This window comes from Capsicum annuum, chromosome 12 (assembly GCF_002878395.1).
Source record: "Capsicum annuum cultivar UCD-10X-F1 chromosome 12, UCD10Xv1.1, whole genome shotgun sequence".
Classification (NCBI taxonomy): domain Eukaryota; kingdom Viridiplantae; phylum Streptophyta; class Magnoliopsida; order Solanales; family Solanaceae; genus Capsicum; species Capsicum annuum.
The window spans coordinates 40,990,232-41,062,320 of NC_061122.1; the positions used below are offsets into that span (position 1 = coordinate 40,990,232).

Genomic DNA, 72,089 nt, shown 5'->3' on the forward strand with positions numbered 1-72,089 from the left:
CCCCAAATTGTGTAAAATACAAGACCAAGCCTATTCTAAGTATTATATGCTCACTTTACACAAAATTACTTTCCAAGAAAACCCTAGAAATCAAATCTTAAACCTCAAGAAATCCAAATTCCACCATTATTTTTCCAAGATAACCCAAAATTCAAGATTTCTCAATTCAAGATATTCAAGAAATCATCTTCAAAATCACAAATAGGAATTCAAGTTCAACCTTCTATATCAATTTCATCAATTATGGCATGTCGGATTTTCAACAAGGATAATTCTTTCATCCTTGTTCCCAAAATTAGTTTAAAGTTGATTTTTACATAAAATTTTATGAATTCTAGTTTAGGGTTTATATCCACTTATTACTATTTGAAGATTATGAGATTTTGAGAGATTTAGATGTTGAATTGCATGTCTACTTTCGTATTTTCATGCGTATTGAAGTAATTTTCAGATTTAGAATTGAATTTTAAAAATTTTCATTATCAAGCATGAACTCTATGATGATTTGACATAAATTTGATGCATGCGTTATTAAGCCCTAGTTGAACATTGATATTTCAAGAATGACAATGCTTTAAGCATCCTATGATTAGTTATTTACAGATTTTAATAAGCCAAAACTCATACGCAGCCCCCTTAAGTACGCACCATTTTTCACTTAGACACCTCAAGTGGACATTGTTCCATTTTGACACCTCAAGCGGCCTTCAAGTGTGTCACTTTGACACGTTTTGCTGAATCAGCAAAATAATTTTAGAGCATGAGTTACGCACGCCGCTGAGGTGAAAAATGATGAATAAAATGTGGACACGTGTCATTTTTGAAGGCCGCTTGAGGTGCCAAAATGAACTAATGTCCACTTGACGTGCCTAACTAAAACATGACGCGTACTTAAGGGGCCTGGTGATGGATTTTACCTTTAATAAATAAATAAAAAATAACCCTCCCCCAACCTACCCACCCCACCAACCTTTTTCTTCAAACACCCCACCCATCTACCCATCACCCTCACCCCACCTACCCCACCAGTCCACTCACCCACCTACCACCCCTACCCTACCAATCTTCTTCTTAAAACACCCCACCCATCCTTCACCCCCCACCCCACGCACCCTACTAATATTTTCTTCAAACACCCCACTCACCCCGCCACTCTTCTTCCCCTCTTTATCTTCTTCAAAGACCCCACAGCCCCTCCCCATCCCCGCACCCCAGTCATCTTTAATTTTTTTCACTGATTTTACTTCGATTTTTAATTTTTCTTCACTGATTTTAGTTGATTTTTAGATTTTCTTCATGAATTTATCTTCATTTTTTTCATATTTGCTTCATCAATTTTTCTTCAATTTTTATTTTTTTAATTGATTTTTTTGATTTTAATTTTTTTCTCGGATTTAGCTTTATTTTTAAATTTCTTACATCAATTTTGCTTCGATTTTCAATTTTTCTTCACTAATTTCTCTTGGTTTTTATGCTTCGATTTTTTTTATTGATTGTCTTTCAATTCAATTTTTCTTCATTGATTTAGAATTATTTTTCATTTTTTCTTTATCGATTTTGTTTGATTTTTAGTTTTTTTTCGTTGATGTTGCTTATTTTTTATTTTTCTTTATCGATTTTGCCCTTAATGATTAAAAAAAGGTGCTTATTGTTTAATTTTCAAGAACCTTTAAATGCGTATATAAATTTCTCTCAATAATTCTTACTGTTAAATAAATTAAGATTGACAAAAATAACTGATAAAAATGTGAAATAAGTATAAATTAATGGGCGTTCAGTTAATATATTGTTTTTGGCAAGACAAACTCATAAATATGTATCTAATTTTTAAATCTTTCCCAATAATTTTCACCATTAAATAATCTTAAAATTGACAAAAATGATGGAGAAAAATAAGAGTAAAAGTATAAGTTAATGAAAATGAGTTAATATATTATTGGTGGGATAAATTGGGTACCACATCAGCCAAAAAATGGCTTTCACGCACCTTCATGGAGGTGCAATACACGCACCTAGCCAACTCAGCAAAAGGTGTCAAAATGACAAACTTTATGGCTACTTGAGGTGCCAAAATAGATCAATTTCCACTTGAGCTGCCTAAGTGAAAAATGGCGCGTACTTAAGGGGGATGCGTATAGGTTTTGCCTTTTTATAAAAATTTAATCTTTCGATCCTCAACTAACATATAGAATCCACTTTACAATTTTATTACAGTTTACAGAAAAAAGATTTATCTTTGTTTACTGTTTGAACAAGATAGATGCATAATTGGTTTTCATTATAAACCCTTATGCTAGTTTAAAAAGTGGATTTCCAATAGAATCAACACACAGATTAAAGGGAGTAGTATTTAGCACTAAGTTGGATATGTTCTCATGCCCCAGAACTACGAGCCAACATAGGTTCATATTATCAGATTATTCCAATTTCTATATGGTTGACAGATACAGATGTGATCACTTAGATTAGGTTATACTCCTTGGCAAAAGTATGACACCTCTCCCCAAAGTGAGATTTTCCCATAAGAGAAGTAGATGTTTGACACTATAATAGCTCACATAGCTTATGTCGGTTAGAAAAACTCCCTACAAAAAGGAGTAACCCTAATAGAAAAGACTACCGAAAGTATAACAGAACGACTTTTATAAAATTAGTGAAAAGGATCACAACTTTATTCAGATATTGCTTTATATAAGACATTGACTATGAGATTTTAGCTTTCAGTTTACATATATAAAAGTGAGTCCTTTCTACACTTAGGCAGTATGATTTCAAGATAGAATAAAATTACAACTTTTAGAACTAAGCGTTATGATTCACTAGATTTATACAACATGCTTTATTACCTAAGATTATGATTTTTAGTTTTCTGTTATTGAAGCTTATGTGAGTCATCTACACTTAGCATGCATTCTTTTTCAAATTTACACTAATATTGAGATATTATTTTACTTATGTATTCACCCTCATATATTCAATACAATTAAGAAATACTAATCGACATATACCTCTATGTGCTACATTGTCTCATAATATAGATTTAGGTACTCAGTTTCAACAGTGTGACTGATTTTAAGCATCTCTACTTTATCCCGACTGTTGGTGATTCCTCATAGTTTAGGGACCTATTTTCTCAGTTTTTAGCTTATTAGAGTAGTTGATTTAGTAATTTCAGATACTTCGAGTCACCTGGGGATTTGTCCTAATGGCTCTCTAGTTGACAGTAGTAGAGGTTTGTCATGCTGCTAGTTATGATTCAGATTCCTACTATTGATTGTTCATACTTTTAAGTCTAATATTTATAGATACCATGTTCAAATAATTTCAGCTTAGCTTAGATAGAATTTTGCATTTTATCTTTGATTGTATAATTATATTACCTTATAATGAGCTTCATATTTTGTAGAAGTCTTACAGGGTCAGCTTGAGGTTACTCGTAGTCTTGGGCACCGTGTGATGTCTCAGGACCCATTTTTGGAGTATTACAAACAAGGTATCAGAGCCTAAGGTTATAAGAGTTCTAGGGAGTTAGACAGGCCACGTTACATAGAGTCTTGATCATGGATTTAAAAAGCACCACATTTATGAGTAAGTGGCTATGGGATATTTTTTAGGAAATCATCTCTTTCTTTCATGATCTATCATTCTTATAGTGTCTCTATATTCTTTTAACTTATGCTCTTACATTATAGTTTAACATGACTTCTCGCCAAGTTAATACACGCAAAAATGATAACCAGCCACCCTAGCCTACTGACCCTTTAAATGAGAATGTATCCCATGCTAAATTTTGAGCTTCCTTTCAGGCATTGTGCCAGGTTGTGACTGCCAATGTTCAGGGAAACCATCAAGAGACAATCCTACTTTAGCAAAATTATGATTTAGCAACAGCAAAAATTTATAACTTCATAAGAATGAATTCGCCTGAGTTCTTTGGGTCAAAATTAGGTGAGGAACCATAAATTTTCTTAGATGAGATAATGAAGATCACATAGATTATGCATGTTTTTTAGAAGGAGAGTGTAGAGTTTACATTCTACAGGCTGAATGATGTGGTGTATGATTGGGTGGTTATGTGAAAGAATGGTAGAGGAGAGAATACATCTCCTATGAGTTGGCAGGTGTTTCAAGATGCATTTCTAGATAGTTTCTTTCCACGTGAAATAAGATAAGCTAAGGTAGAGGAGTTTATAAACCTGAGGCAGGTCTAGATGATAGTGAAGGAGTACCTCCTTAAGTTCAATTAGTTGTCTAGCTATTCCTTAATATGATGGCTGACTCGAGGTCAAATATGAATAAGTTTGTTGCTGGAATTTCCAATTTGGTAGTCAAGGAGTATAGGACTGACATGCTTATTGGGGATATGGATATTACTAGGTTGATGATTCATTCTCAATAGATTGAGGAATAAAATTTGAAGGTGGGAGAGAGAAAAGAAGAAGGCTAAAATTGAGTAGCTTAATTATGGCCAGACAAAGTTTGGAGGAGGAAATCATTTGCAGTTTCAAAATTATTCATCTATGCCAATGCCATTTTTAGCCAGTGCTCCCACCCCTAGAGCTAGGCAGGAGTAGTGGGGTAATACCTCTATGTTCAGATCTTAAAACAGTATGAGTGGAAATCCAAATTAACCTCTATTGCTAAGTATTGTAAGAATCATCTTGGTGAGCATTTGTTGGGATAGAAAGGTTGTTATTGTTGTGATTAGTTGGGTCATGGAATCAAAGAGTGTCTGCAAGATAAGTAGGGACATAGGGATGTTCGTCCCCAGACTTAGGCTACTAGTGCACCAACTCCTCTAGGTCGCCCAGTCCCTCTTCATGGTACATCATCCAGTACTGGTGGCAGTCAGTACCAAAATTAGTTTTATGATTTACCATCCCATAAGGATGAGGAGAATTCTCCAAATGTTTTTATTGGTATGCTTCGTGTCTTTCATCTTGATGTTTATGTGTTGTTAGATAAATGGTAAAATATCTCTTATGTGACCCCACTAGTTGCATTAAATTTTGAAGTAGGTCCTGAAAAGCTTCATAAGCCCTTCTTGGTTTCTACCCCAGTGGGTGAGTCAGTTATTGCCGAATGAGTCTATAGAAAGCGTCCTATCACTTTCCTTTTTAAGATCATGTTAACTGACTTAATAGAACTAGATATGGCCGACTTTGACCTTATTCTAAGCATGGATTAGGTCCATTCTTGTTATGCATCAATATATTGTTGCACCTGAGTGGTGAAGTTTTAGTTTCCAGATAAGACAGTCTTTGAGTGGGAAGGTAATTTAGTTTCGCCCAAGAGTTATTTCATATCCTGTCTTAAATCCATAAAGTTGATATCAAAAGGGTGTATCTATCATCTAGTTTAAGTCAAAGACACTAAATCTGAGGCTCCAATAGTTCAGTTAGTCCGTGTAGTTAATGAGTTTCCTGAAGTTTTTCTGTAAGATTTTCCAAGGGTACCTCCCGATAGGGAAATTGAATTTGATATTGACCTTTTTCCAGATACTCAGCCCATCTCTATTCTACTATATTGTATGGCTCCATCCTAGCTTAAGGAGTTAAAATAACAACTTAAAGACCTCTTAGATAAATGTTTCATAAGGCCCAATGTCTCTACATGGGGCGCTCCCGTCCTAGTTATATGAAAGAAAGATAGTTCTTTAAGAATGTACATTGACTATCATCAGGTAAATAAAGTCACAATAAAAAACAAATATACTCTTCCTAGGATTGATGACTTATTCGACCAACTACAGGGTGAAAGTTATTTCTCCAAGATAGATCTTAGATCTGACTATCACCAGCTTAGAGTAAGGGAATATGATATTCCAAAGATAGCTTTCAGAACTCGTTATGGTCACTTCGAGTTTCTAGTCATGTCCTTCAGGTTGACAAATGACCCAGCAGCCTTCGTGGAATTGATGAACGAAGTGTTCAAATAGTTTTTGGACATATTTGTCATAGTGTTTATCGATGATATTATTGTCTATTCTTGTAGTGTGGATGACTATATAGACCATCTTAGAATTGTGTCACAAACTCTTAAGGATCACTAGTTGTTTGCCAAATTTAGAAAATGTACATTTTTAGCTAAGATCATTAGCTTTCCTCGGTCATATTTTTTCCAGTAATGGCATTAGAGTTGATCCTCAAAAGATAGAAGTAGTAAGACATTATCCTAGACCTATCTCTTTATTAAATGTCAAAAGCTTCTTAGGTTTAGCTGGCTATTACAGATGTTTTGTTGAGGGTTTCACATCTATTGCATCACCTATTTCTAGATTGACTCAGAAAAAAGTTAAGTTTTAATGGTCAGATTCCTATGAGTAAAGTTTTTAGGAGATGAAGACTCGACTCACTTTAGCTCCAGTTTTAGTGCTACCTAATAGTACAAATAATTTTGTTGTCTATTATGATGCTTCTAGAATTAGTCTGGGTTGTGTTTTGATGCAGAGAGGTAAGGTTATAGCCTATGCCTCTAGACAGCTTAAGCCTCACAAAAAGAACCACCCTATCCATGATCTTGAAGTACCTGATGTTGTGTTTTCCTTACACATTTAGAGGCACTATCTTTATGGGGTGCATGTTGATGTGTTTACAGATCACAAAATCTTGCAATATGTGTTTACTCAGATGGATTTAAATTTTCTTTAGATAAGGTGGTTAGAATTGTTGAAGGATTATGACATAAGTTTTTTATATCATCCAAGCAAGGTTAATGCAGTGGTAGACACCGTTAGTAGTTTGTCTATGGGCAGTGTTGCTTATGTGGAGAATGATAAAAGGGAACTAGTTGGGGAAGTTCATCGGTTAGCTAGATTGGGTGTGAGGCTGGTTGACTCAGCTGAAGGGAATGCTTACGTTTAGAGCAATTCAGAATCTTCTTTAGTTTCTGAAGTAAAAGAAAAGCAGGATAAGAATTCTAGTTTGGTCAAACTGAAGGGGTCAGTTAAAGACCAAAAGGTAGAGGTTTTCTCCCAAGGGGAAGATGATGTGTTGAGATACCATAATAGATTATGTATTCCATGTGTTGATAATTTGAGGTAGATGATTATGGCAAAAGCACATAGTACACGTTACTCCATTCGTCCAGGAGAAACTAAGATGTATCGTGATTTGTGAAAAGTCTATTGGTAGAGTAGTACGAAGAAAGATATGACAGAATTTGTAGCCAAGTATGTAACTTGTCAACAGCTTAAGGTTGAGCACCAAAGACTTGGTGGCACATTGCAGGAGTTTGGTATTCCCACTTAGAAGTGGGAAGAGGTGAACATGGACTTTGTGGCATAATTACCCCATTCGTGTCACCAACATGATTTGATTTGGGCCATTGTAAGCAGATTGACAAAATCAGCCCATTTTTTGCCAGTTTACACGTCCAACACAGCTGAAGATTATTCTAAACTATATATCAGAGAGTTGTCTAAATTGCATGAAATTCCCTTTTCTATCGTCTCAGATAGGGGTACTCTATTTATTTCCCAGTTTTGGAAAGCCTTTCAGAAGGGTCTTGGTACCCAAGTTCATCTCAGTTTAACTTTACATCAGTTGAAAGATGGCCAGGTAGAGAGGACCATTTAGACTCTACAGGATATGTTGAGGGAATGTATTTTTGTCTTTAAAGGCCGTTAGGATGACCACTTACCGTTGATTGAGTTTGCCTACTATAACATTACCATTCTAGTATTTAGATAACCCCGTTTGAGGCGCATCACCAGTCGTTTGGTTCAAAGTGGGTGAGGCCACTTTGATTGGTCTAGATATGGTGTTTGAAGCCATGCAGAAAGTTCAGTTGATTCAAGAGAGATTGAAAGCAGCTCAGAGTCGTAAAAAAATATTATGCAAACGTATGAAGGAGAGATCTTAAGTTTGAATTAGATTATTTTGTGTACTTGAAGGTTACACCCATGAAGAGGGTGAAGAGATTTGGTAAAAATGGGAATCTTAGTCCCTGATATGTGGGTCCTTAAAGGATTTTAAGTCGTGTGGGGAAGGTAGCGTATGAGCTTGAGCTACCTGCAGGCTTTTCATCAGTTCATCTAGTGTTTCATGTGTCCTTATTTAAGAAGTGTATGGATGATTCAACTGTTGTAGTCCCTCTAGAAAGCATAGATATTCAGAATAGCCTTTCATATGAAGAACTTCTAGTAGAGATTCTTGATCATTAGATCCGTAGAATAAGGAACAAAGAAGTTCTCTTGGTCAAAGTTCTATGGAGAAATCAATCCATTGAGGGGTCTACTTGGGAAGCAGAAGGAAATATATGTACTAATCATCCTCATCTCTTCTCTACAAACTTAGATTCATCCTAAGGTAACAGTCTTAATTCAATTCTTTTCCAATCTCAGATTCAGCCATGTGATTATCTTCATGTCAATTCATGCATTCACAGATTAGTTCAGTTGCTCAGTGTGCTTTAGATTCAGTCCTGCAGTTTTGTTTCAGTTGTACATTCTAGTATATAGTCTTAGCTCCTTAGTGTCCTTTATTTAACTAATCTCATTCGAGGACGAATGTTCTCAAGGGGGAGTTATTGTAATACCTCATACTTTTATTAGTCCCAATTAGTTCCTAGTATGTCAAGGGTCAAATTAAAAAATGTATAACTCTTAATAAGTATATAATTTTCCAGCTCTAGACCCACCAAAGTGTAGATAATTGAATCAGCTTTCCAATAATACCAATTTTGCCTTAACCCGATACTCGGTTGAGAAGTTATGGAAATTTTAGTGAAAAATAGTAGACCACCAAGATATCACCACATCGCGGTGAGGTGAAGAATCGAAATTTTCCGATTTCAAGTAAGGCATTGCTATTAGCACGCATAGTGGTGAAGCCCAGATTCCCATTCGTCTCATTCTAGTAGCTCCAGAAATTTCAATGGGAAAGACTCCGCGTCACGGTGGAGTGCAAAAACAGTGACACAATGTGATTATGCCACGCGCAAGAGGCCAAAATAGTTCTCATCCTTTTTACAGTAAGCCACCACAATAAGCACAGCGTTGGGGTGGGGCCCAAAATCGGCATTCCAATTTTGAGTTAATTGTTCCAAATGGCAACATAGTCATTTCCCAAGCCCCCAAATTGTGTAAAACACAAGATCAAGCCTATTCTAAGCATTATACGCTTACTTTTCACAAAATTACTCACCAAGAAAACCCTAGAACTCAAATCTTAAACCTCAAGAAATCCAAATTCCACCATTCTTTTTCCAAGATTTCCCAAAATTCAAGATTTCCCAATTCCTGATATTTAAGAAATCATCTTCAACAGCATAAATTGGAATTCAAGTTCAAGCTTCTTAATCAATTTCATCAATTAAGGTATGTAGGATCTTCAACAAGAATAATTCTTTCATCCTTGTGCCCAAAATTAGTTTTAAAGTTGATTTTTATATGAAATTATATGAATTTTAGTTTAGGGTTTATACACGCTTATTACTATTTGAAGATTATGAGATTTTGAGAGATTTATATGTTTAATTGCATGTCTACTTTCGTATTTTCATGCATATTGCTGTAATTTCCAGATTGGAATTGAATTATCAATATTTTTATTATCAAGCATGAACTCTATGATGATTTGACATGAATTTGATGCATGGGTTACTAAGCCCTAGTTGAACATTGATATTTTAAGAATGAAAATGCTTTAAGCATCCTATGATTAGTTATTTACAGATTTTAATAGAGATTTGATCTTTCGATCCTTAGTTAAGAGATGGAATCCACTTTACAATTTTATTACAGTTTACATTAAACAGATTTAGTTTAGCTTATAGTTTGAACCGAATAGATTCATAATTGGTTTTCATTATAAACCTTTATTCTAGTTTTAAATGTTGATTTTAAATAGAATGAGCATACAGATTAAATAGAGTAGTATTTAGCACTGAGTTGGGTATGTTCTCATTCCCCAGAACTACGAACCAACATAGGTTCAAATTATCAAATAATTCCCATTTCTATATGGATGACAGATACAGATGTGATCAGTTAGATTAGGTTATACTCCTTGGATAAAGTATGACACCTCTCCACAACGTGAGGTTTTCCCATAAGGGAACTTGAAGTTAGACATAAAAAAAGTAACCCTAATAGAAAATACTATAGAAAACAATAATAGAACAACTTTTAGAGACTAAGTGTAAAGGCTCACAACTTTATTCAGATATTGCTTTATATAAGGCATTAACTATGAAATTTCAGCTTTTAGTTTACAGTTATAAAGTAGGTCCTTTCTACACTTAGATAGTATGATTTCAAGATAGAATACATGTATATCTTTTAGAACCAAGTGTTATGACTCACTATATTTATATAATATATTTTATTATTCATGATTATGATTTATAGTTTTTAGTAATTCAAGCTTATGTGAGCTATCTACGCATAGCATGAATTCTTGTGGTAGGTAGGAATAGCAGACTATCCTTGTTGAAGTTATGTCTAAATATTTCTCAACCTATTTAGACATTTAATTACCTAATTCTCTCGAACTTAGGGAATTTATATTTCATAATAGGATGTTATCCCAAGTTAATTAATCTTATTACAACATTAATTATTAAATGGAAGTTTAATGCTTCCAAGTCCCTGTTGATAATTCACTTCTTACTAGGGTTGATTTCTTATCTCAAGAAAATCACTCATAAGTCTGCAACCAATAGTCAGTATGTAAAATAATGGAATTAACAAGAAGTTCCTACCAACCTTAGAATCTTGAACACTTAGTTACGTTACAAACCTAAACCCATAGATCCCACAACTCGGGTTAAGGGAATTTAGTTACTCATAATAATATAAGCAAGACAAAAAGTTGAATTCATGCTTATATAGATGATCTTACAACAAGATGAATAGCAACAAGTTTTTATCAGATTTGATCCAGTAGAAAATCCCAAAACAATTGTAATAATCTCTCTAAAGAATTAAAGTCAGAAGATAGAGAGAAAAGTGCTTAAAACATGAGTTCCAAATGTCCAAGATGATGAATGAAAACCCTAACATATGCTTTAAATACTTTAGTCTAATTATTGAAACAAAATCATAGATCACAGTATTTTCTTGGACAGGTGACAACGTGTTTGACGTCTTATCAGGAGTCTGATAGCTTATCAAGAATGTTGTCAACTCTTCTTCACTTTGATAATCTCTGCCTAGGGCTGACGATGAGGCTTGAAGGCTTATCAGACATGTGACGACTTATCATAGATATCGTAACTTCTTTACTTCAAAATCCATTCCCTGCCTAAGATTGACGACAAGCCTGACGTCTTATCATACTTCGGACGCCCTATCAGAGATGTCGTTACATATTCCAGTTGAAGCTCATTCTCTTTCTAAGACTATTGGCTTATCACACTTCTGACGGCCTATCAAAGATGTCATCATGAATTCCAGCTGAATCTTATTCTCTGTCTAAGGCTGACGATGAGTCTGATAACTTACCAGGGAGTTGATGACTTATCAGAAAAGTCGTCAACTACACTCCCCTTCTTATTTTGCTCAATATTCAACTCTTTTGTCTTAGTTGTTGTTGGTTTTATTTCATCTTGACTTTTCCTACAATAACAAAGAGAAAACAATCAAAAACGACAAAAGTTGCTTAAGACTTTGCAATTATTCTAAGTTAAAAGCCTCAAATGTGTTAGCATCTGCTGATACATCAATACCCTCAACTTAAAATAATTGCTTATCCTTAAGCAACTAAACCACAACCAAGAGGATACAGAGTACATTCGGCAGTCAACCATCCATATTATCTCAAAACATCTTCACCATCTACAAGGTCAATAATTTAAAAACAACAACCGTGCATATTATTGAAGAACAACAATATGACACACAGGAATCAAGATATGGCATCAATTCAGCAACAACAACCATGTATGTACAAAGACTACACTATCCAAACAAGTTAGCACCTAGCCATATAACCAGTGTGCCCTTACTATAAAGAAGTCCCACTTCACTTATATCAGACATTACCTGTGTAACCATAGGGACAATCAATAGACACTCACTCTCAAAATGATGTTCCAATCAGTGTTTGACGAATACCATAGGCTTTCCCTTATTTTCATTACCAAGATTTCCAGACAGGTCAGCTAGGATCACTATAGGTCTTCTCTTTGGCTTGTAATGTAGGCTAGGGGCTGGTATTATACTCGATGATATTTAAAGTGATTAAGCCTCCTTGACACTACATTGGCTTTTGGGGTCTCACTCATTAACCTTTTTCTATTCTTCTATTTTCTTTATCACACATATTCAGGATGGGTGCAGTCCTTTCTACAATCACTTCTTTTCTTTCACAACTTTTCTTTTCTTGTTCTTTTCCACTGCACCCAGCATTTATTTTTTTATTTTATTTTAGCTTTCTTCATACTCATTTTACATCATGCACCCCTATTATAGCCACCCTCAACTTAGGCTATTTACCTAAGTCAAGGTGCATAATGTCTAAGGAGGACCAGGGCCAAAACAGGTTTATTATGATATAAACGGGATGGTGATAGGTGTCATAAAATAAAATAGGATATTCAGGCTTAAAACAGGGATTAAGGGATATTATTCATACAAGGAAGGTCATTTAGGCTAAAGTAGGTTAACATCAAAACGGCCTATGATCCTTTCCTAACCCCTATCCTTCAACCTAGGTAAGACTAACCGGGCAAGTTCTGGATTCAATATACAAAGGGAACTAAGTAAAATCTCACACGCACATGGCACACAAGTATATCACAAATTACTACTCATCTAGTTTATGCAATTATTTAGCAATGGTTATCAAGTCACTAGAACTAATACCATACAAAGATGTACAGTGGTCACAATTAGATGCAAAGCACATAGTTAAAGAATTAGTCCAGTTCAGAGGTGTTCACAAAATAAAAAAACCATGTTAACTGCCTTAGGCACTACTATTTCTCCTAGTCAACTATAAAATATTACAATAATAACTCACCCTACACCCTCAACTTAATATCGAAGAGAAACTAAACGAAGGGTTAGGGTATACCTGTAGCGCCTGATTTAATGTAGCGGCACGACTCAGGTATCTCGATTACCTCAGACTTCAACAAGATAGATATTAGCAATACTTTTCATTGAGTCTTTCAGACCAATATAATGTTAGACTCGTTGCCCATTTACCTTAAAAATGCTACCATCTTTATTTTCAAGATCTACTACTCCAGATGAGTAGACTTAACCAACTCTAAATGGGCCTGACCACTTGGATTTAAGCTTACCTGGGAACAGTTTGAGTCTAAAATTAAACAGAAGCACCAAGTCACCTTTTTGGAAATGTCATTTCTCGATCCTTCAATCATGATAGTTCTTCATCTTTTCTTTATATAGTTCTGCTCTTTCGTATTCCCTAAGAGGGAATTCATCCATCTCATTCAGTCTTCCCAGTCTTAGCTCTACTGCCTCCTTCCAACTCAAATTTAACCTTTTGAGGGCCTATAAAACCTTGTGCTCCAGCTCTATTGGTAAGTGGCATACTTTTCCATAGACTAACTAGAATAGTGACATGCTAATGGGTGTTTTGAAAGCAGTTCGGTATGCCCACAAGGTATCATCGAGCTTTCGAGACAAGTCTTTCTGACTAACGTTCACCATTTTGGCTAGGATGGCTTTAATTTCTCGATTTGACACCTCCACTTACCCACTAGTTTATGGGTGATATGGAGTGGCTACTCTATGCTGTTTTACCCCATATTTTTCTAAGGCAACTCGAAACACTTTGTTGCAAAAATGAGATCCTCCATCGCTTATAATAGTATGTGGACTCCAAAATGAGAGAAGATGTTCTTTTTGAGAAAACTAATAACCCTCTTTCCATCATTATCAGATAAGGCAACATATTTTACCTATTTTGATACGTAGTCAACAGCAGCTAACATATACTTCATCCGATATGAGCTTACAAAAGGACCCATGAAATTGATTCCCTATTCATCAAACAACTCCACTTTAAGTATCTTAGTCAAAGGCATCTCATGTTTTTTAGATATTAACCCCTTCCTCTGACATTGCTCATATTTCATCACAAACTCATGAGCATCCTTGAACAACATTGGCTAATAATAGCTACTCTCCAACACCTTCCTAGCTATTCGGTCACCTGCATGGTGACCTCCAAATGGGGATGCATGACATGCTTCCAATATACATAATACATACACTTCTAGCATACATCTCCTTGTAATATTGTCAGCACATCGCCGAAAAAGATACAGCTCATCCCAAAAGTAATGTGTCACATTATAAAGGAATTTCTTTCTTTAAAGGAAAGAAAGATTTTTTGGAATGACCTCACTTACATAATAATTTGAAAAATCAGCGTACCAAGGCAATTTATCCATAGCAGCAACCAAGATACCCTCATCAAGAAATGTATCATTTATCTCAATTTCATTACTAACTACCTTCTCCACTTCCATTCTAGAAAGATAATCCGCCACTTGCTTTTCACAACCCTTCTTATCTTTAACTTCAAAGTCAAATTCTTGTAGCAGCAACACCCATCTAATTAGCCTTGGTTTTTATTCCTTCTTATCCATCAAATACCTCAAGGTTGTATGGTTAGTGTGAACCAGCACCTTGGTCCCAAGCAGGTAAGCCATGAATTTCTCAAAAGCATACACTACAACCAGGAGTTCCTGTTCAGTGATAGTGTAGTTCTTTTATGCTCCATTCAGTGCTTTGCTGGCATAATATATTGAATAAAATAGTTTGTCCTTCTTTTGTCCCAACATAGCTCCAACGGTTACACTACTTGCAGCACACATAATCTCAAACAATTTTGACCAGTTCAGTGCAACAATGATAGGGGCCTCGACCAGCTTCTTTTTAAGGCATTCAAATGCCTTCAAGAAATCATCATCAAAGGAAAACTTCACTTCTTTCTCCAAAAGTTTACAAAGTGGAATTGCAGCCTTCAAGAAGTCTCTTATAAACCTCCGATAAAAGCCAGCATATCTAAGAAAACTATGTAATCCCTTTACTAAAATGGGAGGTGGTAGTTTCTCAATAACTTCAACCTTGGGTTGATCAACCTCTATCCATTTTGCTGAAATTTTGTGCCCTAGAATGATGCCCATCTTTACCATAAAGTGACATTTTTCCCAACTAAGCACCAAATTAAATTCAACACATCTTTGCAAGGCCATACTCAGGTTTGTCAAACACAATTCAAATGAATCTCCCACTACGGAGAAATCATAAATGAACACCTCTAAAGTATTCTCCACCATATCTGAGAAAATAAACATCATGCACCATTGAAAAGTAGCGGGTGCATTGCATAAACCAAATGACATCCTCTTAAATGTAAAAGTACAATACGGGCATGTGAATGTTGTCTTCTACTAATCTTCAGAAGCAATACATATCTAGTTATATCCAGAATACCCATACAAGAAGCAATACCATCCCCTTCCGGCCAATTGATCAAGCATTTGGTCCATAAAGGGCATCGGGAAGTCATTTTTCAAAGTCCATGAGTTTAGTTTAAGGTAGTCCATGCAAACTCTCCACCTATTCACATGCCTGAGTGGAATCAACTCATTCCTTTCATTTGCAACGACACTCATGCCCCTTTTTTTTAGGCATGCATTGGAATGGGCTCACCCATTTACAGTAATAAATAGGGTAAACCACTCCTGCATCTAACCACTTAATAATTTCCTTCTTAACCAGCTCTTGCATTGGTGGGTTAAAACGGCATTAGTGCTTGATGGTTGGAGTAAAATCTTCCTCAAGTTGTATTTTATGCGTGCAAATGTCAGGGGGAATGCCAATAATATCTACGATAGTCCATCCTATTGCTCTCTTGTACCTCTAAAGTACTGAAACAAGTGCTTCTACCTACGGCTCGCCTAAATTAGCTGCAATAATAATTGGTAGCGTGTTTCCATTACCCAAAAACACGTACCTTAAATGTCCAGGCAGTTCTTTTAATTCTAACACTGGTGGCTCCTCAATAGATGGCTTAGCCGGTGGTGTAGGTCGATTATAAAGATCAAGATCTAGCTTCTTAGGAGCATAAGATTATGTACCCATTCCTAAAAAGCACAAACAGTCTCTTCGTACTCCTCAATGCCTTCACGATCAAAATTCATCAGAACTACGGCTAAAGGCTCGACAACAAATTTCTCCTCTATTGACACCTCCTGCTCATCCTTATAATACACATCAACAATTGAGAACACACTCATTTTTTATGCTTCTTCATTAATTGGCACACATCAAATCACACCACCTCATCATTCATCCTGAATAAAATCTCATTTGCTCGTAAATAAATCACTACACTTTTGGTTACGAGGAAAGGTCAACCCAAGATTATAGGCACCTCAAAGTCCACCTCGCAATCCAAAATGATAAAATCTGTAGGAAATATGAAGCTAGCTACCTTCACCAACACATCATATAAAGTACCAACAGGTTATTTGACTAACCTATCCGCCATCATGAGTTGCATGTTGGTGGGTGTGGGATTTACCAAACCCATCTTTTTATATACAGCCAATGGCATGAGATTAATGCTCACTCCCAGATCACATAAGGCCTTAGTAAATTCTAGAGACCCAATTGTACAAGGAATAGTGAATGCTTCGAGGTCTACCTTCTTCTGCACCAAGGTCCTCGTAGAAATAGTGCTACAATGATGTAGATTATCCCTCGATTCGTAGATCACCTCTCTTTTCTTTGTCACAAGGTCCTTCATGAATTTAGTATACCCTGACATTTGCTAGAGTGCCTCCACCAAAGGCACATTTATTTTTAACTACTCCCACATTGCCATGAATTTACTAAAATTTATGTCCTCAACCGTCTTCTTCAATCTTTGAGGAAACGGAGGTGGTGGTCTTGGGAGAGTTTTCACCACTACTTCCTTTTTCTTCTCTTTCCCTTTTTCTAGAGCATCATCAGAACCATCCAGTTTCTTAAACTCCACCGGACATTCTTCCTTGGGTTCATTATCTGCTTCAATCATATCTTCAATCAAACTTTTTCCCACAGACGGGCCAGGTAATATATTACCACTTCTAGTGGTAATTTCCATACATGAGCCATCATTGTGTAGATTCTGGACCGTATCACTATGTGATATTCCACTCTTTCTCTAGATCAGCACTGCAGAGAGTTGGCTCATTTGCTATTCCAGCTGTTTGATTGTAGTGGAGTGTGAGTTTACCAACTAAGTAAAAGATGATAGATCGGTATTCATGGTATTCACCCCTAAGTTGGTAGCCTCTAATCTCTTTAACAATTCAGCCATCATGTCTTCCATGGACATCTTTTCAGAACTTGCTGTAGTAGCCTCATAATTTCTAGGAGGGACATATAGCCCGCTCCTATCATTATTTCTCCTCTAATTTCCTTGATCCTGATTCTTATATCTATTCTTTTCATAGAAAGTCCGACCTTTATTTCCTTCATTATTGCCTCAGAAACCCCCTTGTTGTTTACATAGTTTGCCTTTTCTTCTGAGTCAGACTCCACTTTGCCCTGCGATCCCATAACCTCCACTTTCTCTACTTTACCTGATAGTAAATACTTGGTTAGCAAGTCCGTCTATGTTTTTAGGTGAGCTATATCTTGATCATGCTCCTCATATCTTCTGCATTGTTCCACAATCATACCCACAGAAACAATGGGGCCAACATGATATCAATATAGGAATGTATAATTTTTATTATGAACTCTCAATTTAGATCATAATTGAACAAAATTATTATGCAATTCAAGATTTGAACAATTCCATAATCTCATAAACTTAAAATATAGCAAAATAATATGAATACATCTTGGAAATATGAAATTCTTTAAGAAAATCTAAAACTTTTGCATACAAGAATGAAAGAGTGTTCTTGTTCAAACCCCACATACCTCAAATTATAGACTCTTGCTTTTTGGGATGATATTCGTACAATTTATAGGTGCTTCTTGTAGCCCTCGCAATAGGCAATCCGAATCTTGAAAAATTATCAAAAATGTATGGTTGAATCATAAGATATTTGGATTTTTAGGTTGAACCCTAATGAATGTCCTTGGTGATTTTGATAGAAAATAAATTGATTTTGGTGTCTTGGAGATTTAATCGCGTGTTAAGGATGATAAAGGGGTGGAAAATACCATTTATACCCTTAATGAGATTGAGGAAAGAAGCTGAAAACTAAGCAAAAAGGCTATGGCCAGGGCGGCACCTTGGCTAGAGCCTTGGCTAAGATAGGCGGCGCCTTGCCGAGAGCCTTTTCTAAGCTGGGCAGCGCTTTGCCCAGAGCCTTTGCTAATCTTGGAGGCTCCTCCCTATAGCCTTTAGCTACTATTTCCAAAACTCAAATATGCCCTTAGGCTCGTCTAAAATTTTGAAACTCACCCGAGATGTACTCTTACCTAGCCCCATCATAACGCAACAAAATAATCAGTAAACAGAGGTCAAAAAGATTGATAAATAATTCCCCAAAGTTTGAAGGTTCAAAAATAAACTAAGTGTTAAGCACTTAGAAAAATTTCCAAGTGTAAGACTTCTTTTGATTCATTTCAAAAGCCTTAACAACAAGGGAATTTTACGGGGTCTTACATGTTTTTTTCTGGAGATTGAATAGATCAAGAAATTTTTCATTTTTATCAGTTTTGGCCGACAACCATCTCAGGATTCTTGGACAGAAAATTTCTTCCTGGTAGTTCAATTGTTGTCTCAAATAAGGAATGGCTTCAAATGCCCAAGCCTATAACATAACGCCAATAAATCAAAAGCATTATTAAATAAAAAATGAATCATATCATAATAAAAAAAATATTTACCATGAAGTCCCATGGAAAGCCAATAAGTTGACTGTCTTTGGCGTTATCGGAGTCAACAAATATTTGACAGTTATTTTAAAGCTTTCATAACCCCAAGGATTGTTTTTAAATGCCTCAAGATCCTCTGAGAGATTTATTAAACAGAGGCTTATATTGTTGTTAATGTATCTCACCCTAAGAATATTATGTACAAACCAAACCAAGAACAATGATTGCTTGTGCTTCTTTGAAAATCCTTTACCTTTCAAAGCTTTTATCAATGTTTTTGTTTTTGAAGCTTGGACCAACAATGGACACTAGGTCATCATGATCACTCAACTTTTCTTTGCTTTTTTGGGTATGTAGGGTGCTTTTTTTAATTAGAGTAGGTATAACTTGAGAAGGAGAAGGAGGATAACATTTTATTCCAGTAACTACGGAAAACTCCTTCCAACCAAAACAAATAGGCATGCCACAGTAATTTATCCATACCTTATCCATCTTATCTTTGTTTTCATACATAAACCTACACTTGAGAAGATCGTAAACCATTTTCATCTGGAAATGAGCATTGTTGCCCTCTGGCAAATCAATATATTTCCCAAAGAAACTTTTCCTAAAATAAGAATCCAATTTTTGTTCTTGAAGTATTTTTTTGAAGATGTCGAAAGATTTTCTCATGGCTAACTTAACCACGAAACCACTCATTAAATCTATGGTACCATTGCACTGCATTCTCACAGGCCAACGATCAATGCTGAAGGTTTTAAGCAACTCTTTGGTGGAAGGGCTATTAGGATTTGGATCATCTCGTTTGAAACATTCCTCTTCTCCGTGTTCATTATCTTCTGCTCTTGATTGAGATAACACTTAAAAAGCAAGCTCATAGAGTGGTAGATGTAGCTGAGCTATTGAACTTGTTCCTTTACTTGGACTTAATTCGATTTTTTTCTTTTGGGAGCCATATGATCTTAAATTAACAGGAATATAAAATATATTATAATTGATTATTGCATCATTAAAAAAAGGATAATAGTAAATCTAACAGATACAATTGTAAAATAATAGTTCTAACAGTTCACACATCTTTTGCACTAGGTACGTTATCTATTGCAACATATAACCGACCTGTTGCAACGGATGAGTAAATCGTTGGAAATAATAAAAATAGATCACTAATATATTGCACCAGGTATTTTATCTAATGTAACATATAAACAACCATTGAAGCGGATGAGTAAACTATTAAAAACCATAAAAACAAATCACTAATCTATTGCACTAGGTAGTTTATCTATTGTAACATATAACCAATCTATTGCAACAGATGAGTAATCCATTGGAAATGGTAAATAGATCACTCATCTGTTGCACCAGGAAGGTTTTCTATTGTAATAAATAATCAATCTATTGCAAGGATGAGTAATCCATTAGAAACAGTAAAAAAATCACTAATCTATTGCACCAGGTAGTTTATCTATTGTAACATATAACCAACCTGGTACAAAAAATGAGTAATCCGTTGGAAACTATAAAATAGATCACAAATCTATTGCACCAAAAAGTTTATCAGTTGTAACATATAACCAACAGGTTGCAATAGATGAATAATCCATTAGAAACCATAAAAATAGATCACTAATCTGTTGCAATGAGTATTTTATCTGATGTAATATAAAACAAATCATTGCAACGGATGAGTTGGAAAGCATAAAAACAAATCACTAATTTGTTGCACCAGGTAGTTTATCTGTTGCAACATATAACCAACCTGTTGCAACGGATGAGTAATATATGGGAAAGAGTAAGAATAAATCACTCATCTGTTACACCAGAAAGGTTATCTATTGTAATATATAACCAACCTATTTCAACGGATGAGTAACCCATTAGAAATAATAAAATAGTTCATTGATCTATTGAAATATATCACTTATCTATTGCAAAATGAGTTATCAGTTGGATCAATATTGTTTAGATTTCTTCCAAATAGAAGAGTCTTCTATTGCAATATATGAATAATCTGTTAGATTGTTTATTTGTTGCTTCAAATTTTCATAGTTGCATCAAATTTTAATCTGTTGCATCAGATATTTTCATCTGTTACATTAGATGTTTTCATTTGTCGCATCAGATATTTCATCTATTGCAACACCATTTTTACTAAGACAAATAACAAATCAACCCAGCAACACCAACATATCACACACACACACTAAGAACATCAAATATGACCAAACATCACTAATAAATTCAAATCAACAATCCGACAACAAAAAGAAGAAAGGCCAGAAATTAGGGTTTTATTCAGTCCACATTTCAAATTTAAGCGAGAAGCATTGAAATTTTTAACCAATACTAGAAGATTAGTTGGCTCAAGTTCCTTTATTTCTTTATAAATTTTTACCTACGAAAAAAAATGGGATGACGAAGAACTTGAAGTTATTATCGCCGGAGAAGTCTTCACGTCGATTGATAGTTGAAAGTCAAAAGTGAATGTCAGAAGTTAAAGTCGCTGTGGATTGGAGGAGAATTTTATAGAACTTTTGGTTGGAAGAGAGTTGTGAGAAACTGTCAAGAAAGAGAGAAGAGAGATGGTTGATTTGGATTAAAGGGGATGTGGGTTGATTTATATTTTTGATAAGATTAGAAAGTTTTGATAATATTAATCAAGTTCATAATTATATTAATTAAGTTTTCTAATGATGTTTGACTCTTTAATTTCATCAATGTCACCAATCCTTCATTCAAGACTTAAAAGACACCTGTAATACCCGTCCATTTTTCTTAGCTTGAAAATTATCTTAAGGAAGTTAGAAATTACTTTGAAATAAGAATTCATTATTATACACATGTTACTTAAATAATTTCATGTTATATCATGTGGTAAATTGAATAAGCTTTCCATCGACATATAATTCGCCCAAATCTGGCACCCGAGCGAAGAGTAAGAGCCTTTTTAGTGAGACAGTGTCTGACCTGAGCCTTCAGTGCGTCGCGGAGATAGCTCAAATGAAAATTGTCAAATTCTAGTGTTTCTCCGCGATACTGGTGCGTCGTCCAAAACTTCTAGGTTGTAGACAAGGTGGCAACGCGATAACTCCACGTTGCGCCACTATTCAACTTTCCAATTGTCAATTTCTAGTGACAAGGCGCAATAGCGCCGTGTCGCGCCGAGGGCCCAACTCGGGAAATTTTACTGAAAATTTAATGACATGTCTAGGGTTAAAAAGGTCAACTTCCTACCCCTATATTATCCCTTTAACATGTGATATAACCACTTTTCACCCAAAATATATTAGTTTCTCTCAAGTTTATCTCAAGAACAAGCTAGAGTTTCTATTGGGGATTCAAATTCAGGAAGGTTTCACCATCAATCTTCATAAAATCATGATCTAAGGTATTCATAGTGTTAATTCATGGACTTCTTTCATCCATGAAATCCAACAATCCTGTTTAACTACAAGTTGTGGATTTTCTTCATGTTTTCATGCTTTCTTTGTTCTCTTTCATGTTGATAAACGAGGAATTGATTTCTATTCCATGATTTGATGATAAATTCTATATGGGCTGATTAGTATAGATAAAGATTTGTGAAATCTCATGACTAAAACCTTGTTTGATGGAATTGGAATTAAAGCATGATGTTTAGTTGTTTTATAATGTGCTATCCATGTACTATGCCTACAATATGTTTGATTTAATGCCTAGATGAAGGAATATTGTCTAACTAGCATGACATCGAGAAATACCCATTTATGTACAAGTTCATGCCTATTACATATTTGATGAAACGCTCCTATGAATGTAGTATGTATTATGATGTTAGTCAAGTCTTTAAGTAAATCATGCTATGCCAGTTTTCTTCTATCGAGTCCTGCGGGTACTTGTACCCAAAATATTTGTTGTGTGCCTAGAGCCATATTATTTTTTCACGATACTCTCAGTCAAGCTATAAACTCTTAGACTTTAGATAGTCTTATGAATCAGGAAAAATCTCTCTATGATCTCATGACTCAGTTAGTTGTCAGATATCAGTAGTATTTTTGTAAGCCATAGAAATTCAATAACTCAGTCCATACTCAGTTCAGTTCAGTAAATCATATTCAGTGTCTATTCAGATATGAGTAGGAATTATCACCGAGTGAACCCAAGGATGAGACTCACCTGTTATTTCAGGGAGTGATTCTTAGAAGCAATCCTTGCATTCCAGAACTATGTTGCCAACATAGGTTGAGACATCGTAGCCTACTATATGAGGGTAGATAAGGTGGCTTAACCTGTTATTGAGGGTTCCCACCATTCTCACTAGAGTTACCTGTTATATGAGGGTTTCTCACATGTTGTCCTTACTAGTAGCACAGTATTGACACCCTTCCAATTAGGGCATAGACTGGACCCCAGTTCAGCTATTATAGCACATTTGGGGCATGTCAATTAGATACTAATTCCCACATTTTCATGTTAAAGAGTCAGGACTGTCAGATATAGTCAATCAATCTCAGTAATAGAACTCGGATAGTTCTATAGATTTTAGGACTGTCAGATACAGTCAACTCAGATACAGTACGGAACTCAGATAGTTCCATCAGATTCAGGACTATCAGCTACAGGCACCCATGTTATCAGTTATATCCAGATACAGTCATTCATATTATCAGTCATTTCATTCTTATCAGTATTCAGATTCAGTAATCACGATATCACATTGTCAGTTACAGTTATGTAATTATATATACATTCTTACATTCTTGTTAAATAGTTAGCTAGCATTAGCATGAATGTGAAACCTTGCATTTAGCCTACCTAACATGTATACTCGGTACATATGTACTGACGCATTCGTGATATGGTTCTTTTTTTTATGTTACACCATAGGTTCATAGACACGAGTTCCAGATCAACAGTAGATTTCAAATTCAGTAGTCAGAGTAGAAGTGAGTCCTCATCCTTCATGAACATAATTATTTTCTAGTATCTCATTGATTAGCTTATTAGTTGGATTTAGTTGGGGACATGTCCCATCAACTCCTTATTCAGATTCTTCAGACGGTAAAGGCTTTCGAACTAGATGCAGACTCGATACAGACTATCATGTTTTAGACTTTAGTTTTGTTTTGGGTATTTTATTACCCCACACAGATGTTACATTATTCAGTTATGTTCATGATCGAACCTTACGGCCTTTCAGTGCATGTTTCTGAATTATTATGTTATCTTATATAGTATACGGGTACAAATATTAGTCATGGGTTAGCTTGTGGTCCTTTGGGGTCATGAGCACTGTGTAGCATTCCGTTTTAGCAAATTGGGTCGTTACAAACTTGGATCAAAGCCAGGTTCAATAGAGTTCTAGGAAGTCTGAAAGCCCCATCTAGTAAAGTCTTTTACATAGCTGTATTGCGCACCATATTTATTTGCAAGAGGCTATGAGATGTTTAAGAATAGTTTTCTTTCTTTCAGTATTCATGTCATGCCAGTAAGCATAATCACAGTCAGTCTCTCAATCTAATCTGCTTCTTCTCTATATTTCAGAACATGCCTCCTAAGAGAAGAAATCAGTCATTCTCTCAGCCTGAAGAACCTTTGGGCGATCATGTTTATCATGCAGAGTTTAGGACTATATTCACCACTTTTGGTCAATCAGTCGTTGCTCATAATGAATGGCTAATAGTTGTTCCGACCAACCTAGTGGCCAACTCCGCTACAGCGAGGATTTGGGACTTCATCTGAATAAATCCTCCAACCTTTCTCAGGTCTAAGGTAGATGAAGACCCTCAGGAATTTTTAGATTAAGTTCAGAAAGTGATAGATGCCATGGTGGTGACTACTGTTGAAAGTGCTGAGCTAACTGCATACCAGTTGCAGGATGTGGCTTATTCTTAGTTGAAACAGTGGAAGTCCAAAAGATCAGATGATGTAGGTCCTATAGAGTGGGAGAAGTTTGTCTCTACTTTCATAGATAGATTCTTTCCCCAACAGATTAGAGAACCCAAGGTGCTAGAGTTCATATACCTCAGGCAGGACAATATGACAGTGAAAGAGTATTCTTTTAAGTTTACTCAATTATCCAGGTATGCCCCTCATGTGGTTGGAGACAGTAGATCTAAGATGAGTAAGTTTGCTTTAAGGGTGAATGACACTGTGGTTAATCAGTGAAGATCTGCCATGTGAACAGTCACATTACCTTAGCCAGGCTTATGAGTCATACTCAATAGATAGAGGAGCAAAAGATTAAGTAGAGGAAAAAGTAGAATAAGAGAGCAAAGATAGGTACTTTCAACTTTACTCAGCCTAAGTCAGAAGAAGGAAATCGTTCCCAATTTCATCCTAAGTCATCAGTTCCAGCTCCCTCTAAAGCCAGTACTCTAGTTCCTAAGTTTAAAGAGGGTAACAAAGATAGAGCTCCAGGCTCTAAGACCCAGGGCAGTGTTAGCAGTGCCCGCACCTATCCTCTTTGCCAGACTTACGGTAAGCACTATCAGGTTATGTGTAGAGTAAGTAGTGGCATTTATTTTAGTTGTAGAAAGCCAGGAGATAGAGTTAGAGACTGTACTCAGCCAGGTCCTCAGGGTCAATAGAATCGCTCTTCAACTTAGTCCTGTCACCAAAATCAGCAGGGTGCCACTTCTAGTGCTACTAGCGGGCAACACCCATATCATCTCTATGCTTTTCAGACCCGAAAGGATCAGGAAAATTCTCCTGATATAGTTACTGGTACGTTACATATCTTTTATATGCATGTTTATGCTTTGCTAGATCTAGGAGCTTCCTTGTCTTTCGTTAATTCTTATAAAGTAGTTGATTTTGAAATTAGTCCCAAAATTCTAGCAAAGCCCTTTTCAGTCTCTACCCCAGTGGGTAAAATCATCATAGCCCGATGGGTATACAATAATTGCCCGGTTATGATATTTCAGAAAGTCACTTCAGTAGACTTAGTCGAAATAGAGATGACTGATTTTGATGATATTCTTGACATGGATTGTATTTATTCCTGCTATTCCACAGTCGACTATAGAAACAGAATAGTTTAGTTTTAGTTCTCGAATAAACTCGTCCTAGAGTAGAAGGGTAGTGTATCCATTTTCAGGGGTCAACTTATTTCCTACCTTCAGGCAAGGAATTGATATATAAGGGATGTGTTTATTATTTAGTTTATGTTAGAGATTCCAGTTTCGAGGCTCCCAGTCTTGAATCAGTCCCAGTAGTGAATGAATATTCAGATGTCTTTGCCGAAGATCTTCCAGGAATTCCTCCAGAAAGGGAAATAGACTTTGGTATTGATTTTCTTTCAGACACTCAGTCTATCTCTAATTTTCCATATAGAATAGCACCAACATAACTCAAGGAACTAAAAGAACATTTGAAAGATCTCTTAGATAAGGGATTCATCAGACCCAGTGTTTCCCCGTGGGATGCACCAGTCTTATTTGTGCGCAAGAAAGATGGTTCTCTCAGAATGTGTATAGATTACCGTCAATCAATAAGGTTACTATCAAGAACAAGTATCCTATTCCCAGAATCGATGACTTATTTGACCAACTTTAATGTGATATTATTTCTCTAAGATAGACCTCAAATCCGGCTATCATCAGCTCAAAGTTAGAGAATGTGACATCCCAAAGATAGTTTTCTGTACGCGGTATGATCACTTCAAATTTCTAGTCATGTCATTTGGTCTTACCAACACCCCAGCTACTTTCTTGGACTTGATGAGTCGCGTGTTCAAGCAGTACTTGGACATGTTCTTCAAAGTCTTCATAGATGAAATTCTGGTCTATTCCCACACTGAGTACGATAATGCAGACCATCTCAGAATAGTACTCTAGATTCTAAGAAATCATCTGTTATTCGCCAAATTTAGAAAGTGCGAATTTTGGCTAATATCAGTAGCATTCCTTGTTCATATTATTTCTGATGATGGCATTAGAATAGATCCTTACAAGACCGAAGTAGTAAAAAACTGGCCTCGCCCTATTTCTCCATCAGATATCAGGACTTTCTTGGGTTTGGATGGCTATTACAGACGGTTTGTTGAGAGATTTTCATCTATTGCATCCCCTATGTCCATATTGACTCAAAAAAAAGTCAAGTTCCAGTGGTCAGATCCATGCAAGAAGAGTTTTCAAGAATTAAAGACTCGACTCACCTTAGCTCTAGTTCTAGCTCTTCCAGATGGTTCAAACGGTTTTGTAGTTTATTGTGATACATCTAGAGTGGGTTTAGGTTTTATCCTCATGCAACATGGTAAGGTCATAGCCTACGCCTCCAGAAATCTTAAACCCCATGAGAGGAATTATCCTACTCATGATCTTGAATTTGCAGTCATAGTCTTTGCCTGAACAATTTGGAAGAATTATCTCTACAGAGTTCAGGTAGACATCTTCATAAATCATAACAGCCTTTAGTATGTTTTTTTCTCAAAAAGATCTCAATCTTCATTAGAGAAGATGGTTAGATCTCTTAAAAGATTATGACATGAGTGTCGTCTATCATCTGGGAAAGGCCAACATAGTGGCCGACGTTCTCATTAGACTGTCCATGGGTAGTATTTCTCATATTGAGGATAGTAAGAAGAAATTAGTCCAGGAAGTCCACCAGCTTGCCAGACTAGGTGTTCACTTAGTCGACTATTCAGAGGGCGGTGTATGTGTTCAGAGTAGTTCAGAATCATCTCTAGTTTTCGAGGTGAAATAAAAGTAAGATAAGGATCCTATCCTAGTCAAGCTAAAAGAGTCAGTTCAGAATTAGAAAATAGAGGTTTTATCCCAAGGGGGAGATGGTGTTCTTCATTTTCAGGGTCGTCTCTGTGTTCCAGACATAGAAAACTTAAGGCAGTAAATTATTGTAGAAGCGCATGGTACGCGTTATTCTATTTATCCAGGGGCCACTAAGATGTACCGCAATTAGAGGGAAATCTATTGGTGGAGTGGGAACAAAAGAGATGTTGTAGAGTTTGTGGCTAAGTGCTCTACATATCAGTAAGTTAAGATAGAGCATCAGAATCCTAGTGGTCCTATGTAGGAGTTTAGTATTCCTACTTGGAAATGGGAAGTTGTGAACATGGACTTCGTGATGGGTTTACCTCAAACTCATCGTCAGCATGATTCGGTCTGGGTCATTGTAGATAGAATGACCAAATCAAATCTTTTCCTTCCAGTTCATACCTCTTATCCAGCCAAGGATTATGCCAAGCTCTACATTAAGGAGATGGTCAAATTGAACGGTGTTCCATTGACTATTATCTTAGACAGAGGTACCCAGTTCACCTCTTATTTTTGAAAAGCATTCCAAAAGAGTCTTGGTACCCAAGTTTATCTTAGTATAGCCTTTCATCCTCAGACAGATGGTCAAGCAGAAAGGACCATTCAGACGTTAGAAGATATGTTAAGCGCGTGTCCAATTGATTTCAAGGGAAGTTGGGATGACCACTTACCTTTGTTTGAGTTTGCATAAAATAATAACTATCATTCCAGTATTCAGATGGCTCCATTCAAAGCTCTCTATGGTAGGAGATGTAGATCTCTGATCGGTTGGTTTGAAGTTAGTGAAGCCTCAGTCATAGGGCCTGACTTGGTATTCGACGCCTTAGGGAAAGTCTAGTTTATCAGAGAAAGACTCCGGGCTACTCAGAGCCGACAGAAGTCTTATACAAATATTCTTAGAAAAGATATTGAGTTTGAGATTTGTGACTATGTCTACCTCAAGATATCTTCTATGAAGGGAGTAAAGAGATTCGGCAAGAAGGGAAAACTCAGTCCTTGATATGTCGGTCCCTTTAAGATTCTCAGTCATTTTGGCAAGGTAGTTTATGAGCTCGAATTGCCTTCAGATCTAGACTTAGTTCATCCAATCTTTCATGTCTCTTTTCTCAAGAAATGCATTGGTGACCCATCATTCGTAGTCCCTATTCAGAGCATCGATGTTCAGAACAGCCTCTCTTATGAAGATATTTCAGTTGAAATCCTAGACTATCATACTCGTAGATTGAGGAACAAAGAAGTCCCTCTAGTTAAAGTTCTTTGGCGAAATTAGTCCGTCGAGGGAGCTACTTGGGAAGAAGAAGCAGATATACGTACCAAGTACTCTTACCTTTTACCCGCTAACTCAGATCAAGATCAAGGTAATATTTCTCCTTAAGCTTACTCAGTTTCATGTTTAATGTGCATCACTAACTTAATATACCATGATAATATTGGTATCAAGTACCATAGGATATTTAGTCATGCATTCATGTATCAGATTAGTTATATAATTATGCATTAGACATGTATTCTTTTGTGGGAAAACTTAGTTCTTACTAACTTTCAATTATGCTCTTATAAATCAATTACTCATGCGTAAGATATGCATGTTCAGTATGTTATGTTCCACTTGTTAATCACGTCTATCATGAGATCATGTTCCAGTTAATCATGTTCAGTTTATTGTTTACCCTCTCAATCAGTCTCATTCGAGGATGAATGTTCTCAACGGGGAGATATTGTAATACCCGTGCCTTTTTCTTAGCTTGAAAATTATCTTAAAGATGTTAGAACTTTCTTTGAAATAAGAATTAATTCTTATACAGATGGTACTTCCATAATTTTCACATCCTATCATGTGGGAAATTGAATAAGATTTCCATCATTATATAATTCGCCCAAATCCGACACACGGACGAAGAGTTAGAGCCTTTTTAGTGAGATAGTGTCTGACCTGAGCCTTCAGCACGTCGCGGAGATAGGTCAAATGGCAATTGTCAAATTCTAGTGTTGCTATGTGATACTGGCACATTGCGCCAAACTTCCAGGTCATAGACAAAGTGGCAACGTGATAGCTCAGCGTCGCGCCACTATGCAATTTCCCATTTATCAATTTCTAGTGACATGGGGCGCTAGCGCCGCATCGCGCCAAGGGCCCAACTCAGGAAATTTTACTAAAAATTTAATGACGTGTCTAGGGTTAAAATCGTCAAATTACTACCCCTATATAATCCCTTTAACATGTGATTCATCCACTTTTCACCCAAAACATATTAGTTTCTCTCAAGTTTATCTCAAGAACAAGCTAGGGTTTCTATTGGGGATTTAAATTCAAGAAGGTTTCACCATCAATCTTCACGAAATAACGATCTAAGGTATGCATAGTGTTCATTCATGGACTCCTTTTGTACATGAAGTCCAAGAATCCTTTTTAACTATAAGTTGTGAATTTTCTTCATGTTTTCAAGCTTTGTATTTTCTCTTTCATGTTGATAAATGAGGAATTGATTTCTATTTCATGATTTGATGATAAATTCTATGTGGGTTGATTAGTACAGATAAAGATTTGCAAAATTTCATGACTAAAACCTTGTATGATGGAATTAGAATTGAAGCATGATGTATAGTTGTTTTATAATGTGCTTTACATATACTATGCCTACAATATATTTGATTTAAATCCTAGATGAAGGAATATTGTCTAACTAGCATGACATCATAAAATCCCCATGTATGTACAAGTTCATGCCTATTACATGGTTGATGAAACGTTCCTATAAATGTAGTATGTATTATGATATTAGTCAAGTCTTTAAGTAAATCATGCTATGCCAGTTTTCTTCTATCCAGTCCTAGGGGTACTTATACCTAAAATGTTAGCTAAATTCCTAGAGCCATGTCATGTTTTTCACGATTCTCTTAATAAATATATGAACTCTTACACTTCAGATAGTCTTATGACTCAGGAAAAATCTCCATGATCTCATGACTCAGTCAGTTGTCAAATATCAATAGTATTTCCATCAGCCACAAAAATTCAATAACTCAATCCATGCTCAGTTCAGTTCAGTAAATCATGCTCAGTGTCTATTCAGATGGAAGTAGGTATAAGCACTAAGTAACCCAAGGATGGGAACTCACCTGTAATATGAGGGTGTGATTCTTAGAAGCAATCCTTGCGTTCCAGAACTATGTAGCCAACATAGGTTGAGACATCGTAGCCTGCTATATGAGGGTAGATGATATGGTTTAACCTGTTATGTGAGTGTTCCCACCATTCTCACTAGAGTTACCTGTTATATGAGGGTTTCTCACATATTGTCCTTACCAGTGGCACAGTATTGACACCCTTCCAATCAGGGCATAGATTGGACCCCGGCTCAACTATTATAGCATATTTGGGGTATGTCGGTTAGATACTACTTCCCACAATTTCATGTTACAGAATCAGGACTGTTAGATATAGTCAATCAGTCTCTGTAACAGACCTCATATAGTTCTTCAAATTTCAAAACTGTCAGATACCATCAACTCAGATACAATATGGAACTCAAATAGTTCTATCAGATTTAGGACTGTCAGCTACAGTCAACCAAGTTACCAGTTATACCCAGATACAGTCATTCATGTTATCAGTCATGTCATGTTATCAGTATTCAGATTCAGTAATCATGATGTCACATTATCATTTACAGTAAATTAATTATGTATGCATTCTCACGTTCATGTAAGACAGTTGACTAGCATTACTATGCAGGTGAACCCTTGAATTTAGCCTACCTCACATGTATACTCGGTACATATGTACAGATGTATTCACACTGTGGTGCTTTCTTTTAGGTTACACTATAGGTTTCAAGACACGAGTTCCAGATCAGCAGTAGATTCCATATTCAGTAGTCAGAGTAGAAATGAGTCCTCAACCTTCGAGGATATAATGATTTTCTAGTATCTCATTGATTATATTATTTGTTGGAGTTAGTTGGGTACATGTCCTATTAACTCCTTATTCAGATTCTTCAGACAGTAGAGGCTTTCGGACTAGATGCAGAATAGATACTGACTATCATGTTTTATACTTTAGTTTTGTTTTGGGTATTCTATTACCCCACACATATTTTACATTATTCAGTTATATTCATGATCGAATCTTATGGCCTTTCAGTGCATGTTTTCGCATTATAATATTATCTTATGCAGTATATAGGTACAGATATCAGTCATGGGTTAGCTTGTGGTCCTTTGGGGTCGTGAGCACCGTGTAGTGTTCAGTTTAGGAAATTGGATTGTTACAAACTTGGTATCAAAGCCAGGTTCAAAGTTCTAGGAAGTCTGAAAGCCGTACCTAGTAGAGTCTTGTACATAGGTATGTTGCGCGCCACATTTATGTAAAAGAGGCTAAGAGATGTTTAAGAATAGTTTCCCTTCTTTTAGTATTCATGCCGTTCCAGTGAGCATAATCACAGTCAGTCTCTCAGTCTAATCTGTTTCTTTTCTTTATTTAAGAACATGTCTCCTAAGAGAAGAAATCAGTTAGCTCCTCAACCCGAAGAACCTTTAGACGATCATGTTTCTCATGCAACGTTCAGGACCGCATTTACCACTATTGCTCAATCAGTCGCTACTCATAATGAACGGCCAACAGTTGTTCAGCCAACCCAATTGCTAACTCAACTGCATTGAGGATTTGGGACTTCACCCGATTGAATCCTCTAACTTTTCTCGGGTCTAAGGTAGATGAAGACCCTCAAGAATTCTTAGATCAAGTTCAGAAAGACACAGACGCCATGGGGGTGACTAGTCTTGAAAGTGCTGAGCTAGCTGCATACCAGTTGTAGGATGTGGCTCATACTTGGTTCAAATAGTGGAAGTCTGAAAGATCAGATGATGTAGGTCCTATAGAGTAGGAGGAGTTTGTCACTGCTTTCTTAGATAAATTATTTCCCCAAGATCTTAGAGAACCTAAGGTGCTAGAGTTCATCAACCTTAGGCAGGGCAATATGACAGTGAAAGAGTATTCTTTTAAGTTTACTCAATTAGCTAGGTATTCCCCTTATGTGGTAGCAGACAGTAGATTCAAGATGAGTTGATTCAGGGGTGAATGATAGTGTGGTTAATGAGTGAAGATCCGCCATGAAGAATAGTGACATGACCTTATCCAGGCTTATGACTCATGCTCAGTAGATAGAGGAGCAAAAGATTAAGCAGAGTGAAAACCAGAATAAGAAAGCGAGACAGGTAGTTTCAACTTCGCTCTGCCTAAGTCAAAAGGAGAAAACCATTCCTAGTTTCATCGTAAGTCATTAGTTCCATCTCTCTCTAAATCCAGTGCTCCAGTTCCTAAGTTCAAAAAGGGTAACAAAGCTAGAACGCCAAGCTCTAAGACCTAGGGCAATATTAGCAGTTCCCGCACCTATCCTCTTTGCCACACTTGCAGTAAGCACCATCAGGGTATGTGTATAGTAGGTAGTGGAATTTGTTTTGGTTGTGGAAAGCCAGGCCATAGAGTTAGATACTATCCACAGCCAGGTCCTTAGGGTCAACAAAATCGCTCTTCAGCTCAGTTCGGTCGCCCAAATCAGCAGGGTGCCACTTTCAGTTCTACTTGCGGGCAACGTCCAAATTGTCTCTATGCTCTTCAAACCCAACAAGATTAGGAAAATTCTCCTGATGTAGTTACTAGTATGTTAAAGATCTTTCATATTTATGTTTACACTTTTCTAGATCCAGGAGCTTCCTTGTTTGTCGTTACTCCTTATACAGTAGTTGATTTCGGAATCAGTCCCGAAATTCTAGTAGAGACCTTTTCAGTCTCTACCTGAATGGGTAAAACCATCATACCTCAGTGGGTATACAGGAACTACCCAATTATGATATTTCAAAAAGTTACTTCAACAGACTTAGTCAAAATAGAGATGACTGATTTTGATGTCATTCTCGGCATTGATTGGCTTCATTCCTGCTATGCCACAATCGACTGTAGAAATAGAATAGTTCAGTTTTAGTTCCCTATTGTACCCTTCCTAGAGTAGAAGGGTAATGTATCCGCTTTCAGGGGTCAACTTGTTTCCTACCTTCGGGCAAGGAAATTGATATCTAAGGGATGTGTTTATTATCTAGTTCATGTTAGAGATTCCAGTTCCGAGGCTCCCAGTCTTGAATCAGTCCCAGTAGTGAATGAATATTCAGATGTTTTTCCCAAAGATCTTCCAGGAATTCTTCCTAAAAGGGAAATAGACTTCGGTATTGATTTTCTTTCAGATACACATCCTATCTCTATTCCTCCATACAGAATGGCATCAGCAGAACTCAAGGAACTCAAAGAACAGTTGAAGGATCTCTTAGATAAAGGATTCATCAGACCCAGCGTTTCCCCATGGGGTGCACCAGTCTTATTCATGCGTAAGAAAGACGGTTGTCTTAGAATGTGTATAGATTACCATCAACTCAATAAGGTTACGATCAAAAACAAGTATCCTATTCCCAAAATAGATGACTTGTTTGACCAACTTCAGGGTACCAGTTATTTCTCTAAGATGGACCTCAAATTCGACTATTATCAGGTCAGAGTTAGAGAAAGTGACATCCCAAAGATACCTTTTCGTACGCGGTACAGTCAATTCGAATTTCTAGTTATGTCATTTGGTCTTACCAACGCCCTATCCACTTTCATGGACATGATGAACCGCGCGTTCAAGCAGTACTTGGACATGTTCGTCATAGTTTCATAGATGATATTCTGGTCTATTCCCGCACTGAGCGCGATCATGTAGACCATCTCAGAATAGTACTCCAAATTCTCAAAAATCATCAATGATTCAAAAAATTCATTAAGTGAAAATTTTCTTTAAGATCAGTAGAATTCCTTGGTTGTATTATTTTCAGTGATGGCATTAGAGTAGATCCTCAAAAGACCAAAGAAGTAAGAAACTGGCCTCTCCCTTTTTCTCCATCAGATATCAGGAGTTTCTTGGATTTGGCTGGCTATTACAGATGGTTTGTTGAGGGATTTTCATCCATTGCATCCCCTATGTCCAAATTGACTCAGAAGAAAGTCAAGTTCAAGTAGTCAGATCCATGCGAGAAGAGTCTTCAGAAATTAAAAACTTAACTCACCTCAGCTCCAGTTCTAGCTCTTCTAGATGGTTCGAACGGTTTTGTAGTTTATTGTGATGCTTCTAGAGTGGGTTTAGGTAGTGTCCTCATGCATTATGGTAAGGTCATAGCCTATTCCTCAAGACAGCTTAAACCCTATGAGAGGAATAATCTTACTCATGATCTTAAATTAGCAATCATAGTCTTTACCTTAAAGATTTGGAGTCACTATTTCTACGAGGTTCATATAGACATCTTCTCATGTTCATATTGGACAGTCAACTAGCATTAGCATGCATCTGAACCCTTGCATTTATCCTACCTCACATGTATACTCGGTACATCTGTACTGGCGCATTCGTGCTATGGTGCTTTCTTTTATGTTACACCATAGGTTCAGAGGCACGAGTTCCAGAACAACAGTCGATTCGAGATTCAGCAGTCAGAGTAGAAGAGAGTCCTCATCGTTCGAGGACATAATGATTTTATAATATCTCATTAATTAGCTTATTAGTTTGAGTTAGTTGGGGACATGTCCCATTAACTCCTTATTCAGATTCTTCAGACAGTAGAGACTTTCGGACTAGATGCAGACTAGATATAGACTATCATGGTTAAGACTTCAGTTTTGTTTTGGGTATTCTATTACCCCACATAGATGTTACATTATTTAGTTATGTTCATGATAGAACCTTATGTCCTTTCAGTGCATGTTTTCATATTATTATGTTATCTTATGCAGTATACAGGTACAGATATCAGTCATGGGTTCTTTTGTGGTCCTTCGGAGTCATGAGCACCGTGTAGCGTTTCGGTTTAGTAAATAGGGTCATTACAACACCTTTCCTTCAATTTTCTCAACTTTCTAAAATAAATAGTCCAACACAACATAAAACTAATCCTATCTATGCATACATATTAAGAAACGTTTCAAAATATTTTTTCTTTCCATATCTCTACAGCAAATTTCTTTCAATCTTTTAAATATCATATCATGTATGCGCACTACCAAAACTGTAAGTCATTAGATGCTCTAACCTCCACATTATTATTAGGGATGCTGATCCAGTAGATAAGATTGTCAATCTTTCTCATTTTTTTTATTCATTTAACACCCAAAAAAAAAAAGAAAGTTCAATTTTAAAATGACTTTCCACAACTTATGTCAATTTTACTAGTTAAACAAAATTAAAAAGAAATGTTAAAAATAAATTAGCTCGCCAATTTAGAATCAGTAAGATTGACACTAGATATAGGTATGGGCTCAGACAAACTATGGTTTGAGTTCTTATTTAGAGAGAATATTGGAGGAAACAAACAACCATACATGTATGGTAAAAGGGCGCTCAAAATCAATACTCGACACCGTATTATCCGGAAGCTTTACCTCAAGTAGCAAAGGACTTGAGATATATCAGAATGTCTTTCATTCTTTCAAATGTCAAACTTCAAATTAATCACAAACTTATTTACCTACATGTTTGTAGGATGAGAATGTGACCCTGTATGGCATAGCTTTGATTGAGAGTGGCTTCAAGCTCACTCAGTTGGAGGTTTTCAGTTTCTATCCATACAGATTCATTGAAGGAAAGAGTAAATCGGAAGGATGATTTCCAGATATTTGCTTCGCAAGGTAGTTAGGTTTTTCATCAAAAAGTCGTGATAGTACTCAACTGTGGAAAATTTATCGAATTCAGGATGCATTACAAATTACTCTACTTCTACTCTATAAATAGAAACTCAATAGGCTTTCGAGCTCTAAAATAAAATTAAAATTTTTTTATTATATTATTAGAGAGGAATCATACACCAAAACTTTGGGATTTTGTTAAAAAAGTTCCTACATAAGCTAGAAAGAATTCAAATTTGAGGTCAACTATCTGATATCTCTTTTGGCAAGGTCGATACTATACTTTAGAAACTCATTAAGAGTAAATTATCCATTCTTGATTTTAACCCTTACTTCTTGTGTGTAAACTTTATGGCTTTTTAATTTTTTTTTTTCTATGTGAGTGATCTTGATAGGAATTTTGAAAAGAGCTATGTTAGAAAGTTTCAGGGTGTGGTTGGGAATGAGAAAGTCAAAATTTTGTTCTCTATCCAAAATCATCATCCTCTTTGTGAAACAAAACTTATTTAAACTTTTGTAGTTATTCATCTAACTGTAAGTTAAGTAATTTATGTTGTTGGACGGCTGATTTACCTTTCATATATTGATATGTAGACTTTTGTTAACTATACTGCTCTGTTGTTTGCTTTCTATGTGTAGATATCTTCTTTAGTTTCCTTCGCACATCATTTGGTTACCGATCTATTTACCCAAGCTCTTCTTCAAATTGCTTCTTCCACTCTTCTCTCTTACTCTCTATTGTCTAATTGGTTCTACTTCTCTTCATGCCAAGTAATATAAGATGGAGAAAATAGTGTTAAAAATAATATACTAAAAAGAGAAGGGTAATAAGTGTAAAATATTTATGAACGGAGAGAGTATTGAAGATAAAATCGATGTAAAATGGAAATCACAAAGCTCAAGAAAATGCATAGAATAAATAAAATAATTAATTTCCTACTCATTCTATCTTACTACTACTCCCATCCCATATTAGTTGGTCATCTTACTAAAAATAGTTGTCTCATATTAGTTGGTCACCTTACTAAATGAAGAAGGCATTAATCACAGGATTTTTGGGTTTAAGACTGCTAAAGAAGCAATGATAATCTAGAAGAAAGATATAGTGTGGCCAATGCCTCACAGTATTATAGCCTTCAACATGGTATAAATTCCACTACTCAAGGTTCTCATGATATTGCAAACTATTTTACCAAACTCAGGGGACTTTGGGATGAATTAGAAATATATTTATTTGGAAACCCTGTGTCTGTGGAGCCTTACATGAGTTGGTTGAGGGGCAACATCTCATTCAGTTTCTATCAGGGCTAAATGACACATATTCCACTGTGAGAAGCAATAAATTGATAATAAATATTGTTCCATTATTTGGACAGGCCTATTCCATGCTAATTAGGGATGACAAGAAATATATTGATGATGATACTTGTTTTATTAGTTGGATAGGCTTATTCCATGCTAATTAGAGATGACAAATAGAGGGAGATCAAGTCTAATATGAAAAGTTTCTCTCTTGATTTTGTCGTCTTCCATGTTTATTTCATTCTTCTACTCCTTTTAGGCCTAGTGGTTCATATCCTGTTAGAGTTGAACAAAGGAGAAAAACTAAATGGTGATAATTACGACAATTGGAGTCGTAAAATGTGGTATGTGCTGGAAGAGAAAAATGCTCTTGAAGGTATTAACTATGTCATATGTCTACTAAAAGAGGATAATACTACACAATGCAAAAGAGACCTTGAAGCTTATAAGGCTTGAAAAAAGGTTGATTTTATTGCACGTGGAATCATTGTAAGTTCTGTGTGATGACCTCATACATGAGTGTGAAGAATTGCCTACTGCCAATACCATCTGGCACACTTGCGAGGAACACATTGGGTTACTTCTGTCATCTTCCTCAAATAGATGACTATCAAGTTTGACAATTACAAGAAGCATCACTATCAGAACATCAAATAATACCTTAGGGTGATATCGAATATGATAGCTCAACTCAAAAGTGTTGGTCATATTCTTTCGGATGAGCAGTAGGTTCAAGCAGTGATCTGATCACTTCCCAACAGTTGGGAACACTTGAAGGTCAACTTAACCCATAATTACGGCATTAAAACTTTTTTTGATGTTGCCCACCATATTGAACTAAAGATGAGTGGCTTGGAGCTACTAAAGTTTCTTCTAATGCCTTTATAAAAGAATCAAGTGGTAAGAATGCTTCAGGATTCAAGCGTAAGAGTAGTAGAAAAAGAATGGGAAAGGTATCGAGACCGAAGAAGGACCCTTCGAGAAAAAGAACAAGACAAATTCCAAGAAGGGAAAAAGGGTTTTCAAGAAGAAAGACAAAAGCAAGATGAAGTACTATAATTGCCATGTTCTGGGGGATTTTGCTTGTGACTATCCTGAGCAGAAAAAGGTAGAATTTCTAAACTCAACTCTAAGTGATACATATGTTTCTAGCACTTCTTTATCAACTGAACCTTATCCTATGTGGATTGTCGACTTAGGAGCCACCGACAATATGAGTCACGATCAAGAAGCGTTTGTAGAGTTCCCTCGAGTTTCACATAGATCAAGGTGGATCTATATAGGAAATAATGCAAGACTTGAAGTCAAAGGTATTGGAACTTGCAAAGTAGATTTGCATGGAGGTTGGTCTTTAATGTTGCATGACGTCCTATATGCTTAAGAAATTCGACGAAACTTAGTTTCTGTGTTTGTTCTTTTAGATATTGGTTTCCATTTGTTTTTTAGTAGTAATTGTGTAAGACTTACTCTAGATAATATTGTTTATGGTTTTGGACATCGTTATGATCACTTTATTATTTTAGATTATAATTTTTCAATTAATGACTATTATGTTGACCGTTGTGTAATGTCATGTTATTCTAGTAATAATGATGTTGATGTACTTACATGGCATGCTAGATTGGGTTGCATAGGAAAAGATCGAATGAATAGATTGACAAAGGAAGGACATCTAGGTTTTTTCTCTAAAATTGAAATGCCAACTTATGAAAATTGTCTTTCCAGAAAGATTATATGTAAACCATTTGTGAAGGCTAAAAGAGCCTAACTCCCATAACAATTAATCCATTCTGATGTCTATGGTTCAATGAATGTGAGGGAAAGGACCGGTGCTTCATATTCCATTACATTTATTGATGATTTCACACTCTTTGGTTATATCTATTTGATATCTCATAAATCTGGAGCACTTGAATGCTTCAAACGATATATGAATGAAGTTGAGAATCAATTAGATAAAAGTATAAAGGCATTAAGAACCGACAATGGTCATGAATATTTGTCAAAATAGTTTGAAGAACTGTGTATTAAAAAAGGCATTATCAGATAATTAACTACTCCTTATACACCTCAACAAAATGGTGTAGCCGAAAGAAGGAATAGAACATTGTTGGATATAACGAGGTCCATGATGGCGAAGGCAAATTTACCAATCTATTTTTAGGGAGATGCATTATTAACTGCGGCATACATATTGAATAAAGTTCCTTCTAAATTAGTATCTTCTACTCCTTATGAACTATGGACCGGTAATAAACCAAACTTTAATGATTTACAACCTTGGGGTTGTGCTGCATATATGAAAGATCATTTTGATAAGTTTGGAAAACTAAGTCCAAAAGGAAATAAATGTATCTTCATAATATACTCGGAATACTCCAAGGATAGTTCATTGGTGAATTAGAAGATGGAAGTACTACTGAAATTGAATCACGAGATGTCACATTACTAGAAAATGATTTTTTAGAAAAAAGGGTGAAATAAAGTAAAATGAGCCTCTTTACGAAAAGTTGAATTCAGATGATCAAATAATGTCGACGGACATGTATGATAATTCAATAGATCGGGAAATGATTCTTGGTCCAAGTGGGAGTTGTGAATTCCAAAATCCTATTGAGGAATTTGAACTTCAATTACGTAAGAGTACCAAAAAAGGTGTACCTAAACAATCTTCTGAGATCCAGGATTATGTTTTCTTGGTATCTCCCAAAGAATTGGATGAACCTAATTTTGTGACTGAGGCTTTATTAAGTCCTGAAAAAGATGAATAGATAAAAGCGATAAAAGAAGAATTAGAGTCCATGAAAAACAATAAAGTCTAAATCTAGTTGACCTTCCTTCTAGGCGTAAAGCTATTGAAAATAAATAGATTCTCAAAGTTAGATGCAAATCAAATGGGTCAATAGAAAGGCACAAAGCACGATTGGTGGCAAAAGGTTTTACTTAAGAAGCTGGAATAGATTATGAGGAAACTTTTTCACGAGTTGTAAAATTTACCTCAATTCACTTTCTTTTAGATATAGTTGCATGTTTAGATTTAGAATTACACCAAATGAATGTGAAGACCAATTTTCTCAATGGAGAACTAAATGAGGAAATCTACATGGAACAACCTATAGGTTTGGTTATTAAAGGCAAAGAAAAGAAGGTTTGTAAATTAAATAGATCAATATATGGCCTTAAGCATTCTTCAAGGTAGTGGTACCTGAGATTTCATAAGGAAGTGATTTTATTTGATTTCACCATGATCGATGAAGGCCATTGCATCTATATGAAAAGGTCCAATAAAATGTTTGTGATTCTTTCACTTTACGCGGATGATATTTTATTAGCTGGAAATAATTTAGAGTATGTAAAAACTGTTAAGTCATAGATTTAAAAGTCATTTGACATGAAAGATATGGGTGAGGCAAACTATATATTGGGTGTTAAAATCTAAAGAGACTGTTCCAAGAAAATTTTGAGTCTATCTCAAGAAACATACATAATGAAAATTTTGAAACATTTTTGAATAAATAGTTGCAAATTCATGGATACTCCTATAGCAAGAGGTGAAACTTTAAGCCTTGAAATGTGTCTAAAGACTTAAAAATAAAAAAATAAAAAAAAGACATGTCTCGAGTACCATATTCTAGTGTAGTTGGGAGTTTGATGTATGCTATGATGTGTACTCATCCAGACGTTTATTATGTCGTAGGTTTAGTTAGCGGGTATCAATCCAAATCTAGAAGAGATCATTGGAAAGCAGTAAAGAGAATTTCCCAATTCTTGAAGGGAACTGATGATTATTCACTATGCTATAGTGGATCCAATTTATCCATACGAGGTTATATAGATACTGATTGGGCTGGTGACCGGTATGATAGAAAATCAACTTTTGGTTATGCCTTCTTGTTAAATGGTGGTGAAATTTCATGGAAAAGTAAGAAACAAACTTGCACAGCCCTGTCAACTATGGAATTTGAATTTGTGGCTTATGCTTCTGCAGTACAAGAAGTTGTTTGGTTGAAGAGATTCTTTGAGCATTTGAACATCGCAAAGAATTCTAAGGGTCCCGTGATTTTATCTTGTGACAGTCAAGCAGCTAGCACAGATACAAAGGATCCTAAATATCACAGCAAGACCAAGCACATTGATATTAAGTATAACTTTATAAGAGACATAGTAGCAAGTGGAGGAATAAATTTACAATACATTTCTACACGAGAAATGATAGTTGGTCTCTTTACTAAGGCAATATCTTGAGACTTGTTTGAGAAACATGTTATGACTCTAGGATTACGTAGGATATGATTATGTTTATGAATTGTAGATGACTTTATTGTAATTATTATCAATATAAGAATCTTAAATCTATGTTCAATCTCATATGCATGTGAAAATATGTTTTATTAACATAGTGTGTCGAACAAGTCGCTAGATTGGCTCTCTCACACGAGCGATCGCCTCTTATGTCGACGAACATAAAGAGAAAAGTTCCACCATAAGATAATGACTTGTTTTTGTAAAGCGAGATATGAGTTTCTCTTAGAATATGGATTTGAGGATTATTAAAGAAAGAAACTCAGGTTAGACATTTAGAGTTGTCTAGACCTAGATCTGTATGATGTTGAATGGCTAAAAGAATAAGAAAAAAGCACAAATATAAGGTGAGAACATCGTAGCACGTGTTTCATACCACATGTGCTTAGCAACCAATGGGTTAATGAACGAATGAATCCCTGTTTCTTCATTGTGTGAAACACTCAAAGTTATTTTAAATTTTCATTGAAATATCCTTAGACCTTTGACTGTTTCTTGAAGTTTTGATTGATGTTGCTACTTTAACATATTACTAATAGCCATGAAAGATTCATCAGTGCGGTGCATGTCTAGGAAAACAGTTGATTTGGAACAGATAAATTTGAGTAGAAAGAAAAGACTTTTAAAATAAATATTTTAACTTTTTTACACAAGCCGGCTATTACACTAACCATATAACAGTCAAAGAGTCAAGTGTAATTGTGTGTATAAAGTTAATCATGAACTCGAGTTCACCTCTTTAAGAGGATGAGGGATCAGATAAGTAACTACTGAAGTAATGAATGATGTCTGGGGTATTCTGAGTATTAGTATTCTCATATTAGTAGAGAATTCTTTACACATGATTGGATTCCTAAATGTATCTTGTAAAACCTTATAGGTAGAGCTCATGATGCTCACAGGTCACACGAACTATTTGTCGTATGAATTGGTAATTTGTTGATGTCATACTGGTTCGGGTCATGTCCACTATGTGCAAAGTGGGAAATGTTGGATAACGGATATGGGACGCCCATGTGGATCGACCCAACCCGACCCATTATTGATTTGTTTTTTGTTATCTGGAAAGGGAAGATAAGAAAGGGAGTAAGATATTGATTTAAAAAAGGGTGGGAACAGTTTCTCAATAACTGTTCATCCGCCCAATTCTCTTATATGGATTCTTCTTCTTTTGGCAACAAAAATAGAGAAAAAAGATTAGAAAAAAATACAGGGCATTTAGAAATAACACTAAAAGAAAAGAGTATTTAGTTTGTAATTTGAAATCTTTATTTTCAAGAGATTCAAAGCATATTTGAAGAAATTCTTTTCGGTAGAAAATTTAACACTTTCCGCTGTAAAATATCAAGGTACACACTTATTTTACTCCATAATTAAAAGCTATCACTAACATATGCGATTGCTGTGTGGTCTGTGGGATCCACCCACGTGGCAGTTCAATTGACCTTTAGAGTTGGATGTTTATCAATATAGTCATACAGGATATGGTAGGATCAGAATCCATCAGTAGGACCAAAACATTTCCTGATTATTTGATTATTAGGTAGGTGTTCAATAAGTAGCTCCTAAATTTGTCAAGAAGTGTTGGTCTTTTATTGCTTCAGATATCTTTTACGAATATGATACGCCACTGTCGTCAAATATAAGTGCATGTTTTCATAAGCTATTTTAGATTTCATCTCCCACAATAATAAACTGATGTTTGGAACTTCTTGATTTGTGTTATTCTCCAGTAGCAGAGTTGTTTCTATCACCTGCATAAAGTGAAAGTTGGCCGACATTTGTGTTATTTACTTATTCATTTACTGTGATTGCATTTAGAACATTGCTCTTGCGGAGCTTGCCGCAACACATCCTATTTCCAATTCCATTTCATTGGATCAGTGTGGGGATGGTTGTGACGAATTTCTGAGCTTAAGCTGAGTGGCGAATGAAAAGCTAAGGGAGCTAGGGGTAAAGCTCTGTTCACACCACTCCATTTAGATCCTTCTTGTTGGATTACACGGGATATGTTGTTGTAGTAGTAGCTTACAATTCTAATGATCTGATTGTGGTATGAATTTTAATTGTCTTTTAATAGCAGAATTTTTAAATCGAAAGAAACAGAGAAAACCATAGGAATTCAAAAGAACTTGATCTAAAATTATATCATCACTGTGAACATTCAAAATTTCATACATAGTTGGATCTATATTAGACGAAAGAGTAAACATTACCATTAATAAACCAATATGAATAAGATAACTGATCATTTAACAAAACATTAGCAAAACTTGAAAAAGGAAATGATCCAAAAGGATTATAGCAGAAGGAATATATAGTCATAGTGATGTTAGATTGATTTTCAAAATGTCATTCTGTTAACTCCTCATAATTTTCTTGTATTTAAGCTATTGTAAAGTTGAAGTTCTATATATGTGTAAACCCAACTTATACATAGTCCATTTTATACTAGGCTATCAGATAAGAAAAATTAAGATGCATTTTCAATCATTTAACATAAATATGAGGACCACGTTTGACATTGTGTGCCCTATGATTGATAGGATTTGCGTAATTGGTGCAATTTCTGAAAGGAGCTAGGTGTATCAATTAGGAATGAAGAGCAGGCTAAGCTCTTGAAAACATGATAACAGAGAGATCAAAGGTGTACTCTTTTATAATTTTGTATATTTGGTTCAGTTATCATGTGTTACTGATATTGCTAAGATACCAAGATAGACAATAACTCATCAAATTCTTATGAATTGTATATGCTAGCATGTTAGTCACTTGATACATAGACGAAGGTACTTTATCATTACTTGCTTTGTCTGATCTGCCAAAAATGAAGCTCTTGAATTCATCGTCAGAAAAAAAAAAAAAAAGATATCTTCTATAGCAGCGATAGATAGCAGCAGTAGCCAGTAAGCATGAGTGCAACTATGTAATTTTGCCTCTTTCTTGCGTTTAGATGATGTCTTAAAATTGTTGATAAATAATTTCCTCTATTCCTTTTCAGTCTCCAACTTCTGATGCTTTCCTTGGAACATTTTACAAAAGCTCCATCTAATCACGTGAATTTTAATGGTGATTTTACATTGGTTTAAAAGCAAAGTACGACAGACATGGATTAAAGGTTTTTTTGCCGCTTTCGAAGTTTGAATTTTTACTGGAGCTGCTTTTGCTACCTTTTCCCCCTCCTTTCAGAAATCATGAATTAATGTCTGTTGTGAAGCAAAATTATGGTGAAGATATTCTCATACCAGTCAATAATTTAAAACTTGTCCAATCTTATATCAATGAATAGCTCTTCCTTTTTCAGAGCAAATAATGAACCTTTCAAGCACAACTCCTGATGTAAAATTTGCAGGGAGTTTTAGTGCAGCATTGAAGAAACCATAGTAGTACTTGTCTCTTTAAATCAATCCAGAACCTATAGATGAACCAATTAACAAGACATGAATAATATATATGCTTTAAATATAGTTAATTAAATTTAAACTCATAACAAGCATTTCTTGTATTATACAACGTACCTGAAGATTTGTCTAAGATAAGATTAGTGTTTGACCCATTATTTGTTAAATGGACATTAGCTCCTATATTTGTTGTTGTTATTGTTATATTTCACGGTATTTTCACATTTGAACCTGCAAAACCCTTCTTCAAACTACTCATGAATCTGAGATCACAGTACATTTTTGGCATGCTTACAAGGTTACAAATGTTTACAATTTTGGCATACAAGGCATTCTCATCCTCTCAGCAACCTGCAAACATAATTCAGCTGCCACAAGCTTTACATAAAAGAATAAGTTGCTGAAGCACCTAGAAGAACAGATGCTACCTTATTTGAGATTCAGAACATATTTGTAAAGTCTGCCATTTTGCACAGTATTTTCCTATAAGAGAAGATGCCATTTTGCAAAATGAAGCAGCAGTATTTTCCTATAAGAGAAGATGCTTTGCAAATTGAAGCACCTACAAATCTGTAAATTTTAGATGCTAGCTTTCACTTTGAATCGAAAAATTTTGCAATTTTTGTTTAATATTTTTTAACTCAAGCATTTTACGTTACCATTAAAATACAATGTTGGGCCTGTGCTAAGCACGGGTCTCGCCCATCTAGTATAAAGAGATGCAATCAGCAGAACAGAATAGAACATCTGCACGTATGTTCTCAAACCTTCGTGTGTTTAACTTTTCTCGTGCTTTTTATTGTGTAACTTTGTTTCTGGTTTATTCTTCAAAAAATTCATTAGACAACACATTATACACATATGATCCAAGTATATATCTAAATGTAATTGTGATTATGACGTTCTTTTTTTCATAATATGAAGGTAAGGAGACAGGATAATTGAAGGACGTGGATATATGCTAAAGTACAATAATCATTCCGTGTCCTATTGAATATTTCTTTTCTTAAAAAAAAATCTTTCGATTAATGCACATTCTATGCAATTAAGCAGAGTTCAATTATTAAATGATTTCTCATAACTCATTTTACATTTATTAATTAGGCCAAAAGAAACTTTCTAAAATAAATAGTCCAACACGACATGAATCTAATCCCATCTATACATACACATTAAGAAACGTTTCAAAACATTTTATTCTTTCCAAATCTCAACAACAAATTTCTTTCAATCTTTTAAATATGTTAAGATTAGTGCCTCAAGAGCTGCAAATTAGTTGTACTAGCTGCTGAAATTCAGCTTACAGCTTTAAAGTTGGATTAAGTTTAGGTAAATAAGGCTGCAATCATGCACAATCTGATTTTATGACAGCTACTAATCTTTAGGCAATAATGTTAGAGATATGATAGCTTATTTTACTCCTTTAATTAAGCTTTTTCAGTTATGATTTTGTGTTTAAATGTGGAGTGATCAATTCAATAAGCAATGAAATAAAAAAAAGTTTTTCTGCTCTTTCTTCTTAGTTCAACATCTGTTTTTTCCTTTATACAGATTAAGTTTTGTTCTTTCTTTCCAACAAATTGGTATCAATAGCTTTGTCATCCTGAGGGACCTGTGAGAAGAGAGTGAATAAAAAACACAAGTTCTTTCTATATAACCATTCTTTAAACTGTTATCTTAAATAGTTTATAGAAAATGAATTCTGAAACAAGCTTTCTAATTCCACCCATCTTCAATGTTGAGAATTATCAACCTTGGGCAATTAGAATAATGGTTCATCTTGAAGCACTGGATCTATGGGAAGCAGTACAAGAGGACTATGAAGTAACTCCTCTTAGAGATAATCCAACGGTAAATCTGATGAGACATCACAAGGAGAGAAAGACAAGGAAAGCCAAAGCCAAAGTAAGTCTTTTCTCTGCTGTATCTCCTTTAATTCTTAGCAGAATTACGCAAATAAAGTCCGCTGCAGAAATTTGAGAGTATCTTGAAAAGGAATACCAAGAAAACGAAAGAGTTCAAAATATGCAAGTGATGAATCTGATTTGAGAATTTGAAATGAAGAGAACGAAAGAATCAGAAACCATAAAAGATTATGCAGATCATCTACTTGACTCAGCTAACAAGGTGATACTGTTTGGTAATGCTTTTACTGATGAAAGAATTGTTCAAAAAATTCTTGTCACACTTCCTGAGAAATATGAAGCCACAATCTCTTCTTTAGAAATTCTAAGGATCTGTCAAACATTACCTTGGCAGAACTTATTAATGCTTTGCAGGCATTGGAGCAAAGGAGAATAATGAGGAAAGAAGGTTTTGTTGAAGGTGATTTTCAAGCTAAATCATAGAACGAATCATACGAGAAAAAGAAAAAGAACCAGAAACAAAGGCATTACAATAATTACAGTAATCAGGGAGGAAGTAATCCACCTTGCCCTCATTGCAAAAAGACAAATCACTCTCAACAAAAATGTTGGTAGAGACCAGATTTCAAGTGCAACAAATATGGTCAAATCGGCCATGTGGAGAGGGTATGCAAGTCACAAACGCAACAAGAAAAAGACAAGGTTGCTATAAATCAATATGAAGAAGAGCAATTATTTGTAGCAACTTGTTTTTCTAGCAAAAACACTTCTAAAAATTGGTTGATTGATAGTGGATGCACAAATTATATGACCAGTTATCATGAGCTCTTTAAAGAGATAGATAGATCTGTTATTTTCCAAGTCAAAATTGGAAATGGACAATATCATAACGCAAAAGACAAAGGAACAATTGCAATTCAAAGATCTACAGGTTTGAAACTTATAACTGATATTTTCTTTGTTCTTTATCTTGATCAAAACCTCTTAAGTGTTGGGAAACTACTTGAAAATGGGTTCAAAGTGTTTTTTAGAAAAAAACATGTATCATTAAGGATTCTAATAATAAGGAGATGCTTTATATCAAGATGAGAGGAAGTATTTTTTCCTTGAATCAATTGGACGAGGAGCAAACAATAATTGTCAGGCAGGAAAATTATTCCGAATTATGCCACAAAAGACTCGGACAGTATCATCATGATGCCATACTCATCATAAAAGAAAATCAACTAGCAGAAGGTCTCCCAATCCTTAAGAAAAATCTGCCTGCTTGTGAAGCTTGTCGACATGGGAAGAAAGCAAGGCTTTCTTTTTAGAATTCATCATGGAGGGCAAAGAATAAGTTCCAACTTGTTCACATGGATGTAGGAGGACCTCAGAAAACATCATATTTAAAGGGAATCGAGAATCAGCTAATGACACCCTATACTTCTTAACAAAACAGAGTAGTGAAAAGAAAAAATAGGACTCTAATAGAGTTGACAAGTTCTTTGCTTCATGAGAAAGGGCTACCAAAGAAATTTTGGACTGAAGCTACCAATACTGCAGTATTTCTGCTAAACAGATTGCCAACTAAGTCTCTACTTAGAACAAGATTCGAGTTTCTAGGAGAAAGACTTGGTGTTACAACTCTTGAATTAAGGAGGAGTGTTAAGATTAGTGCCTCAAGAGCTGCAGATTAGCTATACTAGCTGCTGAAATTCAGCTTACAGCTTCAAAGTTGGATTAAGTTTAGTCAAATAAGGCTGCAATCATGGACAATTTGATTTTATAACAACTACTAATCTTTAGGCAATAATGTTAGAGATATGATAGCTTATTTTAATTCTTTAATTAAGTTTTTTTAGTTTTGATTTTGTATATAAATATGGCAGTGATCATTTCAATAAGCAATGAAATAAATAAAAGTTTTTCTGCTCTCTCTTCTTAGTTCAACATCTGTTTTTTTCCTTTATACAGATTAAGTTTTGTTCTTTCTTTCCAACAAAATATCATATCATGTATGCACACTTCAATAACTTTAAGTCAAAACATCATATCATGTATGGACACTTCAAAAACTTTTAAGTCATTAGATTCTCTAACCTCCACATTATTATTAGGGATGCTGATCCAGTAGATTGTCAATTTTTCTCATTTTTTTTTGTTCATACAATGCCAAAAAAAAAAAAGATTTCAATTTTAAAATGACTTTCCAAAACTTATGTCAATTTTACTAATTAAAAAAAATTAAAAAGAAATGTTAAAAATAAATTATCTCGCCAATTTAGAGTCAATAGGATTGACACTAGATGTAGGTATGGGCTCAGACAAACTATGGTTTGAGTTCTTATTTGGAGAGAATATTGTAGGCAACAAACAACCATACATGTATGGTAAAAGAGTGCTCAAAATCAATACTCGATACCGTATTATCCGGAAGCTTCACCCTAAGTAGCAAAGGACCTAAAGATATATCTGAATGTCTTTACATGTTTTCAAATGTCAAACTTCAAATTAATCTCTAACTGATTTACCTACGTGTTTGTAGGATGAGAATGTGGCCCTGTATGGTATAGCTTTGATTGAGAGTGGCTTCAAGTTCACTCAGTTGGAGGTTTTCACTTTCCATCCATACAGATTCATTGAAGGAAAGAGTAAATCGGAAGGGTGATTTCCAGACATTTTCTTCACAAGGTAGTTAGGTTTTTCATAGTACTCAACTATGGAAAACTTATTGAATTCGGGCTGCATTATAGATTACTCTACTTCTACTCTATAAATAGAAACTAGATTGGCTTTCGAGCTCTAAAATTAAATTAAAAAATTATTATTATATTATTAGAGTGGAATCATATGCCAAAAGTTTGGGATTTTGTTGAAAAAGTTCTTACATTAATTTGGAAAAATTCAACTTTGAGGTCAACTATCTGATATCTCTTTTGGAAGGGTTGATACTATACCTTAGAAACTCATTAAGAGTAAATTATCCATTCTTTAATTTACCCCTTACTTCTTGTTTCTTAACTTTGTGGCTTTTTGATATATATTTTTTCTATGTGAGTGATCTTGACAGGAATTTAAAAAATAGCTATGTTAGAAAGTTGCAGGGTGTGGTTGGGAATGAGGAAGTCGAAATTTTGTTCTCTATCCAAAATCATCGTCCTCTTTTGTGAAACAAAACTTATTTAAACTTCGGTAGTTATTCATTTAGCTGCAAGTTAAGTAATTTATGTTGTTGGACGGCTGATTTTTCTTTCATATATATTTATATGTAGATGTTTGTTTACAATACTGCTCTGCTGTTTGCTTTTTATGTGTAGATATCTGCTTTAATTTCCTTTTCACATTATTTGGTTACCAATCTATTCCCCAAAGCTCTTCTTTAAATGGTTTCTTATGCTCTTCTCGCTTTCTCTCTGTTGTCTAATTGGTTTTACTTCTCTACATGCCAAGTAATATAATATAGAGGAAATAGTGTAAAAGAGAATGTACTAAAAAGTGAGGAGTAATAAGTGTAAAATATTTATGAATAGAGAGAATATTAAAGATAAAATCAATGTAAAATAGAAATCACAAAGCTCAAGAAAATTCATAGAATTAATAAACTAATTGATCTCCTATTCATTCTATCTTACTACTCATCCCGTCCCATATTAGTTGGTCATCTTACTAAAAATAGTTATCTCATATTAGTTGGTCACCTTACTAAATGAAAATGGCATTAATCAAAGGATTTTTGGGTTTTAGACTGCTAAAGAAGCATGGATAATCTAGAAGAAAGATATAGTGTGGCCAATGCCTCACAGTATTATAGCCTTCAACATGCTATAAATTCCACTACTCAAGGTTCTCTTGATATAGCCAGTTATTTTACCAAACTCTAGGGACTTTGGGATAAATTAGAAACATATTTCTTTGGAAACCCTGTGTTTGTGGAGCCTTACATGAGTTGATTGAGGGGCAACATATCATTCAGTTTCTATCATGGTTAAATGGCACATATTCCACTATGAGAAGCAATTTATTCTAATATGATAAGTTTCTCTCTTGATATTGTTGTCTTCCATGTTTCTTCGATTCTTCTACTCTTTTTAGGCCTAGTGGTTCATATCCTATTTAAGTTGATGTTGGTTCTGTATCTAATTCCATCTCTCAACAGTCAACTTCTGCAAGACCTCCACCAAACAACTAGGGAAATTTTCCCCAAATAATAAACTATGAGTTCACATATAACAAATTCATGGTTTCTTGCAACTTCAGGGTTTTTCCTCATATTTCAAATTCTCTGGGGGAAAAAGAACTGCATTGTGTTCAACTAGTTCAAGCTCTAGATTCTCCTAATCTTGGCTCTACTACACTTGTTGTTTCTTCCCATGGATTTTCTCTAAAATAATATACTCATCTCCTAACTTTATTCCAGCAAATCCAGGCATCTCCTCAATCTCAACCATCCTCATCCTCTTCTTAGCCATCCTTCATAGGTTTGGTCCTTGCCTCTATGTTTAACATGATGGTTCTTTTATATGTAATACTTCACAATTAGATTCAATATCTTGGATGCTTGATTCTGGAGACAAATCATATGACTCCACAAAAATATTTACTGCATGATCTTCAAACTTTAGTTTTTCCATCTTTAGTCACATTACCAAATAGGTATAAGGTGAAGGCCACATCTTTTGGTTCTCTCTCATTATCTCCTACCATTACTCTCACCAAGGTAATGTTGGTACTTTCTTTAAAATATAGTTTGATTTCTATTTTCCAACTTCTTTCTTAACTTGATTGTCATGCTCTTTTACTACTATTTCTCTGAAATTAAAATTCCCTTCTCTGTAAAGGCCACTAGAAATTGATAAAGTTGAGCATGGACTATACATCTTCCACATACCTTCTGCTTCTCTACCCACTCCTATTTTGTTGCCTGCTGATGTGAATACCTCTGCTGTAGTTTTTTATTGCTTTTTCTTTGATTCTTGTCTTACAAGTCATTGTACTTTTCCTATTCTTCCTGTACAATCTATCCCTAATTCAATAAATAAAAGTGATGTTTTGTGGTATCAAAGGATGGGTCATTCAACTTTTGTTAAAATTCTTTCTATATCTCATATTTCTGCAAAATTTTCTCCCAAATAGTCTTTTGTATGTTCCATCTACCATATGGAAAGACAATAAAGAAATCATTTCCCCACCAGTTCTACTCGTTCTTCTTGATTTTCCTATTTTTTCACATTGATATATGGGGACCCTACCATACTACCACCTACAATGGTTTCAAATATTTTTTGACTATTGTAGATGATTTTAGTAGAGCTACTTGGACATATTTACTCTTTTACAAGATCAATGTCTTTTCTGTCATCAAGGCATTCATCACTATGGTCTCCACTAATTTTAATACCTTTGTTCAAACCATACGTACTGACATTACTTTTGAGCTAGGTTATTCTTTCTGAATATCTCTCTTCCTTAGGCATAATGCAATAAAGCACATGCTCCAACACTCCACAACAAAATGGTGTTATTAAAAGTAAGCATAAGCACCTTCTAGAAACTATCATGGCCTTTCTATTTCAGTCGAAACTTTATATTAAATATTGGGGTGAATGTATTCTGATATCCACATACTTAGTAAACAAATTTCCCTTCACTATTCTATCTAATACAACTCTTTTTGAAATTCTTTATAGTGTCCTTCGATCATATACTCACCTTAGATCCTTTGGTTCTCTAGATCATGCTATTGTACCTGTTTCTCATAGGGACAAATTTCATTCTAGAGTTATCGCTTGTATATTATTAGGTCATGCTTTTGGTAAGAAAGGGTACAAGTTTCTTCATTTGCAGAATCATTCCATTTTTTAATCTAGAGATGTTACTTTTGTTGAACATATTTTCTCTCACTTATTTTCCTTCAACATTGTTTTCCAATGATTCTCCTCATCCTCCATCTTCTGTCTCTCCTCCACCCCTTAGAAAATCTTCTAGGACTACCATTTTCCTGTACATTTGCAGGATTTTATCTATCATTCAATTCTTTCTCTCCTATTTCAATTTCTCCTTTTCCTCATTCTACTAAACCTTTACACTACTAGCAAGCAGTTCTCTATCTGACCTTCTTGGCAGGATCCCATAACCAAAGAATTTCTAGCATTGGACCTCAATCACATATTTATTGTTTCACTTTCACCTGAAAAGAAAGTTATACCTTCAAAATGGGTGTACAAGATTAAACACAAGTATGGTGGTATTATTAAACGCTATAATGTCAAACTTATTGTCAGGGGTGATATTCAAAAAATTGGTATTGATTTACTGAGACATTTTCCTTTATTTTCAAGTTCACAATCATTAAATGTCTTTTTACTATTGTTGCTAAGAAATGTTGTACTATCTATCAACTTAATGTGAATAATGCTTTTCTATATGTGACTTGTTTGAGGAGATTTACATGAAGATCTCATTGGGTCTCACTGTTTCTTCTCCTCCTGGTTCTACTACCCTTTGTCTTGTAAGCTTCGTAAATCACTATATGGTTTAAATCAAGCCTCTCGATGATGATTTGAAAATTGTCTTCAACTTTAACTTCCAGAGATTACTTTCGTAGCCTTAATGACTATTCTCTATTCACTAAGGTGTCATTTCTCTCTACTGTAATCCTTGATGTACATGTTGATGATATTTTAGGTGATGATATTGGGGAAATGGATTCCTTGAAATGCTTCTTGGATGATCATCTTAAAATTCAAGACTTTGGGGATATTTATTATTTCTTAGGCCTTGCAGCCCACGGGGTACCTCAAGGTTTTCTTGTTAGTCAGCATAAATATACGAAGGAATTGATAGAAGAGTTCCATTGTTCTGGTTGTTATTCTGTGGTGATTCCTTTAGAACCCTACCCCAAGCTTCTACCTAACTCTAGAACTTTGCTTCCTGATCCTTCTTCTTTTAGAAAGCTTGTTGGTAAATTAAATTCCTTACAGCACACTAGGCCTGATATTTTCTTCTCAGTTCAACAGTTAAGCCAATTTCTCAAAGCTCCTAGTTCTTCTCTTATGCAAGTTGTTTTACATGTTTTGAGATATTTGTTGACTGATCTTGCTAAAGGCATTTTCCTCTCTAATTCTGTTGACTTCACTCTTAAACATATATTCTAATTGGGTTGCATGCTCTATTTCACGAAAATCTGTTACTGGGTTAATCATTACTTTGGGTTCTAACTCTATTTGCTAGAAATCAAAGAAATAATCCACAATTTCTTTATCTTCAGCTGAGGCAGAATGTAGAGTTCTTCGCAAAACTATTACTGAGTTGACTTGGCTTGTTCAACTATTATCTAATCTCTCTATTTTTAGTTAATCACCTATTCATTTTTTTTGAATGACAACTAGGTTACTTTGAGCATTACTAGAAAATTTGTTCCTGCACGAGCACATCAAGCATATTGAGCTGGATTTCATTTTGTTCACAATAAGCTTGATGGTGCTCTTATATATTTTCAATACATTCCCACTCGCTCTCAGTTGGCTGATATCCCATGTTTTGATGGCCAAGATGGGACTTCACTCAACCTCTAGCTTGAGGGGGTGATTATGATTAATGATTTAGATCCAAGCCCAAGTGCACCAGATATTGTCCCTTTGTAATTATTGTTTAGCTTAGTCCATTCATTTTTTTTCTTAATGTGTGTATTTGTCCTTACAAATGATGGGTTACGACGCATTACATTCTCATAAGGAAAAATAAGAGTTATGATTTTTCTTTCATTTTCTCAAGTTTTCTAGGATTTTCTTCACACAAATTACCTGGATATGCCCCGTATCTTGAGAAAATTGAAGGAAAGGTGTCTTTTAAGTCTTGAATAAAGGATTGGTGACTTTCACAACCTTAAAGGGTCAAACATCATTAGAAAACTTAATTAAGTTAATTGTAGACTTGATTAATATTTTTAAAACTTTCTAATCTTTTCAAAAATACAAATTAACCCAACCCACACCCCTCTTCAATCCAAATCAGCCACACTCTCTCTCTTCAGTTTCTCTCAACTCTCTTCCAACTAACAGTTCTGGAAAATTTCTCCCTTCAACCTCCATAGATAAATAGTCGGGCAAGTTCCTTTTCGACTTTCAACAGTTAACCGACGTGAAAACTTCTCTGATAACAACAACTTTGAGTTCTTCGTTGTCCCATTTCCTTTTTCACAGGTAAAAAATTATGAAGAAATAGAGAAACTTGAGCCAACTACTCTTATAGTATTGAAATGTGGACTAAATAAAACCCTAATTTCTGTCACTTCTTCTTGTTGTTGTCGTACTATTGATTAGAATTTGTTGGTTTTTGTTGTCACAGTTGATGTTCTTAGTATGTGTGTGTTGGTGTTGCTGGGTTGATTTGTTGTTTGTCTTAGTAAAAATGGTATTACAACAGATGAAACATCTGATGCAACAAATGAAACATTTGATGCAACAGATGAAAATCTGATGCAACTATGAAAATCTAATACAACAGGTGAACAATCTAACAGATCATTCATCTGTTGCGACAGACGACTCTTCTGTTTGGAAGAAATCTAAATAATATTGATCCAACAGATAACTGATTAGTGATCTATTTTTAATCTTTCCAATGGTTTACTCTTTATTTTGCAATAGATTAGTGACTATTTTTATTCTTTCTAATAGTTTACTTATCCGTTGCAATAGGCTGGTTATATGTTGCAATAGATAACATACATGGTGCAACAAATTAGTGATCCATTTTTATTCTTTCCAATGGTTTACTCATCAGATTCAATAGGTCGGTTATATGTTGCAACAGATAACATACCTGGTGCAACATATTAGTGATCTATTTTTATGGTTTCTAATAGATTACTCATTTGTTGCAATGGGTCGATTATATGTTGTATCAAATAAAATACCAGGTGCAATAGATTGGTGTTGTTTTTATGATTCCCACGGATTACTCATCCGTTGTAATAGGTCGGTTATATGTTACAACAGATAACATACTTAGTGCAACATATTAGTTGTCTGTTAGAACTGTTATATTACTGTTATGCATTAATCAATTATAATCTATGTTATGTTATATTAATTTAAGATAACATGGATTCCAAAAGAAAAGAAATCAAATCAATTCCAAGTAAAGGAACAAGTGCAGCAGCTCAGCTACATCCACTACTCTATGAGATTGCTTTACAAGTGTTATCTCAATCCGAAGTAGAAGATAATGAACACGGGGAGGAAGAATCTCTAAAAAGAGATGATTCAAATTCTAATAGCCCTTTCGCTGAAGAGTTGGTCAAAACCTTCAGTATTGATAGTTATCCTATGAGAATGCAGTACGATCGTGCCACAGATTTACCAGGTGATCTCGTGGTTAAGTCAGTCATGGGAAAATCTTTTGACGCCTTCAGAAAATTACTTTGGGAATAAAATTGGATTCTTATTTCAGGGAAAGCTGCTTTGGGAAATATCTTAATTTGCCGAAGGAAAACAATGCTCGTTTCCAGATAAAAATAGAATATGATCTTCTCAAGCGTAGGTTTATGTATGAAAATAAAGATAAGATGGATGAGGTGCGGATAAATTACTGTGGCATGCCTTTTTGTTTTGGTTGGAAGGAGTTTGCCATAGTTACTGGACTATAATGTTATCCTCCTTGTCCTTCTCAAGTTATACCTACTCTAACCCAAAAAAAAGCACCCCGCACACCTAAAAAAAAACAAGTCGAGTGACCGTGATGATCTGGTGTCCATTGTTGGTCCAAGCTTTAAAAATAAAAATTTGATAGAAGTGTTGAAATGTAAAGGACTTTCAAATAAGCACAAGCAATCATTGTGCTTGGTTTGGTTTGTACATAATGTTCTTTGGGTGAGAGACGTTAACAACAACATAAGCCTCAGTTTAATAAATCTCTCTGAGAATATTGAGGTATTTAACTGCTATCCTTGAGGTTATGAAAGCTTCAAAATGACTTTTAAATATTTGTTGACTCCGTTAACGCCAAAAATAGTCAACTTATATGGCTTTCCATGGACTTTCATGGTAAATATTTCTTTTATCATGATATGATTCATCATTTTTTATTCAATAATGCTTTTGATTTATTGGTGTTATTTTATAGTCTTGGGCATTTGAAGTCATTCCTTATTTGAGACAACAAGTGAACTACCAGGAAGAAGTTTCCTGTCCAAGAATTCTGAGACGGTTGTCATCCAAAACCGATAAAAATACAAAATTTCTTGATCTTTTCAATCCCCCCAAGGAAGTAGTATGTCCAATTCTAATCAAGTTTTTGTTTTAATTAATGATTAAATGATTTCATCATCATTCTTAATATATGTGCCGATTTATTTTAGATTGTCCATCCATGGCTTGTTCTGACCAACCGAGAGTTGAAAATACCATTTTTGCTTACTTTATGGTCTGTGCAAACTTTATCGGACCCTAAGGTCGTTGATGGAATAAAAATGGAATTGTTTAGAGAAACAACCATCACAAAAAAAACAATTTTTGAGGGTGGGGCTAATGATGCTCCTCTTACAATTTTTGAAACAAGCCATTATGATTATGATCATAATGGTTGTACAGATTTTTCTCTAGATTTTCCCGCATCTAGAGAATGTTCTCCATGCAAATGTCAAGATTGCAAGGCTAAACACGATGGAGTGATTAATGTTATTAATGCACTAACTGCTTCTGTAAAAGAAATGACATCTAAGAGGGGTGTCATTCCATCAAAGAGGATTTCATATCCACACACTCCACTAGAGATCAAGGTAGCTAAGAGGAGAAGAAAAGACACTTCTAAGGCATCATTAATCATCAAAAAAAGCAAGATTGCAATGCTTCCGTCTTTGTCTTACACCGATGTTCAGTGTACAAGGGCCACAGGAGAGAGAATGAGCTGAAGAAGGTGAATGTACATCATCTGTTCCAAAAATAAACAGACACATATCTATTTCAACAAATGATACATCTTCTGAAAATTATCAACTAGATATATACATCTGCTGCAACTGTTGTCTAACCTGTTGCATCGGATTAGTTATCTATTTCAATAGATAAGTCTTATGTTGCAACATATGGGCCATCTGTTTGAAATTATCATACTTCTCTAATTTATTTTTTTGAATTTGTCCCAACAGATAATCCATTTGATGTAGCATAATACTCATCTATTGCAACAGATGGACAATCTGTTGTATATCTCTACTTAGCATTGACAATTCTGGCTTTCCAGGTAGATGTCATGGTAGAAACTACTGCCGAAGAGCATAATATCACAGTTGATAATCCATTAACTACTTCCAAAGATGAAGAAAAAGTGGAGCCTGTCAGTTTGAGAGAATGAAAGAATTACCCGTTTGAAGGGTTTGACATCTCGAACGAGGCTCCAAGAAAACTAATGCAGTTGATCAACGACTATTCAGAATAGATTGCCGATGGGCTGTTAAAGAATCATGACAGCAGGTACATAAATCAATTTTATAGATATTGGTTTATGCAATTCTTGTTGTAAGAATCTGACATTAACACATATAAATCATCATGTAGAAAACAAAATGACGAGCGCTACAAAGTGAACGAATAGAGTCTTGGTTTTGATATGCTCGACTTTGTTGTTGCACATCCTAGAATGAAGAACTGGTTCTATTTGATGTCACAGCCCCAAACTTGCTGGAATGATGAGGTTTAAATGCCATACATATTACTATAAATTAATACTTTATTTAATTGCATCTGTGTATTGATTTTTCTGTCACATAATCCAAAATATTTGATAATATGTGTAGCACATCGATACCATTTTTTACTACCTCTGAAAGAAGGCCAAGTTGCAAACATAAGAACAATACAGATACACAACAGGCAATTATTTGTACAAAGTTTACATCAATAATGCCTACGATATGTATTGTCAATAGCAGGCAAAAGTTTCCTGAAATGAGGAATGCTTAATCAACATCATCAAAGGTTTTAGCACTTCGGTTGGCTTACCTTATCATTTGGTTGACGAAGTGTACATCCCAATCAATTGTTGTGATGAATTCCATTGGGTGTTAGCTGTCTTCATTCTAAAATAGAGAAGCATCCGCGTTTATGACTCGATGTCACGAAGGAGACGTTCTGGGCCGTCATCTGAGTTAAAAAAGCTGGACAAAATATTGCCTACTTACCTTGATATGAGTGGCTTTTTGGACCAAAAGGTTAGTACTGATTGGTCGACGATTGAAGCATACCGGGATAAAATGGGTAATCCATTTGATGTACAATATGTTGACAGAATTTTTCAATAAACCATTGGTAGCCTGTAAGTTTAAGTGTCATGATTTAGTTTCATTTCACAACGCTTTTATGAACTGCAAGATATGAATTATCTATTTTTTATAATGTAGGGATTGTGGTCCTTTTGTTGCCACTTATACCGAGTATTTTAGCGATGGATTATAAGTACCAAATAATGGACTTGATGCCGGATTACTCTGCAAAATATATGCTCCTCTTTTATGCAAATACAGAGAAGGGAAAGCTCAAAAGTCATACACAACTGACGTTAAAGATCCACGACGACCAAATCCGAATTCTGTAGCCCTGAAGAACAACTTGTCCATATTGATTAGATCTTTATAGCTTGAGTCCATCAATGTAATAACCTATCCTCCTTGGTTTAACTTATTGATTTATTTGTAGAGTATATCGTTTGTACCCATAATGATTTTTTTTACATTTCATTTATTTGTTGACTTATTTCATATAATTTCCGAAGGCTTCGATTTATTTTATTCTGTCTATAAGTATAATTAATCCTTAGTTTTGAACATATTAATTAAAATGGAGTACTAGATTCAAATATCGCAACCGATAATACATCTGCTGCAACAGACGACATATCTTATCAGACAGATTTAGACATATATTACAACATGAGATGCAACACATAGGTCATCTGCTGGAAATTATATAACAGGTCTTCCTACTTTTTTGAATTGCTCCAACAGATTATAGATCAGTTGCAACAGATAGATTATATGTTGCAACAGATCATATTTTTGTTGCGACAGACAGACTGGGAACTTCTGCATAACGCAATAGATGACCAACCTATTCCAACAGATAATCAATCTATCACAACAAGTACTATATCTGTTACGACAGATATAAAATCTATTGCATTATAAAAATTCAACTTGGCCAGACATAAAATTTTTTGCCACTACATGTAAATTGAATTGGCTTGAAATGAAAATTTGTTATCATGTTCGTCTCTGTGTTTGTACATGTTATTTTTTATACACGGGATCCAACCATTTAGTTAGTACCCCATATGCCCATACCCATTGCATCTTTCCTATAATGGTGTCGCACATACCGATCATTTGTGTGCCGATCAGCAAACACTAGATGTATACAAGAAAGTACGGACCACACGCTGCATTGGTTATATTTCTTGGGATCTGGATGTTCTTATTTAAACCTTTAAAATCCCATATTCCTTTGCCAAGACTTCAGCCGGCAAATGATCCATCAGCTTTTTCTACGTCAATAACTTGGGCAACAACTTCAACAGTGGTTACATGTGGGTTAAAAATGTCTTCTCGCTGATAATAGGTAAGTTGCATTCATAAACCTTAATATTTTCCTCATATAGTAGTATCTCAACAGTGAGAAAATATGTGACATCTACGTTCATGACTGCAAGGATTATCCTTTCCTTGGTCCAGCTCTTGTCGTGTGGATATGGCCTCTTCCCTCTAATATCTTTAATCACTTCTTCATCTAATTGGAATGTAGAAACTAACTTATCAAATCCCGGCCCATTGGAATCAGCTATCTTACAGAGTTTAGCGTACATATCCTTGAAATTATTGTAGAAGTTGAGATCTATTATCCTATCGCCTGCATCATAAGCATCCGAGTACGCCAATGGCCTTCGCCTCATGAGGTAGAGAATTTTATCAACATACTGTGGTATAAGAAGACAATTTTTAAATAGGTTATTAATTGTAAAGAATAAAAACACAGTGGAAAGAATCTGATACTGAGGGTTCTCTGAATCAGTTCACAGATTACCCAGCCAACGTAACTTATGCAACATATATGCATTATGTTGCAACAGAATACCAAGTTTTTGCAACAGATTATACATCTGATGTCTAGATTATTTTTCATGGAGTATATTGGAAGTCTAGCTTAGCAAAAGTAAACTTACCTTGTCCTCATACCACACGCACATATTTGTCATATTTGAAAAGTCTTTGCCAGCAAATGAATGCATGGTGTATTCTTTTTGAACCTTCATCTTGATAAATTCTTCCAGTTCCTTCTTATTCTCCTTGCCAAGAACTGCAAATATGTCCACCTTCTTCGGCGGCCCCTGAACTTCAACAACTATTGGAGCGGGGGGAGTTACAATTTTTGCTGATTTCAGAATGAAGACAATTTGTCTAATTTTTCTGCTTTTTCTCCTAACCTCCACTGTAGGAGTACATGGCTCCCTTACATCGTTGGATAGTATGACACCCCTCCTAGATTTTAACTCCTCGGCAACTTCAGCAATAGCCTTTAGCTTTTCAAGGAGTTTATCCTCTCTATCCTTGCACACTTTGCATTTGTAACGAGAATATGAGGGTGGGGAGGGGTGAGAGGGACCACTGTAAGAGTGGGAGGGACTTGTGTAGGGGTGAGAGGGAGAACCTATGCAAGGGGTATTTTCAAACATGTTTATTTTTTGCTGAGCACCAATATACAAATAATCACGACTGGCAGTAGAAGCAGCAGTAGGATGGCTTCCACCATCACAAACAACTCCACTAGCAATACTCCCAGAAGAAGCACCCGGATCTGTTGCAGTTTGAAGTTGGTCGTAAAGAGCTTCAACATTAGGCTGACCTTGCTTAACTGCTCTTCTTATGAATGTTGCTCCATCCAATTCCTTCTTTATTAACTCCACTGTTGGGTCTTCTTTTGTATCAACAAGACCCAGAGTAAGAAAAGAAGTCATCCCTAGCTCATCAATGGTAGGAACGATCTAATGATGCACAACCTATAAAAAAAGACAAGAGGAATTTAAATTATATAATAATAATTTGAAGTCAGTTGGGTTACATGAGGCTCGGGTTACATGGATGTTAACATAACCTACTTATGCAATAGACGATCTAGCTACCGCAACAGCTAATTTGTATGTTGAAACAGATTGATAATATGTTGCATCAGATTACCCATCTGTTGTATAATTTGCAGTAGATGGGTAATCTGTTGAGTAGGGTCCAGAGAACCAGAGCAACATATGGTTAATCGGTTATGAAATATGGATCATCTGTCGTAACAAATTACCTATCTGTTGCACCAGTTGCAGTTGATGGGTAATTTGTTACAACAGATGACCCATCTATCGCAATAGATGGAATATATGTTTCAATATCTTTCTTTGAGGTAAATTATTTTAGTTTAAAGAAGACGTAATGCATCATCCAAAGGGTTAAAGAGATCAGCCTCATTAATATTTTTTTTGCTTCTCTCTGCTGTAGCCAACCATCTAAGGATCCTTAGATGAGAAGCCTTATCCGGATAATCCTTGAAATGCTTTTGGAGTAGAGGAATGGCTTCATATGCCCAAGACTAAAAATTGTAAACAGAAAACAAGCAAAAAAAAAGTCATAACTATATTTAATATAAATTAATGAATGAGTAAAAATAGTGATCAATTTTACCTTGAAAGCCTAAAGAAATCCATATAATGTGGTCGTCTTTGGCTTTAGCTTTTTCAGTAAATATTTGATAGTCAAGTAGTAGCTGTCGTATCCCCAAGGATAATCATTAAATTTCCCAAAATCATCAGCAAGCACCAACAAATCATGTTCGATGAATTTCTTAACGTCTCTTGCCAATAAAATGGAATGGACAAACCAAACTAAGAACAATTTCTCTGTGTAGTGCTTTGGTATGTCTTTATTCTTAAGATCCTCCATCAAATCCTCCACTCTGTAGCTCGGCCAACAATTCCCAACAACCCATCTTTTTTTACCTTGCATTTGTTGGACCCTTTGTGGGGTGTTTTCTTGATGGGAGGTTCTTCTAGACGCTCGCATCTCAAGCCCTTCACTATGGTAAACTCTTTCAATCCAAAACAAATCGGCATGCCACAGTAGTTGATCCAGACTTCATTGATAACGCTCAATCTACAGCTCTCGTGGGAGTGTAAAGCGGTCGTTAGCAAATATAGAACCCAACCTGGGTTGGGTATCGATCCCACAGAGAATAGCTTGGCCAACAAGCAAGAGAAATTACTAGACTTTTAGTGCAAGTCTCGTAGGAAAGGGGGGATTGTAGTATGTAACCAAAACAAGAAGGTAAGAACTGAAAATAGCAAAATAAAGAGAGATTGTCACGTGTGTTGTAAACAATGAGAATTGAGGCGTTGGGGTTATGTCCACCTTCTGAGGTATACGTCTCTATTGGCTATGAGTGTGTAGAGTCTTGACATGTAATTGCTTATAGAGAATTGTAGTCGATGGTAAATCCAAGCGTCTCTCGACCTAAACAAGGACTATTTCACTTTAACTCTCTCGAGCTTAAAGCGTGACTAACGGTACGAATTCTCCAAGAAGTTAGTCCAGGTACGGCACTAGCTTTTTAATAGGAAAGGGTGTCCTACTACCTTGACATTATCTCTTTTCCAGACAAATAACTTTTCTCTCGAACAAGTCAGATGTTAGACTGGCGTTGGTCTATGCGTCTTCTTTTCTAGACAAATAACCTTTCTCTCGAACAGGTTAGATGTTAGAATGGCGTGTTCTTGTGTTTGAACCGCAAAGAATGTAGATTTAAGATGAAGAGAATAATGATATAAGCAATATACTTGTCTTGAACTCACAAACTCATAGCTATAGATAGTAACTCATTCGGCTTCCATAACCCCAACTAAGAGATTTAGTTACCCATGAATGCGAAGGATATCACGTTTTGCATGGTGGATGGCGTGAATAGTAGGTGTTTGGCGTGTGGTTTTAGTGATTCCGTAGCAAGTAACGATTCTCTTGTTGTGGAATTTAAGAGTAGAAGAATGAAGAATTGAGAATGGGTTGTAGGAAGATGTCTTAATTGTAAGGAGATGAATGAATTGTCAGAATGTCTCCCTTCTTGAAAATCTCTAACATGATAGGGTATTTATAATACTCCTATCCTACTCCTACTAAACTAATAAAATAAATAACCAAATCCTAATATACTAATGAAATCCTTGACCCAATTGTACTAGGGTAAGGTTACAAAATTATAATCCAAATAGAATGATGAAACACATAACCTAATTGCACTAGGTTAATGTATTATGGCAAAAATCCAGCTTTGTGTCTGTAAGTCCCAAAGTCTTCAGAAATGCTGTTTTAGCCCGGGACAGATTTTCCATGCAGCAGATTTAGTCCTTTATGCGTCCAGCTCCTTTCCATCTCGTTTGTGAGCTTTCTTTTGCGTCAAGTAAGCCATAAATTGCTGTATTTTGCATCATTTATACCTGAAACTTTCCTAATCACATTTGTTAGCTCATTTACAGGAAAAAGGACTAAAAGTGTACGAAATAGATAATTAGTTCTCGAAACTAGGCTAAAATATGGGCAAAATATATTGATATAGGCGCGTAATTTCGCCTATCATCATTCATCCATCTTTTTACCTCCCTCCTTCTGACCTCCATCATCCCCCGTATACTTTATCCTGTGCTTGAGAAGGAAATATACCATGATCATTGGAAAATGGAGAGGGCAGTCCCCAGAAAGCTCAAGAAAGTATGCAAAGCAGCTCTTCTTGTCCATCTATGTTTTTCTTCTTCATAATAATCCTAAGTTCGTCAAAAGGTTTCCCCAACTGACATTTAAGTACAAGATCACCAAATACTTCTTTTAGAGCTATTCATCGGCATCACAACTCGAAACTTATCAATACTAATGATTTTGATAGAAACATGCAGGAATTTTGATATTATTTCATGCCCCATTAGTGAAGAGGAGTTATCACTTTCCTCAGCTTCACTTTGCCCTGACTGAGATTGTTCTGGAAGTTCCTCTGAATCTATCTGTACTCTAGCCTTTTTTGTTTTGTGATCAGAAGTTGATCCACTGTCAGTTTCTTTTCTTTTGGGAGACATATTTTAACTACAAATAATAAAAAAAATAAAAAATTTGATGTCTTCATAATTTTTTAAAAAAGTGAGAAAAATTTCAATAAATTATTCTACACCAAATAACCAAAAAAAATACTCCAACGGACAACCCATCAGTTGGAACAGATGGGGAACCCGAATCTGTTTGAAGACCTATTTAATATCTCCCAACAGATATTTTACCTGTTGCAACAGATGGACAAATTTCAATAAATTATTCTACACCACATTACAAGAAAATACTCCAATGGATAACCCATCAGTTGGAACAGATGGGGAATCTGTTTGAAGACCTATTTAATATCTCCCAAAAGATCTTTCACCCGTTGCAACAGATGGACCACCACCACCACAACCAATTCCACCACCAATGCCACTAATACCAACACCAAGACCACCGATACCACCGCCAAAAAACATAAATAACAACACCACCAACAACGTCCACCAACTACACCACAACTACTATCCAACAACACCACGACTGTCAACAAAACAATGAGAGAAAAACTAGTATTTTCTCGGGTGCTTCCTACTTTTTTAGCATCAAAACTCAAAATTGTTAACCCATCTCAAAGATAATACAACTAAAAGTTTTATTTTTCATCATTAACTAAAAAGCCTAATTTTTTAGAATAAAGAACAAATGTAGAACTCTTATTGAACTTTGTTACCTGCGAAGACAGAGAAAACAACAGATACAAGTGGGAATGAAGTCAAAAAACAACTATATGTAGTCATAAATGGGAAAAAAATTGACCTGTTTTGAAGGGTTAAGCAATATGTTGAGTAGTTGTTGAGAGAGAGAGGAGACCAGAGAGAGAGATAAAAGAGATAGAACTTAAGATTTGAAATGAAAAGTTTTTCGCTCAAATAGATGATTTGTATGGTTTGATTTGTAATTTTGGAAAAGAATGACAAGTTTTGAAATTGCTAATTTAGTCCGAATTGATCTTAATTAATTTTAAAAAATTTAAAAGATATAGTTTTTAAAATATTGAGTTGATGAGAACTCATTTCAACTCAGAGTGCTCAATCAATGACTCAGGTCAGGATGAATGCAATACCAACGCCATACAATTGTAAAGACTTGAATGGATTTGTAGTTGACCCTGTGAGCTCATTCATTCATCCCTAGTTCCACCTAAAACAACTTAGGTACTATCACTATCCTAACATTAAGTTGATGAGAACTTGTTTCAACTTAGAGTGATCGATGGATGACTCGGGTCGGGATGAACGCAATACCAATGCTATGCAATTGCAAAGACTCGATTGGATTTGTAGTTTACCCTGTGAGCTCATTCATTCATCCCTAGTTCCATCTAAATCAACTTAGGTACTATCACTATCCTAACATTGAGTTGATGAGAACTTATTTCAACTAAGAGTGATCGATCGATGACTCGGGTTAGGATGAATGCAATACCAATGCCATGCAATTGCAAAGACTCGATTAGATTTGTAGTTGACCCTGTGAGTTCATTTATTCATCCCTAGTTCCACCTTACATAACTTAGGTACTATCACTATCCTAAAGTTGAGTAGATGAGAACTCATTTCAACTCAGAGTGATCAATCGATGACTCGGGTCGGGATGAATGCAATACGAACGCCATGCAATTACAAAGACTCGATTGGATTTGTAGTTAACCTTGTGAGGTCATTCATTCATCCCTAGTTCCACCTAAATAAACTTAGGTACTATCACTATCCTAACATTGAGTTGATGAGAACTCATTTTAGCTTAGAGTGATCGATCGATGACTAGGCTTGAGATGCACGCAATACCAACGTCATGCAATTGCAAAGACTCGATTGGATTTATAGTTGACCCTATGAGCTCATTCATTCATCCCTAGTTCCACCTAAATCAACTTAGGTACTATCACTATCCTAATATTGAGTTGATGAGAACTTATTTCAACTCAGAGTGATAGATCGACGACTTGGGTCGGGATGAACGTAATACCAATGCCATTTAATTGCAAAGACTCAATTGGCTTTGTAGTTGACCCTGTGAGCTCATTCATTCATCCCAAGTTCTTCCTAAATAAACTTAGGTATTATCACTATCCTAACATTGAGTTGATGAGAACTCATTTTGTAATGACCCGAAATCGCCTCTCGGGACGTCACACGGTGCTTAAGGGTATAAGTAGCCCCAAGCTAACCCTTAGAGCCAGTTTCTACCCAAACACCCAACTTAAGATAAGGATAGACTTAAACACTTGCATAGACAAATAATAAAAAAGGAAATAAGAAAGGATAATTGGTTCATATGACCACAACATAGAGAAATCACAACAAAATCACAATATTGATCCCTCTCGACATATCATAAGTCTGATATCAGTCTGACAAAGTCTCTATTAATCAAAATCTAGAGAACCATTGGGACAGGCCCCAACTGACATGAAATAGAATGGAAATAAAACATAGTCTCTTAAGCACAGTAAATATTTTAAGATCGGTTCTTGAACTAGGAGGACTCACCACTGTAGAAAACGTAGGCAAGGCTCTCAGAGAATCACGAGTGAGGCTGGGACTGAGCACCTGAACCTACATTATAAGACAATATAGCACATATACATATATGTGGATCAGTACTTTGGAATGTACTGAGTATACGGGGGTGCATGCATATGTATAAAGTAGTAACGATATTTTCTTCAATCAAATCATGTATGCATAATAAGATGACTCACATAGCTTGAACAAGGGTAAAATATGAAACTCATAAGTCTTGTGGAATGAAAAATGTAACACAATCTTGTGAGTCATCATTATTTAACTTCAAAATCAGAAATCTTCTCTTACTCTCAATTCCTAAAGGTTAAGGGATTTCAAACCACACTTTCAAGTCATGCATATATATCAAGAGAGTAAAGGTTCTTCAATTCTCAACACTTCACAATCATTTAGAAACTTATATACTTGGAATTCGAAATTATAAAACTTGAAAACATACTTGAAGGGATTTCATTCACTTTAGAAAATATCTCATCTCAAATCAATACCTTGATTAGGGAATATATTTGCAATTTAACCATTTAGGGAAAATAGATTATAGGGAAGGGAAATAAGCATTTAATTTTGAAGTTCGAAAGGCTAGGAAGGTTCTCGTAACCGACATAAACCATACGAGCTATATGGAGTCCAATATTTTGTCCTCCTAAGGAAGAGACCCCCTGTTGGGGAGGAGCATCATACTCTTGCCAAGGAGTATATAACCTAGGTCTAGTGATCACTAAACAAAAATCAACCTGGGCCCACATAATAAAATTGGTCTCAGGCCCACTCATAATCATAATATAATCAGCCTCAGGCTGACATCCTATGGTGGCATGTAGTTTTTGGGGTAACAAATCATAGTAGCTTACCCGCTCGGTGCTAAATTACTCCTTTTAGATTATCTGCGCTCATCTCATAAAAATCCACTTTTAGAACAATCACATGGTTCACCACAAACCCAATAATCAAATCAATAATCTCATATAGTAAAGTGGATTTCAAATCTTTCGGACCATTAGGTCAATTCAAATTTCAACCATCTCAAAATACTCAAATCATGGGTGCTTATAGCACGAGAGTTCATAATTTCATAAGTCTCGAATACGGATTACTAACCCATAGTTTAATTTCAAGTTAAAGCTTATCAAAAGCATAATATATAGCATATAGATTCATAAAAGATGTGGAAATCTAGAAATTTCGGCAATTCATCTCAAAATCTCAATGTAGTCATATGCTTCAATATCTCAACATTTTAAATATAAGCTTCTCAAGAGTAAAGTCATGGAGTTTATCCAGCTATAAAAACTCAAGAAAACATGTAGAAATCATGTCATTTAACTCTCAATTCATGAGAAATATCAACATAATGCATTCAATAAATATGGGTGAAAACCCCAATTCAAACTCATGTAAAATCCCTATAATTTCAGAAAAATCATAATGTAAATAAACATTTTGGGCACAAAGGTGAAAGGGTTACCCAAGTTCAAAACCCTACATATCTTGAATTTGAAGCTTTAGAAGAACTCTCAGTTTTTGAACTCTACTCTTGCTCTAGAATGAGGGTTCTTGAGACCTTTCACTTGGGAACCTAGAATCTTGACTTAATTTAGAAAATCCATGGTGAATTCTTGAGATTTATGGAAGAGATTTTGAGTATTTAGGGTTCTTGCTGAGAGGATACTTGATAAAACCCATATAGGATGCTTCCAAATGGATTTGATTTAGTGTTTCCACGATTTTATAGGCTTGGAAAAAGTCCAAAATGCCCTTTTAAACAACTGTACGAAACTAAAAAAATTGAACTGGAACCCGATTTTGCTAGACTCCACGACGCGCCACTAATCGGGTTGGCTTTCTAGAAAGTGACAATTGGGAAATTGACGGCCTCCGCGATGCGGAGCCATGCATTTTCCCATTGGTTGGGACCTAGGACTCCTCTGCGATGTGCCACTATTGCGAAGTCCCACTGGAAATTGACAATTGCTAAATGCACCCTCTCCACAATGCGCTAGGCTCTCAAATGACGCAGTTTTCATGACAAAGGCTTAAATTGGCCATAACTTCTTACCCGAGTGTCTGATTTGGGTAAATCTTATATCGATGGAAAGCTTATCAGATCTCCCATGTGATAAATATTCAAAGTTAGGGAAACTATACATGGTTAGCACAACACTCACTTAGAAATCCACTTCTCAATCTTTTAGGGCCGAAATCACGTCTCACTCGACATGCCCTAAGGCTTAAACTATGAGGGAACTTTGCGGCACCTTACATATTTCAACTCAGAGTGATCAATTGACGACTTGGGTTGGGATGAATGCAATACCAATGCCATGCAGTTTAAAGACTCGATTGAATTTGTAGTTGACCCTGTGAGCTCATTCATTCATCCCTTGTTCCACCTAAATCAATTACAATGTAATATGTAGCAACAAAAAACTGAGTTGTTAAAAATTTTCAAATAGTTATTCATATTTTTTGCAACAAATGACATATCTGATTTAATTATCAATTAGACATTTTTATCTGTTGTCATAGATGACTAAGCTATTGGAAATTTTCAAACAACTATTTATATTTGTTGTAACAGTTGACATATCTGATTTAATTAATTATCAAATGGATATTTTCATCTGTTGTCACATATGACTAAGCTGTTGGGATTTTTAAACAGATATTGATATCTGTGGTAATAGATGACTGAGCTGTTTGAATTTCTAAACAGATATTTATATATGTTGCAACAGATTACATATCTGTTTGAAAATCTTTATTTCTCTTTTAATTTTAAAGCAAGCTTCTAGTTCGAGTAGATAATGTATCAAGTAGTAGTACTTACTACTAAAGGCAGTAAAAATGTTTCTTGGATATCTCAAAAGTGAGTTCATTGAGTAGTCTTGTCTTGTCTTTTCAATGTCACTAGTCTTAGTCTTCCTCGTGCCCCTCAAATTATTAATGAAATTAATGAATATTACTCCCTTCATTTCAAAATAGTTGTCACTTTTTAACTTGGTACTCCCATTAAGAAAGTATTTATTAGGGGTTTATTTTACCAAATTAGCCTTATTAATTATGCTTTGAAAATATAAATTTGAGTAAATATACTTTGTTTAATATTTTTAGAAAGAGGGCCAACTAAAACGAAATGGAGGGAGTAATTAATGAATATTGAAAACCCCCATGTCTACGTACACAATACATCTATAGAAATTATCCCATCTCTTCCTTCAGTTGTAGTTTATTTTATTCAACTCTCATATTTTTCTTTCTCTTCTTTAGGGTCACGTCCTTTTTTCTCTCTTTTCTCTTCTCTTCTCATAAAGATCCTTTTGGATCTAAACTGATCCATATCTTTCCTCGATTGAAATTATTGTTTTGATCTCCTTTTTGACATTAAGGTATGGTTCATTGTTGCTTTTTCATTCTCATCTTCTTCTTTGCATGTTATTTACATCTATTTTTTTAATTTAATTACTATTTATCCATATCATATTTATTAAAAAAACTTGAATGAACTTTTAAGTGTTGAATAAACAAACTGAGAATTTTTATTACAATATGCAAAAAAATTCATCTGTTGGGAGAAGTTTAAAAGCCTTGTTGGCGGTATCATTTTTTTTTGGTACGTAATTTGTTTGTTTCTTTGGTGTTGATGTAGTTATTGATGTTGTTGGTGAGGTTGGATTTATTGGAACTTGTGGTGTGGTGTTGTTAATGGTTCTAGAACAAAGGATGTTGCTTCTTTGTTGTTGATGATGTAGTTGGAAAAAATGTTGTTGTTTCTTTATTGTTGATATTTTTTATTTGCAATTTATGCTGTTGTTGATGTTGCAACAGATAAAGAAACTGTTGGACCAAATCAAACCACCAGAAAAGCTGGTTTGATGTATTCCATCTGACTCCACATCTATTGTAACAGACTCCACATTTGATGCAACAGACTCCACATCTGAAGTAATAGATTCTACATCTGTCGCGACAGATGGATAATATTCTTTTTGTGACATCTATTTTTTCCTCTTTTTTGTAGATATAAGGAACTAATAGTTGATCAACTTTTGTCAAACCATCACAAGAGGCTGCAGTAAAGATTGGTTCAGAGAAATAAGTTGCATGCAGATGGAACCACTTCATATGTGGAAGGTATGTATTACTGATAATGTTATCGTGGAAATACACATAGAGTGCACTGATTTTGTGAATGTTGGTTTTACTGATTAGTCATATATAATTCAAACAAGATGTCTATAATTTTATAGTTAAGTTTGGTAGGTCCAAACCGAT

At 35.3% G+C, this 72,089-nt stretch overlaps 1 long non-coding RNA gene across 1 annotated transcript; it reads left to right on the plus strand.

Moving 5' to 3' along the window:
- Nucleotides 1-49,288: 49,288 nt before the first annotated feature.
- On the plus strand, nucleotides 49,289-54,240 carry LOC124889381. The gene is made up of 2 exons (XR_007048338.1): nucleotides 49,289-49,811; nucleotides 53,805-54,240. It is a non-coding gene; the product is annotated as an uncharacterized LOC124889381 (long non-coding RNA).
- The last annotated feature ends 17,849 nt before the right edge of the window (nucleotides 54,241-72,089 follow it).